This window comes from Homarus americanus, unplaced genomic scaffold, assembly GCF_018991925.1.
Source record: "Homarus americanus isolate GMGI-L3 unplaced genomic scaffold, GMGI_Hamer_2.0 scaffold4896, whole genome shotgun sequence".
NCBI lineage: Eukaryota > Metazoa > Arthropoda > Malacostraca > Decapoda > Nephropidae > Homarus > Homarus americanus.
The window spans coordinates 542,001-593,731 of record NW_024749657.1 but is presented as its reverse complement, the minus strand read 5'-3'; the positions used below and the strand labels follow the sequence as shown (position 1 = coordinate 593,731).

The 51,731-nt window shown below is 40.8% G+C and overlaps 2 protein-coding genes across 3 annotated transcripts in view; one reads left to right on the top strand and one right to left on the bottom strand.

The window, feature by feature from the left end:
• Positions 1–6,303: 6,303 nt before the first annotated feature.
• On the top strand, positions 6,304–34,605 carry LOC121853642 (tyrocidine synthase 3-like). 2 transcript variants are annotated; one of them, XM_042347917.1, is made up of 20 exons: positions 6,304–6,599; positions 19,316–19,490; positions 19,814–19,931; positions 20,350–20,535; positions 21,373–21,561; positions 22,231–22,326; positions 22,593–22,732; positions 23,070–23,145; positions 23,394–23,505; positions 23,692–23,859; positions 24,083–24,279; positions 25,224–25,322; positions 25,652–25,739; positions 26,384–26,599; positions 27,670–27,841; positions 28,223–28,342; positions 29,060–29,203; positions 29,850–29,946; positions 30,315–30,398; positions 31,054–34,605. In XM_042347917.1, exons 2-20 carry the CDS (start codon positions 19,324–19,326, stop codon positions 31,189–31,191), a joined length of 2,607 nt encoding a protein of 868 aa, XP_042203851.1. In that variant the 5' UTR covers positions 6,304–6,599; positions 19,316–19,323; the 3' UTR covers positions 31,192–34,605. The 2 variants fall into 2 exon arrangements, with proteins under 2 accessions (XP_042203851.1, XP_042203852.1); XM_042347918.1 differs by lacking the exons at positions 6,304–6,599; positions 19,316–19,490; positions 19,814–19,931; positions 20,350–20,535 and adding an exon at positions 20,980–20,984.
• Positions 34,606–46,420: 11,815 nt separating this feature from the next.
• The window catches only part of LOC121853461 (putative protein TPRXL), a 16,511-nt gene continuing 11,200 nt past the window's right edge, over positions 46,421–51,731 (bottom strand). Inside the window, exons 2-3 of the mRNA XM_042347605.1 lie at positions 49,223–49,335; positions 46,421–46,537 (exon numbers count right to left, since the gene is read on the bottom strand). Of these exons, the coding sequence (XP_042203539.1) occupies positions 46,421–46,537; positions 49,223–49,335 (230 nt within the window). The remainder of the gene's footprint in view (positions 46,538–49,222; positions 49,336–51,731) is intronic.

Below are 51,731 nucleotides of genomic sequence, written 5' to 3'. Positions count from 1 at the left end.
ACTTCTCAGTGGCTCAGAGACAGGAGGAGAATTAATGATAGCCAGCTACTGAATTGATGACTCTGCGGTCAGGGTGTGAGGGAACAGTGTCAATACACTGTCACAAGTCCACTTGATGACTACTCACGGCTCATAGGAAAGTTACCCTGGGTGATATAATTATATAAACCTAATGTATGTAACCCACATTTATACAAATATTGCTGTTAGACACACACACATCATGAGTGTGTCGGGCTTACACTAAGACTCAGCCTTGATTACTGTAGTTAGGTTGACAGCTCCAAGTACACCAGACAAATCGACGAGTTAAAGAGTCACCCAAAAATCTTACAGTAATTTTTTCTCTACGTACTAATATGTGTAGTACATGTATTCTTAGATATTTAACTTAAGGGAATAAATTAATCGCAGAAGCCTTTGAGAATGTGCTCCAGGTGCTCGAGTTAAGTTTATAATATATGCATCAGGTGTGTTAAAGTTAGGTTAGGTTGAGTGGTTATTTAGTGTACAGCACCTTCAGACCTCACAGAAAATACATTTATTATGCAGTGAACCAAGTTATACACAAACGTGGCCTTACATTCCCCGTCCTTCTCTCATACCGGCAGGTGAAGTGAGTAGAGTGTATGTCGTGTTGACTGTAACCTTCATCATGTAGAGCAGTATGTGGTTCATATCCTTCGGTGTTCAATTAAAATATGTTCAATGTAGAATGTGTGTTTTTATTTGTCAATATGTTGTAGGATATTGATAACATCGATGTGAATGGTGCTTAATAAACCTTTGTGTAGTGTGTGAGGGTTTGAGTAATGGGGTTTATGATGGCCGAGGCTAATCAATCGTCCTAACCTAACCTGACATGACCTAGTTTCATCTAACTTAACCTAACCTGATTTAACCTAACCTAGCAGTAAATTATGTCGGAGCCACGCCGCCCTGACCCCAATATACACCCCAGCCTTTACACAACCCCAACCGTGCTGACAGGAGAAGAAGCGAACATTTCAGAAACAATCGGGTCCACGCGGGATATAGAGTACGCAGGTAACAACTTTCCTTGCGACATAACGTCCACTGTTTGAGAGTAGTGCTCACATAACGCGCGGGAAAATGCGAAGATTGGAAATAAAATATTATGATTTCTATTGTAATTTAGTCAATACTTAAGAGCTAGCAAGAGCTCGCTTACTGCCGAATTGATGCTTCATATAATCACAGGCTGTCACGCACACACACACGTCACACACGCAGCCATCACCTGTGTATCCTGACTACAAAAAATATATAACAGCTGTTTTTTTACGGTGATTAACCCACCCGGGCACAGGTCACTAATCCACATCAAGGCCTGGAGGGAAAATATAATAATAATAATAATAATAATAATAATAATAATAATAATAATAATAATAATAAATATATACAGAAACGAAAAAATAAATCAATCAAGATTGAGAAACGATATACATTGTGTTTTGTGTGTGTTATCAAAGTAAGAGAAACAATTGAAACCCCGCAAAGTCAGGTCTGCAACCTGGGACTTGGTCACAATTTTCGTGATGCCATATGGCAGCAGGGTCTACCATTAGACAACACATTATGCTTCCAATATTTTCCTAGGCGATAGTACCTCCCTGTTTGATATCTGCCTACTACTTACTACTTCGTAATAATTATATGTTGCTCGTCTTTCTAGTATTAACTGGTTGAAAAGAAGTAATTTAATTTGCAATAAAATTTTCCCAAAGCAATGTTCAGATTTTCGTTCGGTTAACGAAACTGTGCGACACTTAAGGCGTTCGATAGCGAGTGTCCATAAAAACGTAATGTATATGAAAACATAATTAACAGGAGATAGAATCACAGCAAAAAAAGGTTCAGGATATGTCAACTTTTCTCCATACAGTGTGCCAGATGACCTGCCTCATGTCATACAGGTTGGGTTAGGGGGGTGGGTGTAATACTTCGGCTGTATTGTAAATATTAACACAGGACCAAGGACACATTCCTCATTGCATGTTTAATGATTTGAGTGTGTGTGTGTGCGTGCGTGTGTCCTTGTAAATATAAATGCTTGTGTCACTAAAAATTCCACTGTAGAAGAAGATAAATAAAAGCACACTGTAGATCTCGGTCGTAACCTACTGTCTCCTTCACGCTGTTAACGCCTTGTGTTCGAGGAGTCCCCATAGTGAAGGATGTTAGACGTTCACCCTGTATAGCTAAACAATCATTGACAGACTGGTGAAGGTAGCAGAGAGATGAAGGAATGGAGAGAGAGGGGAAAGGGCGGTAGAAGGAGAGGGTGGAAGGGAGGGAGAGATATAGATGTAGAGTGATGAATGAAAGAAGATGAAAAGGAAAAGCAGAATGGAGGAAAGGGGAAGGAGAGGGAGAAGAGAACGAGAAGGGGGGAGATAATCTGTGACGGATGCCGGGAAATTGGGTCAGGATATTTGTCCGTACGTGACGAGGATGATCCTGAGGGAGCATCCTGCGACCGAGTCCTGGCATGCTGAGTGAGAGAGAGATGAGAAACATGAAAAGAGAATTGCAGCTCTCTCAATACTGTAGCGTGGTGTATGTGTGTATTTGTGTGAGTGTATGTAAGTGCATGTATGTGTGTATGTAAGTGCATGTATGTGTGTATAAGTGTATGTATATGATTAAATATAAATATACCAACCACTGTATCTACTGCGTCGTCCACCCTGATGCCGGGCACCGATTGGTGGAGGTGGTGATGGACCAAGCGCCACCCGGCATCTCGACGAATGCTGACGAGTTTTTGTTTTTGCCATTGTATCTTGTTAATAATTTCTGCTGCCTTTTTAGTATGTACAAATATTTCTTTTTGTTCACAAGTTGTATTTTTTTTAAGCGGCCATGTATCTTATTATTATATATGTTGTATGTGCTGCCCTGCGCAAGAGTTTAACAATTGAAGCAACAAGTATGTAAATCTGGTCCAGGCTTGAAGATACTAACACTAGGGAACCTAAGCAGAAATAAGCCAGGGCAAGCAACACCATTGCATAACCTTTCAAACCTCCGACTGTGTACCCTCATCCAACCTCCTAAAGTGACGTTCTCCGACAAGCACCTGCCTAGGCGCCCTCTTTCCCCTTCATATCTACATCCATCTTTCCTTTTCCGTATATTTAGTTAGCCGCTTAAATTTTTAAATATTATCAGACTATGGTAGGATGTGAGGTGTATACTTTGCACCTCAGTAGATATTTTTCGCAGGATGTGCACTCGCTTTGTCATCCACTGTAAACATCCACTGTCTGGCATAGAAGCTTTGATCTTGGCGGGAGGTATAGTGAGCTTTGTCAGACCAAACTAGCGCCAGTAGAAAAACATACACCTATGAGATTGTTGTTGTAAATGTAAGATTGTGTTATCGCCTCAGGGACTATCTTAGATACTACACGTGATATTGCTATCTATATGTGTTATCAGTTATCTGTGATGGAAGCCTTGGTCTTGGCGGGAGGTGTAATGATTGATTATCAGACCATAGCTTTCAACTCAGAGAATTACATCACTATAACAGTGATTGGGTATAGACCTCGTGGTACCACCACATACCAGGTTGACACGCCCCAAGACCCAAGAGACCTGACCCCGGCCTAAGTACTTGAATAACCCTACGATATAACCGTGTTAAGGAAACCACACCTGGCCAAGACACACCCGGACCTGACTCAAGGGAACCAGAATTCTCACCACCACTCAATCAGTTCAACCCGGCGTCATGACCTTGTTAATTCAAGGACCCGCTAATTAGCGAGCACTCCTGTTGACCTAACAACCCGGTCAAGACACACCCAGTTCAGTAGGAGAGGTTACCCCCCGGCTCGTCCAATATATAGGGGCTGGAGCTCCTCTCCCGGAGAGGGTGTCTTGTAACCAGGAAAGGCCAGCTACTACGTCCCCAGTCCCGCTCGAGAGAAGACCGCCACTAAGTGTAAGTGTAACGAAGTCTCAGCCGGGTCCGTCGACAGAGTGCTGTCAACTCAACGTGTAACAGTAAGTGCTGGCTGTGTAGACGGTAGGAGTGCGGTGATCCCGAACCTCCCCAACGATCGACTTAGTGAAGTGCCCATTCTAGTTGTGAGGTTAGGTTATACGAGAATACCATAGTCTATCATAAACTGTGTACGAACCCCCCATTAATCCCCCCCCCCATTGAACTAGTAAAATAAAGCTGTAACACGCATTGGTGTTTTATATACTACACTTGTACTGTGCCTGTGTTAATATACAGTGTTGACATCACACCCTCGAGACACGCTACCACATCCTCTCACTATAATACTCTACTACTATAAACTCCTAGCTTACTTCTTCATGTGAGATTTTGTCTCATTATAGGTGGTTGTACTGCCTAAGCCCGTATAGTGGACGAAATACTTAAAAATCACGATAAGTGCGGTGGATTTTAATCTACACTTATAGAGAACACGTAATGTTAATGTATGAAAGTGAACAGTACAGTAGAGTCATAACTCACAGCCTCAATATATAAAAAGCAATGAGGTTGGCAGTAAATTCGACCGCTTTCATCCACGTAACTGAGGCCAGACAACCATTCACAGCTGAGTTGACTGGGTCACATACGGGCACGAACCAGGTCAGTCTGACGTCAATCAAAGACAACAATAGGAAAATAACAAATCCAGTCGTGATATACAGTATAGGGTTACTAAGTGATGGCCGTTCCCCCAAGAGAGCAAGACAGGAAAGAGCTACCACCAGGTTATGCAATACGTCAACGTTGTGAGGTATCATGTACGTCAGTGGATCAGGATTCCGGTAAAACCCTCGAGTGTTGGCTTCTGGTTTTCAGAGGACTGCCAGTAGTAAGTCATTCATCAGGTAAAGGTTTCCGGTGTGGGGTAATAAAGGACAGCCCGGGACACACTTCCTGCCCCTGTAAACATTTGACAACCTCTGGCACTGTCCGTCACTTTAAAAACCAAAAGGGTCCTTCTAGAATATTCTCAACAATATAAAATACTCCCGAAAACTAAAAAATATCGGAAATGTCGTCAGATGCGATAGGAATGTCGCTGTTAATGATGTTCTTCGACAATATTTGGTGAAGTCAGTCATCATGGTCTACAACTAAGCCTATATGTATGAAAAAGACAACTTCCTATTATCAAATAAGACACTGCCCGTTGATCTCGTCGCTCATTGCTCATATTACCCGATAGCTTTACATTTCAGAAATATCAAACAAATTATAGTTACAATTAAGGGTTTACGCCAGATAGTTAAATTCCCACCGTAGTCATTGATAGCCTATCCCTGGTAACTAGTCGATGAGCGGAGGAATTGATCACTAATGCAAAAATTCGTGGAATATTTATCTCTAATTAAGTCTTGGCTGTTGGTGTATAGTGTTGTCATTGATCTGGAAGACTAGCTTGGAGATTCTGGGTGTTGAAGGGGAGTGACGGAGTGTAATAGAGACAGTATAATGATGGATCTCGTAACTAATGCTATGTTTAGATAAGACTTTACAGAAACACACACACGCCTGAATGAATTATAGTACATTATTATAATCTGGGTGCTTACATTTCGTCGTCTATAATTATAATTATTAACCAAACCATATTTTCGTTCTTTTAAAAAAACTTCACAGATTATATTTAATTAGTGGTTATTAATTAGGTTACATGGGTAATTAACACTTAGGCCACATACCGTTATATACCTTAACGCGATAAGACTGTATCCACTTTTTTGCACTCAGTAACTATATCAGTTCTCATGTACAGAACCAAATACGCAATGTGCTTGAATACTTCTCACGTAAATGTGAATAACAAAGTGTGAGGCCAGACATACTACCTCACACGCCTGTACTCACGCATTTGTGAATAAGTTACCCTTTATGTATAGAACTAAACAAATAATGTAATTGAAATACTGTGTAACATTCAGTGCCATAACATCCTGACAACGGGGGTTAATTATTATGACCCGTTGTAAACTCTACTCTGTAATCCTTTTGCGCTACCGCTCACAGGATGAGTGTGGGGTGCACAATAAAGTAGCCGCTGTAAGCGGCAAAATCAAATCCTTAACGCGATAAAGATTCTCAAGGGTGCCTAAGTTCATTTATTTTACTCTTAACTTAGACTATATCTATTGGAGTAGGTATAGACTAAAGTAAATAGGAAAAAAATTTATTCCTATTACGTAATTGAAAATCCCGGGCCACTTGTCTCTCCCTCTGCAGGCACAGTGACAGGGCGAGAAACCTAGTCGACCTCTCCCGGACACGCACTCCCAGTCTCACACTGTTCTCACGGGCAGCCAGTCGTACGCGGGACGTGGAGCAGGAGGAACGCTTTTTACGTCGCTCTTGCTTACCCTGAGTTACCATACCCTAATACGGGTTTAGATAAGACTTAAACGCAGGAGACATAGCACAAACACTAAAGCCATTCTCTTCTTGGTGACTTGTAACAGCAGTTTAATCAAGAAGTTGAATTGGGTGGTTCCTGAGCGTGGTTATATCTCCACTGTCTACATCACCCTCGACCTTTCGATTCAGGTTCAGAGCAATCAACAAGGTATGTGATACTTGGTTTTAGGACGGAGTCTCCCTCCTACCCAATGTTGACCCGCGGGTGCTCCTTCGTACTGTTCCTCGCTATGTAACCTAACCTAACATAACCTACACCTAACCTAATATAACCTACACCTAACCTAATCTAACCTAACCTATACCTAATCTAACCTAACCTAACCAAAGACAAGTAAGTTAACCTAAAACAACACAATTACTAACCTAACCTGGCCTACTTGTATATAAGCTAAACTCAACGTATATAATCTTATAAAGGCAGTATCACTAAATGAAACCCTGATATAAGTAAAGCTATAGGCAGCAGTCCTGTCTTATAAGTAATAGTTGTTCTTACGGAGACAACAGAGGGAGGTGCTGGGGGCTGCTACTACCTGTTAGTAATGGGAGTTAATTAGGACTGAGGACTAGGGGACTGATAGGGGACACCGCATGAACAAACACTAGCTGGGAGATCGAATATTATTCTCAGCATACCATCGTGGGAGAGGGAGGGAGGAGGGTTAGGTAGGAGGGAGGCAAGGATCTATGACTACTGAGCTAAAAACTCGTGGGAATGTGTGTCCTTTGTGAGATATAAACAGAAATGGAAATTTGTGTTAAAAATGGTATCGTTGATTTAATTATGAACAAAACTGAACATACAACTATGATTTTCAGAGACATTGCCAAGAAGAACAAATTACGACTTAAATATAGTTTCCCCTTCAATGAGACGCGAATGAAAGAAACTCTCAACTTAAATAAAGCTTAACCAATAATTTGAAAACTCGTTTTTAAGTTGTAACAAAAGAGAGATATTAAAGACTAACATAGAGCGAGCTTTAATCCGTATGGTTATAAGCTCTATCTCTCTTTAAGAATGTGTAAGCTGGCTCTATCTAGTTGAGGCAGTTATTTTGAAACCTCGATTTTCGCCCATGGCACGCACATACCCGCCCACCCTTGCCAACTTTTTTCACTTTTACTTTCATCCTCTTCGCCACTGATCGGCTTGTTAGCCGCTTGGGCGATCGGTCACGTCTCTTTTCCTTTATATTCTTCACCAAATGGTCGGCTCGCTAGCCGCCCGGGCGATCGGTCACGTCTCTGTCACGCACTGTTGGCAAATACTGGGCATGCACCGGCTCCTGAATGTACCTGAACCCGCTCCAGTGTTGGTCAAGTCTTCTCTTGAAAGAGCTCACACTCGGTGCCGTCACAACACTCTCTGGTAGATTGTTCCAAGAGTTTACAACCCTCACTCCGAAAAAGTTTGCCCTCACGGTTTTAGTTTAACAAATTTATTGGCTGAGCTTGTAGTGCAGTTTGCCTATTCTGAGTAATTCAGTCAGGTCTTGACACTGAGGGTGGTATCACTTCTCACTGCCACGCACGACAGAGGTTCATACACAAAGAAATACATCATATTCATTAACAGCTATAAATGTATATAGGTCAGATTCATATGGGTAATGTCACTGTTCACTGCCATGCAGGACAGAGGTTCATACACAAAGAGATGCATTATATTCATTGACAGTACAAATACATATATGTACACACACACACACACACACATATACATACATATACATATATACATACACATATACATGTACATATACACACATCCTTGACCACCGAAGGGTCAAGACGTACCTGGCGCTCCTCTCGGAGCAGCCAGGTCAACTGTTAAGTTGGCCCATACCAACCCCCTCCCCTGAACCCTCCTCCCCACCGGAATATCAACAAGTTCTCGCCAGAAGTTACAATTTCATTTAGGAAAGGAACGGAACCAGTGTTAAACAGTGGTGAACAGTGCTTAAGTCAGTGAGAACAACTCAACAGTAACAGTCGTACCCAAGTTAACCTTCACACAGTGAGGTCCCAGATACCCAGTGATAACGGCCCCCGCGAGACCCAACAACAACCACCGATGTGTTAATCCGTCTACGATAGGAAGGCCTGGGACCAAACCTCACTCATATAACACCATCTGTGAGGGAATTACTACACCACATGTCCCTCATAACACCATATGTGAGGGAATTACTACACCACGTCAAGTCCCTCATCACACCATCTGTGAGGGAATTACTACACCACGTGAGGTCCCTCATAACACCATCTGTGAGGGAATTACTACACCACGTCAGGCCCCTCATAACACCATCTGTGAGGGAATTACTACACCACGTGATGCCCCTCATAACACCATCTGTGAGGGAGTTACTACACCACGTGAGGCCCCTCATAACACCATCTGTGAGGTAATTACTACACCACGTGAGGTCCCTCATAACACCATCTGTGAGGTAATTACTACACCACGTGAGGCCCCTCATAACACCATCTGCGAGGGAATTACTACACCACGCCAGGTCCCTCATAACAACATCTGAGGGAACTACTACACCACGTGAGTTCCTCCTAACACCATCTGGGAGGGAGTTACTACACTACGAGTTTGCTGTTCAACACCTACATTAATCTGTATGTTCACTGTATGTTCCTTTACCTTTCTCTAATGAAGGCTTTTGTTAAACCACCAATGTATGTAATACGTCATTTATGTCCAATGTATATTTTCAGCCTTCGGGCTGCAGAATTTTTTCAATAAACCGTTGATTATTATTATTATTATTATTATTATTATTATTATTATTATTATTATTATTATTATTATTAGGGGAACACACTTTCGGTTGCATGAGTTCTGACACTTGATTCTGGTAGATTTGAGGTCACAGATTCTGAAAATGGCATTCGTTTGTGCAGATCAGGTCTAGTTATCTTATCACATACCCTAGTCTAGATTCAGCAATCAGGCCTGTGCCCCATTCAGATGATGTTCCAAAGCCTATCTTCACTCAACTTGCTTCCGTTGAATCTGACAGTGAATATGACACTGAGGTCACAGAGGAGTCAACTAACAGAAATAGTGACTCAGATTTTGCAGGCATATCAACAGAACCGCAAACATTTAGCCAAACAGAACTCAATGACTTAGTTCGAGATCTGGGTCTGTCTAAAAAGCTGTCAGAATTGTTGGCTTCACGGTTAAAAGATAAAAACTTGCTGAAAATAGACACAAAGGTAACATTCTTTCGCAACGGAGAAAAGAACCTCTTACAGTTCTTTGATTCTAAATTTGACTTCGTCTACTGTTGTGATATTTCTGGATTAGTCACCGCGATGGGAGCTCCAGGTTATGATCCGAAAGAGTGGCGCCTCTTTATAGATAGCTCTAAGCGGAGTCTGAAGTGTGTTTTATTACATATTGGCAACATCTTTGGCGCAATACCCATAGGACACTCAGTACACCTGAAAGAAAAATATGAACACATCAAAACGGTTTTGGAGCTACTCAAATATGAAGAACACAAATGGATCATCTGTGTTGATCTAAAAATGGTAAATTTTTTGCTAGGACAGCAAGGTGGGTATACAAAATTTCCTTGCTTTATCTGCCTCTGGGACAGCAGAGCCAAAGACAGACACTGGATTCAGAAGGAATGGCCAGTTAGGGAAAGCCTCAATGTTGGGGAAAAGAACATCATTTATGAACCCCTAGTGGAACGTGAAAAAATTGTTTTCCCGCCCCTTCACATCAAGCTGGGCCTTATGAAACAGTTTGTCAAGGCGCTCGATACTGACAGTGACTGTTTTAAGTATCTGTGTGAAGTGTTCCCTGGTTTAACGCTAGAAAAACTCAAAGCAGGTATTTTCGACGGCCCTCAAATTAGGACGCTGATTAAAGACCAAGCCTTCACTCAATCCATGACTGATGTTGAGAGAAATGCATGGGGAGCATTCGTTTCTGTTGTAAGGAACTTTCTTGGAAACAGGAAATCAGAGGACTATAAAAAGCTCGTTGAATCTTTGGTGGAAAGTTTCCATGTGTTAGGTTGCAACATGAGCATTAAGTTTCAGGCAAACTTGGGGGACGTGAGTGATGAGCAAGGTGAACGCTTTCACCAGGATATCAAAGTCATGGAAGACAGGTATCAAGGTCGCTGGTACATTCACATGATGGCGTACTATTGCTGGAGCATTCAGCGAGACTGCACTGAGAGGCGATATTCAAGACAGTCCATTAAACGCAAGTTTGTGCCTGAATAAATCTGGCATAGTTCACAAAAGCAACTGATGAATCCAAAATATGCTTGTCAAGGTAAATAAAAGTAATTAAAAATTAATTCTACGTGTTTGGTAATTCCTCTCTGTGTGCTGGTTTAGATTTTAGCAGTAGTATATGGTAGTCTAACTATATATAGTAGTAAATGGTAGGTAACTCACCGTAACAAAACTAGACCCGGTAGAAAAAAACCGGTGCCATATTTGAAATCAGTGACCTCAATTTACCCAGAAACAGGTCTCAAAATGTATGCAACTGACAAAAAGTTGAATTTTGTTCCCCAGTGTTATTATTATTATATATATATACACACACGCACACACACATACATATACGTCGGTCAGATTCATGTGGGTAATGCCACTGTTCACTGCCATGCAGGACAGAGGTTCGTACACAAAGAAGGAAATACATCATATCCATTAGCAGCATATATAGGTCAGTGGATCACATACATTGGAGTCATATTCTAATTGAAGACTAATCAGTGTGGGCTAGCAAATTTGGGATAAACAGCAAGAATGTCCTCAAGCACACCTGATTCAATGTAGTAATTACATAGTTCAAGATACAATAAGTCAGGTGGCCTGCCAACACTCGGCCCTTCTTAACGCCCACCTATGCCCACAACCGGTCAGCCATACCACCCATCCATACCGCTCGCCCATACTACCCACTCTAACCTAACTTTAAATCAACATAACCAGAATCTAACCTAACCAAATCGAAACACACTCAACCAAACTCAACCGTACTCAACCTAATCCGAACTTAATCCCAACGTTCTGTAATCACAACACGGATACACAAAAAAACTGTATTACTGCATCAGGTATAATGTACTATCCCTCTTTAAGTAAATTCGTATGATAGGAATAGCGAACATCCAGCAATTAAAGGTACACTGGCATGAGAGGTTGTGTGTGTGTGTGTGTGTGTGTGTCTACCTCGTATAATGAGATGGAATTACGTAAATATGATCCGTGTTTAGAAAGTAACCCGAAACTACTTGCAGATTCGCCTCCCTTTCTCTTCCCTCTCTCTTCCCTCTCCCTTCCTTACGCCAAAGCTTATCCCACTATACCCTAACACTACCTTCGGGGGGAGGAGGTTTGGTTAGATTAGTAAGAAGGATATCAAGTTAGGTTAAGTTAGGAGGAAGACAGATCACTTTAAGTTAGCTCAGGAGGAAGACAGACCACTTTAAGTTAGCTCAGGAGGAAGACAGATCACTTTAAGTTAGCTCAGGAGGAAGACAGATCACTTTAAGTTAGTTAAGGAGGAAGACAGATCACTTTAAGTTAGTTAAGGAGGAAGACAGATCACTTTAAGTTAGTTAAGGAGGAAGACAGATCACTTTAAGTTAGTTAAGGAGGAAGACAGATCACTTTAAGTTAGTTAAGGAGGAAGACAGATCACTTTAAGTTAGGTTAGGAGGAAGACAGATCACTTTAAGTTAGGTTAGGAGGAAGACAGATCACTTTAAGTTAGGTTAGGAGGAAGACAGATCACTTTAAGTTAGCTCAGGAGGAAGACAGACCACTTTAAGTTAGCTCAGGAGGAAGACAGATCACTTTAAGTTAGTTAAGGAGGAAGACAGATCACTTTAAGTTAGGTTAGGAGGAAGACAGATCACTTTAAGTTAGGTTAGGAGGAAGACAGATCACTAGGTTACAGATCACTTTAGGTTAGGAGGAAGACAGATCACTTTAAGTTAGGTTAGGAGGAAGACAGATCACTTTAAGTTAGGTTAGGAGGAAGACAGATCACTTTAAGTTAGTTAAGGAGGAAGACAGATCACTTTAAGTTAGGTTAGGAGGAGGACAGACCACTTTAAGTTAGTTAAGGAGGAAGACAGACCACTTTAAGTTAGGTTAGGAGGAAGACAGATCACTTTAAGTTAGGTTAGGAGGAAGACAGATCACTTTAAGTTAGGTTAGGAGGAAGACAGACAGATCACTTTAAGTTAGGTTAGGAGGAAGACAGATCACTTTAAGTTAGGTTAGGAGGAAGACAGATCACTTTAAGTTAGGTTAGGAGGAAGACAGATCACTTTAAGTTAGGTTAGGAGGAAGACATATCACTTTAAGTTAGGTTAGGAGGAAGACAGATCACTTTAAGTTAGGTTAGGAGGAAGACAGATCACTTTAAGTTAGGTTAGGAGGAAGACAGATCACTTTAAGTTAGGTTAGGAGGAAGACAGACCACTTTAAGTTAGGTTAGGAGGAGGACAGACCACTTTAAGTTCGGTCAGGAGGAAGACAGATCACTTTAAGTTAGGTTAGGAGGAAGACAGATCACTTTAAGTTAGTTAAGGAGGAAGACAGATCACTTTAAGTTAGGTTAGGAGGAAGACAGATCACTTTAAGTTAGGTTAGGTTACATCGACCTAAAGCGGGTTTAAGTCAGTTTCCGTGTTTAGACATTAAATAGTCTCGCTCATCCTGTGAACATTCAATGAGTCACCCCCTCAAAGGAAACCACCAGGTACTGTAAATAGAGATGACTGTAAACCACATAATGATGCGACCGAACCTCAACTGTTGCAATGATGGTGATGGTGATGGTGATGATGGTAGTGGTGATGATGGTGATGGTGATGATGGTGATGATGGTAGTGGTGATGATGGTAGTGGTAATGATGGTGATGATGGTAGTGGTGATGATGGTAGTGGATGATGGTGATGATAGTGGTGATGAGTGGATGATGGTATGATGGTGATGATGATGGTGATGATGATGGTGATGATGGTGATGATGGTGAGTGGTGATGATGGTGATGATGGTGATGATGTGATGATGGTAGTGGTGATGATGGTGATGATGGTAGTGGTGATGATGGTGATGATGGTAGTGGTAATGATGGTGATGATGGTAGTGGTGATGATGGTGATGATGGTAGTGGTAATGATGGTGATGATGGTAGTGGTGATGATGGTGATGGCAGCGAGTACTATCACAAATGCTTCTTTAATTTTCTCAATATTTTCCTCCTCCACTTTCTTCACGTCCTGCTCCTCTTCCTCCTTCCCCTCCTGCCTCCCTTCCACACGTTGTCTCCTTCCTCTCTTTCCTTCTTTTCCTCTCATTCTTCCTCTCGTCCTTCCATCCTTTCCCCTCCTCTTATTCTCTCTTCTTCCTCTCCTCTTCTCTAGGACTCTGAGGTGCAGAAGTAATTTGCACAGTTGGCGACCTGTATTGTGTGGACAAACTCGCACCACTACCATCTCTCTCTCTCTCTCTCTCTCTGCACTACACCCCGTTCCTCTTCTTTCCTTTCCTTCCTTTCTGTCCTCTACATCATCCACTTCCATCCCATCTCCTATTCCGTATCTCTCTTTTCCTTCCTTTCCCCCTTTCCTTTCTCTCATCTACCCCTCTCGCTTCCTCTCCCGCCTTCCTCTCTCTTCCATCTCTCCTTTTCCTCCCATTCGTCCAATCTCCCTCAATCAACTGTCAGTAGTGGCCACCTCAGCGACAGGGCCACCTGGCTATCAGTGTGGCACCCAGTATGAAGTGTGGCACCCAGTGTGAAGTGTGGCACCCAGTATGAAGTGTGGCACCCAGTATATGAAAGACAAGAAGCACACTCGGAGACCGCCATCCGCGTAAACATTGAGCCCTTCACATTTTTATATACAAGATGAACCCTTTGATAAAACATAAATAAACCTCAAAAACTTCTCTCGGGAAATAAATTTTAATATTCTCAACAGTCATGTTTTTAATTCACATTTATGTCATGTATGAGTATTTTCATTCACTTTGTTTTCATTTCGGGATTAAAAGCTGATATCATTGTTTAGGTTTTGGGTCATCGCGTTCGTAATTGCACCTTATTGCTTGAGAAATAATATTATTATTATTATTATTATTATTATATCTCATACAATTAGGTTTTATTTATCTTTATTTTGATTCCGTACGTGTTACCAGGAAGAGGATCGAGCAGGATGTTCTAGCCAGAGTTTGCGATGCGCAGTTGTTTCTCCCGACCTTCGAGAGTTCCCGCCATCGATTTCTTCCTGTGTTTGTAGATGTGTCGATGGCCAGGCGCTTCCCTCCAGCTCTTGAATCTCCCTGAATCTCTTCAATCTCCTCGAGAATCTCTTGAAGTCTCTCATTTCCTTGGGGTTTAGAGCTTGCGGGCCTCCTCCTCCCCCTCCTGTATTGTGGTACCTTGAGGCGATATTCTTCCTCTCTGTCGGCATTTTCCTCCTTTCTCCGGTGTTCTGCGTCCTGCCATGAGGACCCGAGGAGGAGACGGATAAATAGACAGACACCCCTTTCCCTCCCTCCCTTCTTCCCTTCCCTCCATCCTTCCCCAGTCTTCTACTTCCCCCATCCCCCCACCCCTCAATCATCTCCCCCATCCCTCTCCCTCCCTCTACGCCTCATCACCCCTCCCCCTCCTTCCACCTCTCACTCTTCTTCCTCATTCCCTTCTGTCCACCTCTCACTCCATCACCTAAAACCGGTTCTGGAGGCAGTGTCGTTCGTACCCGACCGTCAATTACACACCTGGTTACCTGTACGGAGCCACACACCTGAACAATCATCTCACAAACCTCTGATCCGATATGAATATGTTTGGCGATTTTACTCTCTCTCTCTCTCTCTGTTATATACGGTCAGTGGGAAAGTTTGTACTCATGACGTTACTCAACACCACTGAATAAAATCACTGTGTTGTGGTAAGGTGAGGTGAGGCCTGGGGCCTATTGGAACTGGGGCCTATTGGAGCTGGGGCCTATTGGAGCTGGGGCCTATTGGAGCTGAGGGCTATTAGAGCTGGGGACTAGTAGAGCTGGGGCCTATTGCATCTGGGGACTATTAGAGCTGGCGCCTATTGCATCTGGGGACTATTAGAGCTGGGGCCTATGAGAGCTGGGGGTGCATCTGTACGTCAACCTCCAGGTTAACTTGTTAAAAACTCTGGGAATTTCCAGACCAGGCTGGGGGGTGGATGTGGGTTGAGGTGTTTGTGTGGGTGGAGGGGTGTGTGGGTGATTGCGTGGGTGTGTGTGTGTGTGGGTGGTTGCGTGGGCGTGTGTGGGTGGTTGCGTGGGCGTGTGTGGGTGGGTGATATCAACTAATAGACGCGAGAAGTAATGATTAAATACAAGTATGTAAATTAATAAATATACCTGATTCCACGTCAGTATTCATGTCTGTATGTGTGTATAATTATATTCGTGGTCAAGCTTAATATCTCAGCCTCAACTTTCCTCCATTTCGTTGATTATATCATTTCCTCTGTGGTCTTTGAAAGTGTCTCTCTGAATCCTTCTTTCCTTTAATCAGTCTCCCGCCCCCACTGACCCACACGTCTCCCGGGAAGTCGTCATTTAACTCACTCAGCGGCCAATTATTCCCCGGCGCCTCGGTTCCTGCCTTAGGATGCTTCATGGAGAATTGTCAACGGAATCACAACGTCGAAAATTATCCATCAACATTACTAATTTCTATTTTATTCTTTGATATGGATAATCTTTCTATAAGTATTGAGCCTGTGTCGCATTATGGGTAGAATAAGGTTGTATTCAGTAATTTAAGCGCCCCCACACATCTCCTCCCCGGAAAGCCACCACCCCCTGCGTTCTTTGTCACTTCATTAAGAATTGTCACCCATTGCCCATGGTCACTCAATTGAGCTGTGACGTAACTTGTTTTAGGAAAGCCACTCGTGAGGTGGAGAAACATTGTTGTTATTCTCTCTCTCTCTCTCTCTCTCTCTCTCTCTCTCTCGTCACTTCATAATCGTCGCAGTTTTTAATCCCAGGTGATACATTTGATTTTCCTTAATAAATTGTAGTCCATTATACGCACTAACATAATCGTTGAGGTGTTTTTCACTGGCCTCTGTATAATCCTCTTGACTAAGGACATGAGAGGAACAAGCTTAGCAACTTTGTAGTAAGTGCTGCGACGCCAGCTCCAAGTAAGGACACTCGACTGAGTAGTGCCCCTTGAGATGCTTATACACCTCAATTAGGTCACCCCTTGCCCGTCTGACAGACTGTAGTATAAGCTAGGCAAGTTTAGGCGCTCCAATCCCTCAGGGTATCTGGTTTCTCTGTTTACATGTCCTAGAATAAATACTTTACATTTGTTCACATCGAATTTCATCGGCCATTTTTCAGACACTGTCTCCTTACTGTTCGTGCAAGTTGTATCTACAGTGTGTGAGCTGGCTGTAAGGCGATGTAACTCTCTCTCTCAGCCAATAAAAGCTTTGTAAGTTTGTTGACGGTATCACCACCTCTGCCGTGCGGAACAATATGAAACATCGCAAAGACGTGATGAAGTTACCGGCAGTTTTGCCCTGCTGCTCAACTTGTATGGCAGTGTTACCATAATCGCATTTATTGATACACGTGCCTCTATATTTACTGCGTCTCTATTACGTATAGATATCGGTATCTCGGATGTGTGTAAACAAGATAAACACTGAAAATGAAAAAAACTTTTACTAATAAAACAATAACACTGATATACTGTAGGGACGCTCGCCCCATGAAGGGGTCATAGCTTAAGGCTGAAGAAGCCGCAGGTCCAGAAAATGAGGGCAAACTTTTTCGGAGTGAGAGTTGTGAACTCAGCAACTTGTCAGAAAGTGTTGTGACGGCACCTAGTGTGAGCTCTTTCAAGACCAGACATAACCAACACTGGAGCAGGTCCAAGTACATTCAGGAGCCGGTGCATGCCCAGTACTTGCCAATAGTGCGTAACACAGACGTGACCGATCGCCCAAGCGGCTAACGAGCCAATCAGAGGTGAAGAGGTTAAAAGTAAAAGTAAAAAGTAAAGATAATATTTTATCTCAGTCTTATATCTATTGCTTGAAACAATAACTGCTCCAAGTGTGAACTTTTTTTACGGGGTATAGCCTACCCTGGCTCGGGGAGGCGAAAAAATAAGAGTAAGAAGAAATTAAAAATAGAAGAGAAAAGGCTGTATTAATCTACACCACGAAGATCCCGGAAAACCAGCTTTTTGAAGTGAAACATTGTCAAAGAGTGGAAACACAGAAGGCAGAACATTCCACAGTTTGGCTGTGAGGACATTCACACAAAAACGGTGGGCACCGCGGGCAAGACGAGTGTTACGAACCCAAGGCCTTGCCGGCGGTACACAGGATGCCAAATCCACACATCAGTGCATCTGTTTGTATCCATCACATGGATATTTGAAGTTTATGATACATCTAATGTTTTGTTAATCATAATAATTAATTAATACACAGTTGCTCCCACCTTATAGTAGATGTGCTCTCTACCCCATTGCCGCCTTGTCCTCTTCGTTTCTGTGGACTTCCGAGCCACCTCAGTGATGTCTTTTTTTAGTCAGTGGTGCAAATTGCTCAGCCTCATCCGTCTCGATGGCTTATCAGGACAGCGAGATAACTGCAAGAATGAGCAATATTAAGACTGAAACAAAATACACCCACTTAGACCCCAAAATTTAGACTCTGGAAGATTAACTTCCCGAACGGCTAGAGTAACCTGGTGAAATGGTAAATAGATAAATGAGAAACAATACGTCTTATTAAATTACAATTTTTATTAGTATAGAATGAAGAAAAGAGCTTATGTTTGCTCTTGAATCAGGAGAAATCTCTTTTTTTTTACAGTGGAGGTTACATCAAGGAATTCCCCCCACACACACAATGACGTTCAATGTTATTTTTTTTTTTTATTGTCGGTTGGAGAAAACCTTCAGTTGCTTCACTTCATATGGTGACGTCATACACCACTGCCCGAACTGACATTATATGTATTAGTGCCTTTACTCGGGTTTAACTGTTAACGGGTTAATGAAGCAAGCAGTTTTCACCGGATGTATTGTATTGTCTTAGGCACTTCAGTTACAAATTTTAATGACTGAGTTTGGCGACAGAGCGGTTACAGTACAGTACATGTCTTTACTCCCAAGCCTGGCGACCACAGCAACCATCCCACTCAACTATGAATGGCATTTGTATTTAGAGGTCACGCTTGTATAGGATCCCTAATGGATAGTCTTGTTCGGGGCTATTTTGAACCTCAGTATTGATCTCACTTTCATGGCTCGGGACTCCTCCATAGGGCCACTTACCCCTAATAATACAGCTAAGATTTTTGGGTAGGGAACAAAAACCCAAATTTTCCAATAAATTAATGTGACAAAGATACTGTTTATCGCTCGTCCATCCTATCAAGCATAACAATTTACAGCCAATACAATAACTAATCCAAACTCTCTCCTCTCCAATCACTAATCCAAATTCTCTCCTCTCCAATCACTAATCCAAACTCTCTCCTCTCCAATCACTAATCCAGACTCTCTCCTCTCCAACCGCTAATCCAGACTCTCTCCTCTTCAATCACTAAACCAAACTCTCTCCTGTTCAATCACGAATCCAGACTCTCTCCTCAAATCACTAATCTAAATTCTCTCCTCCCATCACTAATCCAAACTCTTCTCCAATCACCAATTCAAACTCTCTCCTGTTCAATCACGAATCCAAACTCTCTCCTGTTCAATCACTAATCCAGACTTTCTCCTCAAATCACTAATCCAAGGTTATAAACTCACCATAGAAACGACAATGGTGTTGAAAGGGAAAGCAAGACAGCTGCCGGAAGTGGTCGTGATGCCTCGACTGTTTGAGTGTGTAGTACTGGGTCGTCCCGCCTCTCCTGCCCTCAAAGATGCCCACCAACACGACTGGATCTCATACCAAGAACTCAACGACACCGCCAACACGATAGCAAGGTGGGTATGGGGTATGTTATGGTATATTATAGTAGATTATGGTGGGTACAGGGTATAGGATGGTATTCTATGGTATTTTAAAGTATGTTACGGTGTTTTAAAGTATGTTGGGGTATTTTTAAAGTGCGTCAATACATCCACTAAGGGGGGGGGGGTTAGATATTGGTTTAAGAGGATGAGGAGGAGGAGGATGAGAGAGGGGATTTACAAGGAGGAAAAGGAGGAGGAGGGCTGTAGTCGCTAGCCTTCAGATATGAGGACGGTAGTCTGATTGATATTACTGAAGCCACGTGTTTAAATATTTTCCTCTCATGTTTCCGCAGATGTCTACTGAAAAGGCTCCAGAGTTCTACACGAGCCAATCCAGATGGTGATAGAGTGGTGGCCGTGTGTATGGCCCCGAGCTCACACCTGGTCACCACCCTGCTGGCCATACACAAGGTAATGCACTGTAATACATCACTTGTTTTGTATCTGTTTCAGGGGATCTTTGAAACTAGGGATTTTCGAGTTGTCTCGATAATTTTGCCTGAATTTCCTGTAACTGTTATGAGGCAGAAATAAAAACATCAACTTGCATGCATTACATAATAATATAAATTACATACTGTTATATCTGAAAGTTGGTAACAAAGAGAAAATAATACGTATTTAATAAAAAAATGGTTCACATGAAGACTAGACACCCCGGCTTATTACACCTAAAGATTAACCACCCCACATTAACCTAATTGGCCAGGGTAGCATTGGGGTGGTTAATATGCAAGTGAAATAAGTTGGGGTGTTTAATCTTCAGGTGATCCAAACATATTTTAGCTCACTGATAATCCACACCTGATAAAGATTTGTTTTATACCAGGCTGGAGCAGCATATCTACCCCTGGATATAACCTTCCCAGAGTCTCGCATGGCTCACATACTGAATGATGCCAGACCCACTCTCCTCCTTGCTAGTGGTCATCCTCAAGCCCTTCAGAGTATTCATACTAATCCTCAAGTGGAGAATAATGTTCCTATCTTACACCTGGAGGATTTACAGGCAGAGGTAAGACTTTTTATACAGTACCTGGAGGAACTACAGGCAGAGGTAAGACTTTTATACAGTACCTGGAGGAACTACAGGCAGAGGTAAGATTTTTTATACAGTACCTGGAGGAACTACAGGCAGAGGTAAGATTTTTTATACAGTACCTGGAGGAACTACAGGCAGAGGTAAAACTTTATACAGTACCTGGAGGAACTACAGGCAGAGGTAAGACTTTATACAGTACCTGGAGGAACTACAGGCAGAGGTAAGACTTTTTATACAGTACCTGGAGGAACTACAGGCAGAGGTAAGACTTTATACAGTACCTGGAGGAACTACAGGCAGAGGTAAGACTTTATACAGTACCTGGAGGAACTACAGGCAGAGGTAAGACTTTATACAGTACCTGGAGGAACTACAGGCAGAGGTAAGACTTTATACAGTACCTGGAGGAACTACAGGCAGAGGTAAGACTTTATACAGTACCTGGAGGAACTACAGGCAGAGGTAAGACTTTATACAGTACCTGGAGGAACTACAGGCAGAGGTAAGACTTTATACAGTACCTGGACTACAGGCAGAGGTAAGACTTTATACAGTACCTGGAGGAACTACAGGCAGAGGTAAGACTTTATACAGTACCTGGAGGAACTACAGGCAGAGGTAAGACTTTATACAGTACCTGGAGGACATACAGCAACTTACATTAACACTCCCTTACCTTCCTATCATGAGTGGGCTCTCTGCTACTTGCTTCCTATGTTAAGCTGAGAAAAAGGAGCTACTTAAGAATGGAAGGTGTTGTTTCTCCTCATTCCTCTTTTTTGTATGACAGTTTTCCATTTCCTTTATCAGATGGAGGAAGAGAGGCACGATGACCTGACAGCAGAGGAGGTTGGTATGACTTTCAGTGAGTCGTCCATTGCTACCATCCTGTACACCTCAGGGTCCACTGGCATCCCCAAGGGTGTCAGGATCTCCCACAAGGCCGTCTTAAACCGCCTGGCCTGGCAGTGGAGCACCTTTCCTTACCAAGAGGATGAGGTGAGTGCTGTTCTCTGGTGTCTCAAGAGAGCTTGGTACTTATTTTCCATCATTGTTTGGTGAGTCATAGACCTTGATACAGTAATATCCCCGTTAGCCGGAATCCCTCAAACCCAGAACTTTCCGATAGCTGGAATTTAAATTTTCTCGGAAAATCAGTCCCAAAGTCGGAATTTTCTGGAAAATTCCGGCTTTGGGAACAATTTTCCGAGGGTCACATTTCTGAAAAATTACGAGAAAATTTTCCCGATACCTGGAAAATTCAGGAAAATTCCAGGGATGGGGAGTTTTTTTCCGGGTTTGAGAGATGAAGATCAGGTGTATTTTCTGTAAATTCTGAGAAAAAATTTCCATTACCCAGAAATTTTCAGAAAATTCCGAGGATGAGGGATTTTTTCCGGCTTTGAGAGTCGTCTCGTTACCCGGAATCTCTCATTCCCGGAAGTGGTCTGCACCAATTGTTCTGGCTATTGGGGATATCACTGTACTGTATTTATATCTGGAAAATAAACAAATCGAATGTTTCTTTCTGTTAATCCAGATTCTTTAACTCCATTTGCAATACAGTACTGTATATGGCAGGACTGATGCCTCTCAAGGAGCTAGTTAACTCAAATGACAGATATGGGAAGACATGACAGTACTAATCAATAAACTCCTACCATTTAGGTGTGCTGCTTCAAGACTGCACTAACGTTCGTTGACTCTATCAGTGAGATCTTCGGCCCACTGTTGACTGGGCACCGGGTGGTCGTCATCCCTAAGGTAAGAGAAAATATAATCTTGTAATGCAAACACAGAGAAATGGTGGAAACAACTTTAGTAATTGTTAAGAAACATTACAGATTCACAAAACTAAATTTCATCATTGAATTGGTTATGATAATGAAGACAGATATTGATATACTGTAGGTTTTTTCCCTTCAGACCATCACTGGTGTAGTGCTGTTCAAAACAAGTAAACCATTGCCAAGTTATCATTCATGGAGTTATTTATCATTATCAGACCATATATTTCCTCACATCACCAGGCCATGACACAAGCTGTGGATGAGTTAGTAACAGTGTTGGACAAAGAGAAGGTTGGCAGGTTGGTATTAGTGCCCAGTCTGCTGAGGTCAATCGTGCTTCACTGCTCTGCCGACGACTCTCCCAAGTTGACATCCCTCAGGTTAGAGTCAATGCTAATCAGTAACTTATCATAATTGGTTTCTTTTGTCATTGCAATTGAGTGAAGGATCTGTGCATGTGTTGACCAAATCAGGATCCCTGACTATTTTTTATAAGCACATATCTCGCATTGAATATACAGGACTGTATATATACTGTATTTTTCTAACTCCTTCATTACTGGGACGCCAGATAAGTTTATTCAGCGGAGAGAGAATCATGTGTACATATGGTTAATGGAACCTATTATGTGGATGTCTTGTACAGTCTTCTGGCCTTGAAAATTATTTTTCTCTCTCCTTATCTGTTACTGTATACATGATGTTTCTGGCTCACAGGCTGTGGGTTTGTTCAGGCGAGGTCTTCCCATCAGATCTGCTCCATTCATTTTTCAAGACATTCACAAAAAGCCAGGTGGGAACATAAAGTGTGAAGACGTTTTATTATTTTGCAGTTACTCTAATGCATTTTTAGGTTTTGATTTATTAGGAAACAATACATTATACAGTAAATACACTTTTGAAATTCTGACATTATTTTTTCAAGTAAGATTTAAAATAAATGATAAACGTGTTACCTGTGAACGAGTGAGTGAGTTACCAAGTAGATAAATAACCTTGACAGATAACAAAACACTCACATACCCAACTCTATCCACCTAGACAATCTGTAACTTCTACGGGTCCACGGAAGTGATGGGAGATGTGACCTACCTGCACTTCCATGACCACAATGATGCCATGACCAAACTAGTCAACAACAAAGTCCCCGTTGGTGAGTACAGTAGTTGTGAAATATTGTACCTGTTACATTCATTTGCCTGCATTACTTATTCACACATTTAGATGCTGTTATATTGTACAATTTAACCCAATCCAACCCAACCCTTCTTAACCTAATCCAATGTAACCTAAGCTATACTGTTTCTGCATCTCTTAATATAGGCACCACTTTTTTCAGGTATCCCCATCACCAACTGTCAGATCTACCTCCTCAACAGTGATGGAGAACTGGTGACAGAGGGGCAGATGGGGGAGGTGTATGCCTCTGGCCTCAACTTGGCTAGTGGCTACGTAGGCAGGGCACAACCGGAAAAATTTGTAACGAATAAACATACCAGTGACACAGGTTGGTTACTGATCTTCAGGTTTTTTGTTAATTGTAACTATTAGACTTTGTGATGAGAGTTTTAACTTTAATGAACCCCTGTTATAATTCTCTGAAGAAAACTTATTACCATACCATGACCAGTAATTCATTGATGGGTGATAATAATCAGTCTTTGTATTAATCTGATGTTGTACCCTGAACTGTGCACCTTAATTCTAACACTATACTATTTACCCGGCAGATTACTCAGTTCTCTATCGTACGGGTGACTTTGGAAAGGTCATCAATGGGATGTTGGTGTTTGAGGGACGAGCCGACTCTCAGATCAAAATCCGTGGCCATAGAGTGGACATGAATGAGGTGGAGTTGGCCATGCTTATGGTTAAGGGCGTCGACAAAGTGTACATACTCTGTTACAATCCCGGGGAGGTCAACCAGGTATGTGAGTGTGTGTGTGTGTGTTGGAGTTTATCTGTCAACAGCTGGTTGAGACGGCACCGAGTGTGAGCTCTTTCAAGACCAGACTTGACCAACGAGCGCCTGAACTTGCCTAGCTTATACTACAGACGGGCAAGGGGGGACCTAGTTGAGGTTTATAAGCATCTCAGGGGGCACTACTCAGTTGAGTGTCCTTACTTGGAGCTGGCGGACGCTCGCCCCACAAGGGGTCACAGCTCAAGATTGAAGAAGCCGCAAGTCCGGAAAACCGTGAGGGCAAACTTTTTCGGAGTGAGGGTTGTAAACTCTTGGAACAATCTACCAGAGAGTGTTGTGACGGCACCGAGTGTGAGCTCTTTCAAGAGAAGACTTGACCAACACTGGAGCGGGTTCAGGTACATTCAGGGGCCGGTGCATGCCCAGTATTTGCCAACAGTGCGTGACAGAGACGTGACCGATCGTCCGGGCGGCTAGCGAGCCGACCTTTTGGTGAAGAATATAAAGGAAAAGAGACGTGACCGATCGCCCAAGCGGCTAACAAGCCGATCAGTGGTGAAGAGGATAAAAGTAAAACACTGGAGCAGGTTCAGGTACATTCAGGAGCCGGTGCATGCCCAGCACTTGCCAACAGTGAGTAACAGAAACGTGATCGATCGCCCAAACGGCTAACGAGCAGATCATTTGGTGAAGAGGATAAAACAAAAACTAGAAACAGTGATAAAGGCCTGTCTCAGTATAGTGTACATTAATAAATAAGGTTTCTATGGCTTTAAATACAGTAACATAAAAGAATCTTTCCTATGGCTAAATACATTACAGTACAGTACATAAAGATACAAATTTTCATCACCACTAAACATGTCAGTACAGTACAGTGTAGTCTTAAATGTTGTCATAACCTTGCAGAGATTTGTCATGCCTATACAGTACTATTTATCTGACAGGCTCTGGTTGCTTTCTACACCAGTCACGATGACAAGCTGGTCCCAGAGGTGCTGAAGGTGCAAATCTCAACCCTCCTTCAACCCTACATGCAACCTCAGGTGAGCAACATACATACGTACATAGTACTACATACCGGTATATGCAATGTTAAATCCCATAGGACCCAACAAATATTTAGAGTGAATATTTTGAAGTTTAAATATTACACATGAATTCAAATAAATCCTTTGGTACCTCAAATAAATTGAATATAAATTCATCCATATTCAGATAAATTCTTTTGTACTTGGGTGAGTCACAAATAAAGTCTTCAATGCTCAAGAGAAACTTAAGTAAAATCATTATTTCATGTTTTATTCATTACCTTGCATTTCATTCATTCATTACCTTGTGTTTCATTCATTCATTACCTCACATTTCATTGCAGTTAATTCACATGGATGACCTGCCCTTGTTAGTGAATGGTAAGGTGGACCGTCAACAGCTGCTGAAGGTGTACGAGCAGAGAGCAAAAGGTAGGTACTATATATCTTAAAGTCCCCTGATATTAACACTGAGTCTGTCAAGGTAGAGATTATATTGCTTTTAACCATACTGTACTGTATCATCTAATTTGTTTTCTGACTGTATATACACTACAGTTTATCACTTTTTTTTGCTCTCTCTTTCTCTCTCTCTCTCTTTTGCTCTTTCTCTCTCCCATTAACTATCTATTCTGAGTCACGTCTGTGTGGTGTGTATGTAAACAAATTAGTCATAGTAGACTTTGAAAACAGCTCAAGTAGAGGTGAATCTGTCCCTTACCCATTGATAATTGCTTTCTGTGAACTAGTTAAAACAACAGCACCACTTGGAGAGCTGCCATACATTCTCATCACCACCTCACAAAGTACATGATTCATTATTATATACCTGTATAGGTATTTTAATCTGAATATTGGAAGCATTCTACTTCTAAATGTGAGAAAAGTTGTATAAAGATCAACTTTTTCTGCTCTCCTAAACCACCCTTTGAAAACATATTTCCTTCATAAAATCCTAAATGAGTTCTTTGCTATACAGTGTTTGGATACATTTACAGTTTAAAGCAGTTTTAAATTGTGGTAATTTCCTTCATTTTATCAGCTTGCAAATTCAGTTTTGATTTATTCTTTCCCAGGAGACGAGCAAGAGGTAGACATCGATTTGACAGGTGTCAGTTCCCAACAAGAGGCCGCAGCTCGTGCTTTGCTGCTGACTGTGGGTCATGTCTTGGGCCCAGCAGTGGCCAGAGGCAAAAAGCTCTCCCTTAACACATCATTTTTCGAGGTTGGAGGCAACTCTCTCAACTCAGTGCTGACGGTGACATCACTAAAGGATCTTGGCTATAATGTAGGTAAGTAGAGATCTTGATGTTTTCCTTGAGGGTGAAGCAGATCATATACTGTATAAAGTACATACTGCAAGTTTATCAGTGTAATGGTTTGATTGTGTGTCCCCCAACTGAGCTTCTATTATGTCAGCAAACATGAAAAGTAAAAGGGGATCTGATATCCCAAATGTGTACAGTGATATCCCCAATAGCCAGAACAATTGGTGCAGAGCACTTCCGGAATGAGAGATTTCCAGGTCACAAGGCGACTCTCTCCAAGCCGGAAAAAAAACGTTTTTGCCAACATACAGGCAATTAAAACATCTAATAATTATTTATATACGTAATATTAGGAGGACACGTCGCTACCTGGCATTTAATTGCATTTCTCAAAATCCCCTCCCGCTCCCTACATCACACGCATTGCTACCGTCATCTTCTTGCCTGGCGAATCAGCTGTAAATACACACAAAGAAGGCTCCGCTAATTAAATCCCTCATTCCTGGAATTTTCTGGGTAACGGAAAAATGTTCTCGGAAGTTCCAGAAGTTTCCCATTACATCATCTCTCAAACCTGGAAAAATATCCCTCATCCCCGTCATTTTCTGGATAATGGAAAAGTTTTCTTGGAATTTCCATAAAATGCGCCTGATTTTCATCTCTCAAACCTGGAAAAACTCCCCCATCCCCGGAATTATCTAGGTATCGGGAAAATGTTCTCAGAATTTTCCAGAAAATGTGCCCCTCGGAAAATCGTACCCAAAGCCGTAATTTTTCGGAAAATTCCGGCTTTGGGAACAATTTTCAGAGAAAATTTCAATTCTGACTATCGGAGAGTTCTGGGTTTGAGGGATTCCGGCTAACGGAGATATTACTATATTAGAGGCAAGGTGGTTACAGGTCTCTTAATACTACCCCTTCATTACAGAGACAATAAAAAAGAACTGCACCTGACCACCTACACTAGTAAAGTTAGGGACCTCTAGTTTTGATTTTTCCATCTCTGATAATATTCACTTAGGTTTGGGTATGAGTTACAGAGATCATATACTGTACAGTACAACTCTTATATTAATTTGTCTCTTAATTGTCAGGTATTGGTCAGTTTATGAAGGCAAAGACCCTTGGGGAGGTGGTACTGAACATGCAGAAGGTTAGCAGTCAGGAGGAAGGACCCTCAGCACCTGGAGGGTGTAGGAAAGGTTCACTCAGCCACCAGTACACTTGCTCCAGGATGCTCCACATACATAAAGAGGCAGTGTTGAGGTGAGTGGGATAATTTGAACATTATTCCCCAGTTTATTTTACCTTAAGATTTACCACTCTAATGATATCCTAACCTAACCCCCAATTAGGGTGTTTAATCATCAGGTGAAATAATATTGTGGGGACCCAATCTTCAGGTAGTCCAGGGGAGTGTTTGTTTGTTCTGAGTTAATAAATTGTAAAATAAGTGAGACTATTTTACTCTTCACTTATCTAATTGTAGATAAAAAGGAAGTATTTATATGTATGTGATTTATTTGTGATATAAAGGGATATATTTTTGTGTCGAGTTCATTCAAATGCAGAAAAAAATTAATGCACACCACACCACTCCTCACACACCATGTTCATATCTCAATAAGTCTAACCTCCCCCCAACAGCATGATAAGTGAGAGCTTCGCAGAGAAGGGAGACTTAGAGCAGCACCTTCATACAGAACCCTGGGAGTACATAAAGTTGCTAAATCCAATATTTGATGAGCTGGTAGAACAAGACCTGAGGTGAGTATTAATTGACGAGGGATCTAAGATAGCTATGAGGTGACAGAGAGGGACCTAAGATAGCTATGAGGTGACAGAGAGGGACCTAAGATAGCTATGAGGTGACAGAGAGGGACCTAAGATAGCTATGAGCTGACAGAGAGTAACCCAGGATAGCTAGGAGCTGACAGAGAGGGACCTAAGATAGCTATGATCTAAAAAAGAGGAACCCAGGATAGGTGACCTGATAGCACTGGCACATGTTCAGATACATTCTATAGTCAGTGCTTGCCAACAATGAGTAACAGAGAAATGACTGACTGCCTGACTGGCTCAAAAACTAACCACTGGCAAAAAGGATTCAGTAAAGTAAAGCAATTTCTGATCACTGACAGTTTTGAGAAAGAAAAATAATCTCATGAATCAGAAAAGAGAATCACTCATATATTCTAATTTGATTTATTTTGATGGTTCTACAATACTGTGTTATAGCCATTGACGACATTTAGTAGAAAATTTTAAGGTTTTTAATATACAATGTTGTGAATGGTGAGTCAACTTTAATATTTCACTCACATGGCATTTGTCTGAGCCTGTTTTTATTCATTCTAAAATAAAAGTCAACTCCATTTCCATCTCTAATACATAGTTTATTTTTTAGTTTATTGGTTAAAAATGTTTTTCAATATAATATCCTTATATGGTCTTCTCTTTATATTCTTTATTTTATTCTGGCAGTTTCGTAATAATGAAACCAGAGACAGAGGAGGTGGTTGCCTGTGCTTTCAACTTAGACCTCTGGGATGAACCTCCATTTGAGGACCTCTCACCTAAGCTTGATTACGTCCTCACCTTCTTGGAGTATTGTGAGGAGCCGGCCAAGTAAGACCTGAGACTTATTTATGCTAAGCAAACCTGGACATAGTAATACAGTACTGCACAGTATAAGCTATATACTGTACTGTACTTTAAATTGCCTACTGATTTATGTAACCAACTGTATATTTATTTAATATCAACATCATCATCATTTTGCATGCTTGTGTGGGTTAGCTGCAGTTACTTGATGGAAGTTCTAATGATACACAATGTCTTGCAGCCTCTCTTATCAGGTTCTTAAATCTCATGACATTTCTTACAACCTCTGCTTATGTCATTCTTGGCCTACCCCTGCCCCCCCCCCCCAACACATTTAGGTTCATGCATCTCTTGACCCAGTTGTTGTCATTCATTCTCTCCACATGCCTCTATGCAGATCTTCACCAATAGTACAGTACCCTTATACCCAGCCGCCATCTTAGCTCTCAACAGTTTGCTATCTTTCAGTATCACATTACACATCTACTTTACCATCAACATTTATCTCTTTAATATTCTTACATGTGTTGTTATACTTGCATTAATAGCCTCTAACCTGACATTAGGGAGGTTTATCTTTAAGGTGAAATAAGCCAGGGTGCCACATCTTCATGTGATACTGTACATAATAAACTATGCTAATTCATAATGTATCTGCCTCTCTTCACAGGAGTAAAGTACCAAAGGGCAGAGGGACAGTCTTACATAGCTTCATGATGGGAACCTTATTACAACTTGGTCCAGCTGAAAATGTTGAACTCATAGAGGTATGTGATTAGTATAAGAGTTTCAATGAAAATTCAACTTTTTTCCAAAAACTCTCTTGATAATGTCTTACTATTTCTTATTACCGGTAGTTAAATCATATCGGAAATTTACTTTGTTGCCAAATTTCAACAAGTTTGGCAAAGGATGTTTTATGTTACAGTACTTTGTCCAATTTTATTTCTATATCTTATAGTACTTGTATTGTATTTAGGTGACTGAGTAGCCAGAGTTATCAAAAACTGTTCACAAAGAAACCAGAAAATACAGATGACTGACTCTAAAATATCCAGTTACTTAAACAGTGTAGACTTTGTTGTCAAGGTTCTTCAGTTGTTATAATCATCTCATCATTTTACAACTTCACCAGATAATGGAATATGAGAACCTGAAGGTAGCAGCAAGGAATGGGTACAAGGCTGTGTTTACCACCAACACATCCAGTCTAACCCAGGTAATTACTGTAATGATTCATAGTTCCTCTATCTAAAACATAAAGTGACTAATTCTCCTCACTTGATAACAACATCACAGTGAGAGAGAGATTAATATATACAGTACTACAGATGTCAATTTGTTTGTAACTCAGAACCAATAAAATATAAATAAAATTCCTCCCTACTTGTAAAACCAATTCTTAGCTATGTCATCTTGCTCTATACAATACTTATCAGTTCTGACTGTCTGCCTATTTTTGGCTATGATAACTTTTTAACCAGGTAATGGTGCTGCAGGTTACAGCCCATGACAGCATATGAGGTCAAAATATGGGTTTTGTTCAAAATTCATAGATAAACTCTTGTACATTCTGGTTAAGCCTCTGAGTTCATAATGTTAATATTCAAGTAATTAGTGTTACCGGTAATTAATGAGTATTCAATTACAGAATATTTAAAACATCAATTACAGTACATTGTTTCCATAAGTTTTAAATCACCCTATTATAAATCTGCTCAATATTGTACAAAATCTTTATGCTTTAAGCATGTTAGTTTTCAGTTTCCAGAGAAAAGGAGTTTTATTGTGAAAATGAAGACTGAACGACAGTATAACCTTAGCGTGTTGCTGAGACTGTATGAACTAAATTCACCATTCCTTTACCCCTGCAGCAAGTGTGTGATGACTTCCTCAACTACAAAGTTCTCAATGACCAGCAAGTCAACCTGTGGGTGGCCCCAGATGGCACCAAGCCCTTTGGCCTGGCACCAGACTCCCAGCATGCTGTTACCACAGTTAAGTTTTTATAGAAAAGAAAATACAGATTCCCTGTGACATAAGATGAATTTTCCATTCACTTGGTCAGCAAAAATACTCAGTGTAAAAACAGATATTTTACCGTGCTGTGTTGTACTGTGCTGTACTCCACTTTGCTGTACAGTACTGTGCACTACTGTACAGAGTTCTGAATAAAAATGTTTTGGATGCATTACTCCTCAGAGGACACTTTATACATGAACATCAAGGCACTTTATAAGTACCAAGTACAAACTTATGCATTATATATTCAGTTAAGTGATACAAGTGACCTATGGTGGTGTTTCTCTTTAATGATTCACTACACTACACAGGGTACTATTTTGATGTGATCATTGGACTCATAGCAATAATAAGTACAGTAATAAAAAATCTTTGAAAAACTAGTACCCAGTAAGTTATATGTGATAGTTTGTTTACTACAATAAATAATCTGACAATTTGGGTCACTAAAAAAGTCCTTAACTTTTTTCAGATTTCTTAAATTAATATTATTTCTGCTTACAACCTGAAAGATCACATTACATATAGGTTGAACCAAAGTATTCTTTTCATGTTGCTGTATTAAGTCAGGTATGGAAGCCAGTATTTATAACATCTTCAGGACCTGACATGGCAGAGATACACAATAATGTTCGTCTCTTCTGTGTACTGTGTATCAGACTTGGGAGCTGTCATAATGAAGTTCCTCAGGGCGATAAGTTCCCAGGGGACATGAGGACTCCAGAGTTTGATAGTGTATTTATGTTTTCTTTATATTACAGAACAATAATATATTCTAATGTTGCTTTTAATATATGTAAATAGTACTGTATTGCATTTTAATATATTAGTAGAACTACAACAAATTAAATGACTGCTGTAGAGATTATACAGCTCTAGACTCTAGAGCTGTATAACTCTAGACTCACATTCCACAATTCTTAAAATGAATAAAGTTTTAAATAGAAATTGAAGTATTGTGTGGACAAGTTCCCATAACTGGGCTTTAGGTGGTGGGCTTAAGCATGATGTCACTCTTGGTAATTGACAAGAAATAACAAGATGCCACAAGACTCTAGACAGTGTTGTGAGGAGACGCCTGTCTTTATTAATGATAACCATTATGGATGGGCCAAGTCAATGTTGGACTTATCAGTATGTACAGGTATATTAAAAGGGGACCATTCATGGAACATCAATGAAAAATTCCCATAACTACAGTGATGGAAGTAACAGCAAAAAAAAAAAAAAAAAATGATGGCCAGCCAACAAGAGTAGCCCCATGAACCTTGAGATTCAGACTCATGAACCAGAAGCAATAAACACAGAGACATTATTATCTCTACACTTGCTTCCAGTTCACACGTCTGAATCTTGAGGTTTGTGGTTCATCAGGATTTCCATTGTTGAGGAAGTACGGTATTATGACAGCTGTAAAGTATACATAATGATAGGTGACACTGGTTCAAGATTGGTCTTGACTCTAGACCTTGTGTTCATTTCCCATTCCGGGCTGGAGTATGTGTGTACTGTATTGTTAAGCGGTAGCCAAGCCAAGTGTGTACCAAGGAAACCTATTGACTGACACAAGACAACATTGGAGGTCTTCCATCAGTGGTACAGTATTGCCTAATGTGAACCATCAAACCACCTGGGAAATCTTGGATTATTTAAATCAGAGTTTAGAGTTTTACAAAAATGGTTTTGAGTTTCATCAATGTTTGACACAAAAATATGATGATAATGTTATACAGTACTTGAAACCTTCGAGTCTACACTAGTAAAAACATTTTTTCTTTGGACTTATTCTTCAAGAGATTTTATTTAAGGTGTAAATTTGAGTAAATATATATATTTTTAATACAGATGCTACAGCTAATAATGTAATTGTTATAAAATGTAAATGATGAATGGTGTTGTTAATTATCTTTAACTGTTAATTAATAGGATGTTTGTAAAGTTTCATGTTCAGAGTACTTCAAGCATTCATTGTTGAAATATTAGGCTGTGGCAACTTATTTGGTCTGAAACAACTCAATTTACTTTTGCGTTAAAGCTGGGTATGTGTACAGTGTTTTGTGTACAAAGTAAACATTCGCTTCTGTAAGCAAAAATCAACCAAATTTAACTTAACTAAACCTAACCTGACAAACTTAGATTTAGTTTATATTTTTTGTCTCGTGCTGTAACTCAGTACTGTACACATACCTAACAGGAACCTTATCAACGTTGTGTGTAAAAAGGGACAAGATCATATATTTTGTTCATAATAATAATAATACTCTGTACAGGTAATAATAATAATAATCTTGACACCATGACCCAGATAATTTAGATTTTTGGCTACTCGTTAACCAGACTGAGACCAAACAATCTGTAACTGTTTGTGATTTTGTATTTTTCTATTGACTCTCTGAATAATTGTGAATAAAAAATGTATAATTATAGGAGCAATAATGTAGTGCCTTCTCTCACCTATTGTAGCAACTACCAATGTGTGTGAGTTGTGTTAGAGCTTTTAAAAGGTGTTAGACTTTGGATTACAGTACAGTAGGTATTCATGACTTAGCGTAGATGTTAACGGAGGCTGTACAGTCAACTACTAAAACCTGTTCACCTCTCCCCCTGAACCACGAACTCCAAGATTCAGACTCATGAACATGAAGTAGTAGACACTGATGCATTATTCTGCCCATAAATGCTTTGGATTCATGAGGCTGAAGTTTGGGGTTCAGGGAGAGAGGCAAGAGGACTTAAGCAGTAGACTTTACATAATACATCTTTAAGTATAATGTAACTATAGTACAATGAAGATGAAAGGACTCTTTTAGGGATCAATTTGAAGTTAGGATGAGGGGAGGCCATTCATACTACAGCTATAGAAAATATATTAATGAATGATAATGAGATAAAGCTTTTTATATTTTATGGCAAGCTTTAAGTAATATATGATTGAGAATAGAGGCTAATATGATAGAGTAATATATTGATGGTGGACATATTGACACATTGACATATGTATTGAAATAAAAATATCTTAGGATCATCTGAAGATTAGATACTGTACTGTACTGTACTGTACTGTACTGTACTGTACTTCACCTAAAGAATAATGATCCTGACTTATCTTACACTATGCTAGACTAACTCCTCAGATAGCATTAAGATGGTTAAGCATCATGTGAAATAAACTGGGTGGTCTAATCTTTATGTGAATTAAACTAGTTTTATTTTCAGGGGCTTGTGTGTGTTTTAAGTCACTTTATAGAGTATTCTGAGGGTATTATGTGTAAAATTAGTTATAACAAATAGGCTAACATTCTACCTCCATTTAGAACTGCTATTATATAAACATAATTAAGGTATATACCAGTACATGAATTGTGTATGTTGTCTAGCTAATGAAATATGCATGTGAATGATAACAGTGTTGTTTTTTGGCCTAAACATGGATATGTTGGAAGAGAAACACACCATTTGTGAAATAGGAGTGGAACCTAACCAAAATTTAACCTGTCCTAATCTAATCTAATCTTACCAAATCTAACTTGATTTATTGTGACCAAATCTAACCTAACATATCCTAATCTAACATAAACTATCTAATCTACCTAACCTAACATACCCTAATCTACATAAACTATCTAATCTACCTAACCTAACATACCCTAATCTAACATAAACTACCTAATCTACCTAACCTAACATATCCTAATCTAACATAAACTACCTAATCTACCTAACCTAACATATCCTAATCTAACATAAACTACCTAATCTACCTAACCTAACATATCCTAATCTAACCTAACCTGCCTAACCTAACATATCCTAACCTTACCTAATTAATTAATATACTAGACTATGGTTTCTAATAATCCTGAAAGCCAATTTTAATCCTCTTCATTGTTATAATTTTTTTATGGTCTGTAACTTAACATTCCTTAGCAAATAATAACTAAAGTTCCATTTCGTGAATTTGTCATAATTTTTTTGTAGTTTAGGTTCATTTCTTTTATATAACTGTCCTGAATTCACTATAAATATTCTATATATAGTTATTATTATTACCAACCGAATCTCGAGTTTATCTTTACAATCAACAGTTCACACAATTCTAAGTCACTTTTCTTCTATGACGTTTCCCAGCCATTTAATTAAAGTTATCATACTCGAATAAGACGTCTAATTATAAGATCATTTTCATCTATTACATTACCGGCGGAAATGTATAATAACGGAGATATAGCTCTTCCAAATAAATTTCTATTTTCTTCCATTATTTCCCGTCATTACACACTAATACACTAGAGAAATATATGTTTAGCTTCCTACAAGTGAACGGAGCTACAAGAAAAATTTACTTAGTTTTTTAATACTACGGTAACACCTTTAAACTCATTCAAGGTCATTAAACTCCCTTATTCAAAGATTATTTAAGCCTCGCCTTTAAATTAAATCATGAAACTGCTTATTTTTATCCGTTTCTCTGATACAATAAAAGAAAACGAATAATGTGTCGGATAACTTTGTTATTTCTTTATTATTGTTGTATGAAATAGCAATTATCTTACTTTATTTTAGTGTTAGTAAATAATGAACTTACTGCTTAGTTTACACTTATGCAGGGAGTAATACAAAGCTTTGTTCTGTCTCCATAATTGTATGATATATATTCAAAATTCTTAATAAGAGAAGTTATAAGTGTTAATGAAGGACTGAAAGTTAACAGTAAAGTATAGTATGAGCTATGCACATGATACTGCCCTTGTCAGAGATACTGAAGAGGCCTTAGAAAGGTTCCTTAACAGATTAGTGGAAAAAAGTGAAAATATGGTTTAAGAGTTATTGCTGTAAAGATTAAAGTAAGAGTTGCATACAAATTGGAAATAAATCCCCAAATAAAAATTATGATAGGCAACAGGAAACTTAAACAAGTGGAATTTTTTGTATTTGGGAAGTAACATTAGCTGTGATTGTGCGGAAGAAATCAAAGCAAGAGTAGGAAAAACAAAAAAAGAGCATCTAATGACGTAAAAGACCGAGTGAAAAGGGACATTAACTTCAATTTGAGTAAAAGGCGGCTGGTTTATATGTTTTATCCTCTCCACCACTGATCAGCTCATTAGCCGCTTGGGCGATCGGTCACGTCTCTGTCACACACTGTTGGCAAGTACTGGGCATGCACCGGCTCCTGAATGTGCCTGAACCTGCTCCAGTGTTGGTCAAGTCTGGTCTTGAAAGAGCTCACACTCGGTGCCGTCACAACACTCTCTGGTAGATTGTTCCAAGAGTTCACAGCTCTCACTCCGAAAAAGTTTGCCCTCACAGTTTTCAGGAGCTGCGGCTTCTTCAATCTTGAGCTGTGACCCCCTGTGGGCCCAGCGTCCGCCAGCTCCAAGTAAGGACACTCGACTGAGTAGTGCCCCTTGAGATGCTTATGTACCTCAATTAGGACTGTTGTATGGGTCAGAAGCGTGGACACTTCAGCAGTCACCAGAAAGAGGTTGGAGGTCTTTGAAATGTGGTGCTATAGGCGAATGCTAAGAATAAGCTACACTGACAGAAAGCAAATGAAGTAATAAGCTTTGCAAAAACTTCAAGAGAAATACTTGAAAAGTACCGAATAAGAAAAATCAAATACCTTAGTCATATGATTAGGGCTGAGGGGATAATAATTGAAATATTAATTAAAACAATTGAGGACAGGAGGGCCAGGGTAAGGCAGAGACTGGGACGAATAAATTAAATTAAAAACTGTATTCCCCAAAAGATATAAAATCTTGAAGGATTGGCAAAAACAGCCTGATAACGTTTAGAGTGGAGTACTGCTGTCGCCAACTCTCAGATATGAGGACGGTACTTTTGATTGATTGAGTGTACTTTATTTTAATTTATCCTCTTAGCCACTGATCGGCCTGTTAGCTGGGAGCTTGGTCACGTCTTTGTTAGGCACTGTTGGCAATATGGGCATGTACTGGCTCTCTGTTACGCACTATGGGCATGTACTGGCTCTCTTTACGCACTATGGGCATGTATTTGCTCCGGAATGTATCTGTACAAGTGTTGGGCAAGACAAGTCTTGAATGAGCTCACACTCAATGCCATCACAATTCTCCGTACTTGTGGCCACTTAACCTTGAGGATGTAACCTCTAATAGCCAGACCAGTAGAGAGCAGGAAAACGTAGAGTAATGAGTCGGATATCCGCTTGCTCCTGATTCGGAGTTAGCTTGGCATTGACTTTTAGTTCCGCAGGTATATTATAAACGTCTCTCTCTCTCTCTCCCTCACTCACACATTACTATCTACAGCACAGAAAGTCGGGACGTAACTCTATTCAGCAGTGCGTAGACGGGGAAGGCCAGCGAGAGGGGATGGGGGATTGAGAGGGGGAGGATGGGTGGCCCGGGGTGGAGGGTCTCGCACATCTCACTCGGGGAGCTGAGCCGGTGCCAGTCACCTGCTAACTGGCTCCTCGAGGCGTCAGGAAATCCCCGTTGTCTGGTTCATCATAAGGTGAAAAACTGAGGCGCCTAATATTCACGTGATCCAGAGACCTAAACATCATTGGTGGTCACAGTCAAGAAACAGGATGTGAACTCAAGGAAAATAAAATCCATTTTCAAATATTGGTCAACATCTTGTACACATCTCACTGGGGGTCGACTCACTCACACACGGCGACTCTTTATACGAGGCTCCAGTTCGACAGACCCCGAGCCCAGCCTAACCACGCGGTACATATCCTAAAAGGGCCCTCAATATTAATCTCACCTTATAATCAATAGCCAGATATTTTTAATGCCTTCAAGTACAGGTGAAGCCAACCAATAACAAATAAATATATCAAAAGAAGTCAAGAGATGAGATAGATATTTGACTTTGAACCATTAAGGTCATGCTGTGAAGTTCCCTGTGAAGGTCTCCCACCACTGCCATTGTCCATTCCGCCATCTCCTCCTTCCCGCCCATCCTGTATAATCAACGTCACATAATAATGACATCCTCGACCATCAGGCAGACCCCTACCCTACTCTCATTTACATTTCTCTCACCCCCTCACTTGTAAAACACATTCTCTCACAGCCAAACATCAGGTGACACCCCCCCTCCCAGTATCTCCAGACATCTGTGTTTTATGAATACATGTCCTCCCTTCACACAATTGTAACTTTCCCCTGACCTTCCTTACGTCCTCTCACCTTTTCACTGACCCTGACTTCTTCCTCTTCCTCTTCCTCTTCCTTATTCAGTTTTAATGTTCCTTTCACACTGATGGTGATGATGATGGTGGAAGATTAAAAATGAGGTGACTTGTCCCTCCTCCCCCACCGCTATGATCACTACGTCATTCAGTCTTTGTTACGGTTGTGGATATCATCTAACATTATGACTTCGGTTGTGATATCAGGTTATCAGTGTTATGCGTATGGTCAATGGGGATGGTAGATTCACTTAGGTAACAGAGGAACGTTACGAGAGAGAGAGAGAGAGAGAGAGAGAGAGAGAGAGAGAGAGAGAGAGAGAGAGAGAGACGATAATAACAAACGGGAAAAACTGCGCCTCTGTACCAAAACACTCGACCAATTTCACCTGAATGTAAACCGAAAGTAAACACTGTCTGGCGAATGGTACACCCAGCAGCAACAACAACATAATATCACTAATTCATCATAGATCAGTATTGTATATTGTATATTTGTTGGCTAGCCTGGTAATGGGTCGTCTAGTAATTGAAAAGGCGTTGGTTCGGGGTTGGCGATCGGAGACGGGGAACTACCGCAAGAAATCCCCGACCAGGCTGTGTTGTGCATAATATTTACAACTGCTGTGTGATTATTGGTATTATACTCGACTTTTATGGTACCAAACAGGGAGGTACTGCTGCCTGGGAAGATATTGGAGGCATACTGTGTTGTCTAATGGTAGACCCTGCTGCCATATGTGACCAAGTCCCAGGTTGATGATCTGACTTTCTGCTTCATTTACACGCAATTGCAGGGTCTCAATTGTTTCTCTTACCATTGACAACACAACATACATATATCGTTTCTCACGTTTGATCTTTTTTTTCATTTTTGTATTTAGAGTTCTTTATTATTAATATTATTATTATTATTATTACAGTCACTGTATTATTATCATCATTATTTTATTATTTTATTTTTGTTTGTTTTATCATAAATTTTATTTATTATGAATTATTATGACTATTATTTATAATTATTATTATTATTATTATTATTATTATTATTATTATTATTATTATTATTATTATTATTATTACATTTTCGCCCCCCAGGCCCCGATGTGGGTCAGTGACCTGTGTCCGGGTGGGCTAATCCCCGTAAAAAAAAAAAAAGGTCATTGGAGGTCTCCAACACAAGTCAGCTAAGGTCACCAACACAGGTCAGCTAAGGTCACCAACACAGGTCACCGGAGGTCACCAACACAGGTCACTGGAGGTCACCAACACAGGTCAGCTAAGGTCACCACAATAGGTCATATCACAGAGATAGGTGGGTGGGTGGGATAGTATTGTTTTGTTTATTTCTGGAGACATTCCCGTATTTCACAACTTTTTCTGTGTGTGGGCGTGTGTATGTGTGTGTGAATGCTTTGACGTCAATAAGAATGTGATATACCACTAATACCAGGAAAACAGGAGAGGCAGCCACGTTTTACAACTTCCATCTGACCGAACTCTGGATCTCGTGCAATCGCTTGGTGAAATGCTCTCACAAAACACACGTCCATATTCATAAAATTAAACCTTCCATTCTTATCTCTCTATCAGTGTATTCTGTTGCGGAAGGAACCATTGTTGTTTTAAGTCGCAAATATGTGTTTCTGATAGTATGATAAGGCATGACTTTCCGTTCTCAAGGCTCGAGAGTGACGCATGTAGTCCTTCGAGGTTGTAATAGGGATTCCCCGACTAGAGAGGTGGCTGGCGGAACTAGTACCATATTTTGTTTTTATTCTGTGTTTTGACGTGTGCCCATCAGCACAAAGTGTAAACATGAGATGGTGTACGTGTCTGTAGAAGTCGTGTAATGATAAGAGAGGATCAAAGTGTATCTGAGAGGCCGTATAATGAATAACAAAAGGGAACATTAATAGACTACTTGGTAATAAGAGGGAATTATTTTCCTAGTATTCGTGGACTGTGACCCCGAAGAAAAAGTCCAGCTCGTGTCAGTCGTCTCAACTCCATCGAAAGCTTCGGAGGTTCCATCTTTGAAGTCCGTAGAGTGAGGCATCCTGTGACGACAATAATACACTTACAAGTTCCAGAACGAGGGACACAAGTCTCAACTAACACTACCAGATTAATGGCAGCGAGGAGGCTGACACTCTGGGGGATGTTTGTGTTCGTCGTTAGTCTCTTGTCGGTGTTGTCATGGCAGTCATGTCAGGCATTGAGTAGACAGATCGTCGCCTGTGCGCCGTGTTACGTGGTGATCAACAACGACTGTGAGGCAGACTGGGCTTGTATCATGAGGTCGTCCACGGCGTCACCCGATCGCCTCCCTCGACACAGCTTCTACGGCGGGTAACTCACTCCTTCCTCATCTCCTCATTCCTCACCTGCCCTGATCATTACTATGAACAATGGACTAAAACCTCGACCAATCCCGTGACTCGGAGCACCCACTATCCTACAAGCTACACATAACTATGCGCCTCTACGCTAACCAACTCACTGTAAGCAAGTCAGCACCAGGTCGTGTTTACACCCATCCCCAGTGGGAAACATCAACGCATTTGTAAACAATGACCATTTTTTTGGACGATTGTATGATAAAAAATGGTCATACAAGCGAACAATGAATGAACAATGGTTATGTCAACTGAGAGAGAGAAGGAGAATGAGAAAGTGCCTCACATTCATGGATCGTAATATGTGAGGGAAAGTGAACAATTGTTATGAGTTATGCGAGGAAATTTGGCGTCGCTGTGAACAACGAAGAACACAGAACAACGTGATGAACAATGAAGAACACAAGAACGTGATGAACAATGAAGACCTCAGAAGAACGTGATGAACAATGAAGAACACAGAGGAACGTGATGAGCAATGAAGAACACAAGAACGTGATGAACAATAAAAACACAGAAGAACGTGATGAACAATGAAGAACGCAGAAGAACGTCGTGAACAATGAAAAACACAGAGAAACGTGATGAGCAATGAGGAACACAAGAACGTGATGAACAATGAAGAACGTCGTGAACAATGAAGAACACAAGAACGTGGTGAACAATAAAGATCACAGAAGAACGTGATGAACAATGAACAAGTGGAATCTTCGTGAATGAAGAACGCAAGAAAATGGGGCGAACAAAGAACAAATAAGAACAGATGATCCTCAGGTGTTCATACCAAAGAGCAATTACAATAACAAGAAAAATATAAACAAGGATATAAATAATTACAAATAGAACAAGAAGAACAAGAACAAGTAGATGCAGAACAAGTAGAACAAGAACAAGAAGAACAAGAACCAGGAGAAGTAGAACAAGTAGAATAAGAACAAGTGGAATAAGTAGAAGTAGAACAAGTGGAACAGGAGCAAGTAGAACAAGAACAAGTAGAACAAGAACAAGTAGAACAAGAACAAGTAGATGCAGAACAAGTAGAACAAGAACAAGTAGAACAAGTAGACGTAGAACAAGTGGAACAGGAACAAATAGAACAAGAACAAGTAGATGCAGAACAAGTAGAACAAGAACAAGTAGACCCAGTAAAACAAGAACAAAATAATTTGAACAAGAAGTAAAGGAACACAAAAAGAACAAAAACAAATACAAATGGAACAAGAACAACAAGAACAGGAAGAAGAAGCGAGAAGGTTATTCTTGCTTTATACAGGAGCGTCAGACAACCTAATGTCAGCTGCTTTCTTCTGACGTTCACCTTTGGGGGTGTCAGCGCTTCCTGATACCCAGTTGCAGGGTATCAACACCTTCTGACATTTATCTGCATGGTGTCAAGAGTTACTGTCAGCTGGAGTGTGTCAAGAGTTACTGTCAGCTGGGGTGTGTCAGGAGCTACTGTCAGCTGGAGGGTGTCAGGGGTTGAAAATATCATCTACACTCTTCGAGGTTCAAATAATCTGCTTCGTTCAGGACAGGTCAGGTCAAGTCAGGTCAGGTCAGGTGTATTTTCAAGTCTTTTATTTTACAGTGTGTCTGTCAAATCTATTATTATTATTTATATTATTATTTATATTATTATTATTTATATTATTATTATTATTATTATTATTATTATTATTATCATTATTATTATTATTATTATTATTATTATTATTATTATTATTATTATTATTTTGTGATGTCAAAATACAAAAAGTCATATCAATTGGGCATTTCTCTTCAGCTCTCTATTCGGGACGTTTGTAATTAAGAATATATTAAGAATGTGTTAAACTGTAATATCTGGTAATATTCTTTATATGAAGAAATTTATGACGATATTTACCGAATGCAATGTACCTGTATATCGAGGCCTTGAAAAAAGTCTGCTCATATTTTTATTGAATATATATATCAAGATCTGGGCTCTCTTTTTCGATGACTGTGTATTCCTCTCTTAAGTGCGTCAGTAATGGAATGTGACGTCAAGAGTGTACAATGTTTATAGTATGATGCTGTTTTGTTTTTCTAGTTTAAGTTAGTATTGACGATCGACCCCCAAGTCTTGTAAATGGCATTCCCCAACTTTACGTCTCATATCAATTAAATTTCTCGTCACTATAGTTTCAAAATACGAGATATAAGAGATAATATTCCTAGTATCTCTCTAAACTTGGAAATGACTCAAATAAGAGACACTCTTACCTATTGGAATATGTTAAGGTAGTTTCTATACATGTTAACTCATCTCTCTCTCTCTCTCTCTCTCTCTCTCTCTCTCTCTCTCTCTCTCTCTCTATATATATATATATATATATATATATATATATATATATATATATATATATATATATATATATATATATATATATATATATATATATATATATATATATATCATGTAAATATGTTGTTTCCATTTTCCCGTGTGATTTTATCAATATATATATATATATATATATATATATATTGTTACGAACCACGCCATCTATTGGCCTGATCTACCTACCCAGCACTACGAACCACGCCATCTATTGGCCTGATCTACCTACCCAGCACTACGAACCACGCCATCTATTGTCTTGATCTACCTACCCAGCACTACGAAACCACGCCATCTATTGGCCTGATCTACCTACCCAGCACTACGAACCACGCCATCTATTGGCCTGATCTACCTACCCAGCACTACGAACCACGCCATCTATTGGCCTGATCTACCTACCCAGCACCACGAGCAACGCCATCTAGGGACGAGACACGAGTATGACTCGTCTTAGTTACCACTCCGGGGTTTCCCTTCTCCATATCCTGGTTGTTGCGTCTTCTTCGTCAACTCCAGTTCGATGAGAGTTCAGTTTACTCTGGGAAGTGACCACAAGATCACCTATCCTGGAAACCTACGGCACAGTGACTACCTACCGTCTTCTTCAATACTCAGCCTTACTCGTCAGCCATCTCAGCTCCACACTTAGGTATTTGTAATCTTATATTGCCTCCCCGCCTCCACCTTTCTTCAAATTATTGTATGTTGTATAAATATGTATATACTGTTAATGTTTAGGTTAAGTATGGTTAAGGGTAAATTATAGAAAGCTGAATATTTTGTTAAGGAATTTATGATACTTTATTATACACAACAAAAACTCGCATCATTTGTCTACCCTTTTATAGTCTGATTGTCTGTTTTTTTGTTGTTGTTACCTGTTGGGATCTGGGTAGACCTTTAACTATATTCTAAATCCCCAACTCGTAACAATATCTTAAGCCATTTATGTGTGTATTTCTGTTATGTTGAATAAATCAAACTATTTTATAGTAATATTGAACTCTTGTCACTCACCCTCACCTAACCTAACCCCCCAGGTAACGTTAGGGTGTTTAATAATCAGGTGAAATAAGCTGGGGTGGCTAATCTACAGGTGAATCCTTAAACAAACCACAAATGTCTTGGGGAAAATAGACAATAACGAAGGAAATAATAAGAGTCATAAAGAAAAAGTCTTAGTAAATAATGAACTTACAACTTAATGGTGAGACAAGGTTGTGATAAAGAAAATAAAAGCTAATGGTAGAGTCATATTAGACCATTTGCTAGACATACTATGTTGTTATTACAAAGATTGAAGTAACTTTAAGGAAATGGCCAATAAATTAATAGAAAAGGAGAAAGAAAATGAGTTATTACTACATAAACTAATGTAATAATAAAAATTAAATCGAGAAAAAAACACAACTGTTAAATCGAACGAGAAACGTGAACACAGAGTGGACGCTACCACTTGAAGACATGATGCCTGAAAGAAAAAAGAAAAAAAAATTACACTGATAAACAAACCAATAAAAAAACTATGAATCACTGAAATAATGAGAAAAATACTGAAACTGTATAGATTAATGGAAGAATAGAAAGATATGTAGGTAATAGTGGATGAAAATGGAGGCAGAAGAGACGGGGGAAGAAAGACAGAGATTGGGATGATTGAATAAAATTGAAAGTTCTCTGGGATACAAGTGAAGGCAGGAGAACCAGGTGAAGACAGAGACTGAAGACTGAGTGAACACACAGACAAGGAAGATGAAATTAAATTGAAAGCTCTCAGGAATATTTCTTAAGAGTAGTGGACTGTGGTCGCCAACCCTCAGGTGTGATGTTGTTTACCTAGATTAATTAATTATATTTACCTTAATTAATTAATGATATTTACCTGGATTAATTAATAATATTACCCTGGATTAATTAATGATAGTTACCTGGATTAATTAATGATAGTTACCTGGATTAATTAATGATATTTACCTGGATTAATTTAATTTACCTGAATTAATTAATGATATCACCTGGATTAATTGATTGATACTGACGATGAAACACTTAAGTAACACGGAAGTAGGAAACTATTGGTATATTGACGCAGGAAGACTTGAGTAACACGGAACAAGGAAAGGAAAGGCGGTTTATTGACGCAGGAACTCAGATCACCATCACCTTGCTACTAATCCACTGGCAACTCCACCCACAGCGGTTGCCTAGTGAGAGTTTCACGATAATAAGGAAAATCAGGTGCAAGGAATTTCAGGTGTACAAAAATTTTCCGCAAGCCAAGTGGGAACCTTGATTTGTTTTCGTTCGATTTCGTAAACTTGTTCCGCTGTTTTCTTTCGTTATGACTACGCTGTGACGATATAGTTTTTTATGTGTATTTATTTATTTATTTATTAAAGAAAATATTTGCAGTTTGGTATTGTTTTTATTTTATTTTAAGTTAAACCTTCGATTTGTCTCGGTGTTTAAACAGTGTGGTATAGAAATAATATACTCTCTCTCTCTCTTTCACACACACACACACACACACACAAATATCTCCAATTTTCCCAAGGTAATTTATTTCTGGGCTTTGAAAAATAAATATTCGGTCACTAATCGGTCGGTCAGTGGCGAGAGGTGTTGGGAACTAAACCTAACTTAACCTACCGTAACCTAACCAAATGTAACCTCCCCTCCTTATAGGGTCTCGCTAATCTCCAGAACCTAACTTAAAATAACTTAAGCTGATATAACCTAACATCTCCTTAACATAAAAAAGCTTAACCTACCAATAAGTCGAGATTTCAATGCAGAAAATCGATTCCAATTACGGTTGATTTACGGAAATGACTTGTCTTACCAAATACACTAGTTTACCATAAAGCTTTCATTTTCTCTCATACTAACACATACTAATGGGGTAGACTGATCTAATTTATATTTTTTCATTTATATTCGTTTTAATGCGTTTTGGAAAGATGTTTTGCGTTAGTTTTGCCTCGTATATGGTGTTAAGTTAACGTAGCTTGCTGAGGCAGACTTTTAAATGCAGTGTTGGTTTGATTGTATTTTTTTTGTCTAAGTCAGCAAATTTAGGTGCACCCTTGAGCTAATCTAACTTGACTTAACTTAACCTAATTAACTATGCCAGCTTAACCTAATCTATGTTAACGTATACTATTTTAACCTAACTTAACCTCAACAAACCAAATTTGATCTAATGTTTCTTTATCTAATATATCATAACCTAACCTGATCTTACCTAACGTAACATAACTTGGGGTCCATTAAGACTTTGGGCCCATTAGGACATTAGGACCCATTTGATCACTAAAGCCATCCTCACACGCCGGGCACTTGAGATTCGACCCCGTGACTCGCGTGCCACGGAGTGATGACAACACCTGTCGGCCACAAGCAGTGAAAATTGACTAAAGAAACTGGTTTGGTGAGGGACTGGTGCTGGAGAGAGAGAGAGTTATCCCTTCTCCTCCATCTGTCCTCCCTCCAACTCTCCTCTATTCCTCTCTTTCCTTTCCTTCTTCAGTTTCTCCTTCCTCATTATTCTCTACTTCCCTCCCTCCCTACCTCACTGACTCCATCCTTTACACCTTTCTCTCCCTACTTCCCTCCCTCCCTCTCTCCCTCTCTTCCGTCGGTCTACTCAGAGGTCCCACAGAGAGGCCAGCCAATTCGACTCAGTAACCACAACGCATCAACATATTAACTGAATTATGATCGTCTTACTGAACTATTGCCAGTCAGGGAGGTGGGGGAGGAAGGGGGAGAAAGAGAGGGGAAAGGGAGAGGGAAGGAAGAGAAAGAGAGGGGAAAGAGAGAGGGAAGGAAGAGAAAGAGAGGGGGAACGAGGGAGGGCAGGAAAAGAAAGAGAGGGGGAAAGGGGGGTGGAGAGAGGGAGATGTAGAGGAGGAGAAAAGAGAGGAAAAAGAGAGAGGGGTAGAGGAGGAAGAGAAGGAAGGAGGGAAGGACGAGGAGGAGGAAGATGAGGAGGAGGAGGAAGGTGAAGAGGAGGAGGAAGATAAGAGTAGGAGGAAGAGGAGGAGGTGTTCCCAGTGTCATATATTGTTTGTCTCACTCAACCAGGAGTTTTTACCGCCCAACTTGGTAGCTTAAGGTGGGGGGTGAGGAGAGGAGGGGGTGAGGAGGGGAGGGGAAGGAGGAGAGAAGGGGGCAAGGCTTCCCTCCCTCACCCCTTTCACCTCCTCCCTACCCCAGGCTTCTTACGTTCCCCTTCTCCCTGGCCTCTCGTCTCCCCCTTCCCCTCCTTCAAACTCCTCCCTCATTTCTACCCCTTCTACCTCCCCCTCACCCTCCCCCTTCTACCTCCTGGTCCCCCTCCCCCCCTCCCTCTTCTCTCTCCTGGCATCTAATTTGCTCGTGAAACTGCAAAGTTGGCAGAGTCAACACGTGAGGAGGCATAGTAAGAGAGAGAGAGAGAGAGAGAGAGAGAGAGAGAGAGAGGACATGATCGCAACACCTGGAGGTCACTTAAGAGGTCGTAATTATCAGAGATGTGTGTGTGTGTGCGTGTGTGTGTGCGTGTGTGTGTGTTCATTCTACTGGTGGAGGTTAAAGGGAATGAACCGGGGCCCATTAGGACTAAGAGACCATTAGGACAAGGGGCCCATTAGAACTGAGGACCATTAGGACTAGGGCCCATTAGAACTGAGGACCATTAGGACAAAGGGCCCATTAGAACCCATTAGAACTGAGGACCATAGGACAACCATAGAACTGGGGACACAGGGCCATTAGAATGGGGTGGAAGGGACTGGACCATTGGGACAAGGGCCCATAGAACCTGAGAGGACCATTAGACTACCCGTTAGGACTAGGAACCATTAGAATTTGGGCCCGTAGGACTAGGGCCCATTGAGGATTAGGGCCCATTAGAACTGAGGACCATTAGGACTAGGGCCCATTAGGACTGAGGACCATTAGGACTAGGGCCCATTAGGACTGAGGACCATTAGGACTAGGGCCCGTTAGGACTAGGAACCATTAGAATTTGGGCCCATTACGACTAGGGCCCATTAGGACTAGGGCCCATTAGAACTGGGGCCCATTAGAACTGCGGACCATTAGGACTAGGGCCCATTAGAACTGAGGACCATTAGGACTAGAGCCCATTAGGACAAGGGCCCATTAGAACTGGGGCCCATTAGAACTAGGGCCCATTAGCACTAGGGGCCTATTAGGACTAGGGGCCTATTAGAACTAAGGCCCATTAGGACTAAGGCCCATTAGAACTGGGGCCCATTAGAACTAAGGCCCATTAGAACTGGGGCTCATATGACCTTGAGCTGTAAGGGTGAGGTGGTGTTTATGCCTCGACTCGGGTCACCAGGTAGGAGGAGGGGGGGGAGGAGGAGCTGCATGGTGTATTGCTTCAGTAATTGTGACACTGTACCTCCCTCCTCCTCTTCCTCTTTCTTATAATATCCGAGCAGCATAGGACTCGGAGCAACGGATTCAAGTTGGATAAGTTTAGGTTTAGGAGGGAGATAGGAAGAAACTGGTTCACAAATAGGGTGGTGGACGAGTGGAACAAGCTTAGCAACTTTGTAGTAAGTGCGGGAACTCTGGAAAGTTTCAAAGGAGGCTAGATAGATTCATGGATGATAGAGAGTGGTAGTAACTCTCGACAGGAGCTGCCATGCACAGGCCAACCGGCCTATTGCAGACTCCTTATTCTCTTATGTTCTTAGGTTCTTATGTCCTCCTCCTCCTCCTCCTCCTCCTCCTCCTCCTCCTTCTACAGCATCCCACGTTACCATGACGACCAAGACTTGATAATCTCCTTACCGCCTCCCACTACCCAATTAGCAGGCACCTCTCTCACGGGTACCTCTCACTCACTCACTCCTGTATGCCTTAAGCCCCCGAGGGAAGTGTCCAAGATGGAATTAGTATCACATCTGCGTCACCAGGACAATGTTGATATATTTCGTGTATATACGTAAAAATATACCATATATCGATAACAAAACGGAAGATTATATCAATGATTCTTATCTAATTGACCATATTCCTGAGTACTGCTTCTCATTTATCGTATTATCTCTCACTTCCGGGTAAGAGGGAGATGATGATAGCAGTGAGACATTTATTCCTCTATGGTAGATATTTTCCCCCGTCAGAGCCTTCAGAGAACGAGAATTTTCCACCGTCTGAGAACTTTCTTTAGGGAAAATGGTGAGAAAATTGGAGCTTTTAGGGAATTATGATATTTTTTTATTATTTGGTTTTATGCATTCGTATATAGCCACACACACACACACACACACACACACACACACACACACACACACACCATATGGTCACATAATTTGATAGGCGGGTCCTGCCCTTCTGGACACTATCACCCAACACCACACACCCACGATACAGTGAAGCCTCTGTTTAACGGACGATATATAGAAAGTCCGTTATATCGAAAGGTCTGTTAGATGTGAAGCTCCTATCAAACGAATCTAACCTAACCAAACAAAACCTAACGACACAGAACCTTACACCAGTCGAGTCACAGACCAACACCGCAGCCATTACTCTACCAAGCATCAATTCCTTCATCATCATTTCTCACCTGAACAAAACTAATTCCTTCTTCCAATAAACTTAATCTAAATTTGTGGGGGTTTTTATTGAGAAAGAATCAAATATATTTCTCTAAGCCACGAGTACAATGTTTATGATATCTAGAGAGGAAGGTCCATTATATCGAGGTTCGGTTAAGTGAAACCTCTATTTAGCGGACTATTTGGAAGAAAAGTCCGTTATATCGAGGGTCCATTTGATGTGAAACCCACTCACCGCCCCCTCCCTACCCCACCCCTCCCCTCCCTCTACCCTACCCCACCCCTACCGCTCCCACTATCCCACTCATCCCCCTCTCTACCCCACCCATCCCCCCCCCCAGGTGAGTGACAGACACGTCCAAAACAAGTAAATGAAACAAGTTTGGTCACTCAGCTGTGGAGGAGGAGGAGGAGACGAAGGAGGAGGAGAAGGAGGAGACGAAGGAGGAGGAGGAGACGGAGGAGGAGGAGGAGAAGGAGGAGGAGACGAAGGAGGAGGAAGAGGAAAAACAGGAGACGAAGGAGGAGGAAAGGGAGATGTAGGAGGAGGAGAAGAGTTCACAGCCCAAAGTAAACACAAAGCACAAGGACGAGAGAGAGAGAGAGAGAGAGAGAGAGAGAGAGAGAGAGAGAGAGTAAAAATAAACCGAAAATATCACAACAGGATAACTAACATCCTCTGACGCCACACACACACACACACACACATATCTGCAAATTTGGTAAGAAGCTTCTACACCATCCTCGACACCGGCTCCTACTACCACCTGAGATCCCTAGCCCGAGAATTGCTGTTCGACACCACAACCGCATCCAGCCCATACGTGCACGAACTGATCGCTATAAGAACAGCCCAGTCCCAACCATTGTAAAAATTATCGATAACTTGTAATAAACCAGTGTATTCACTCCCAGTAAATACTACTTCTTGCACTGTCACTATGTTGAAAATGCCCGTGCTTTTCCCCATCTAGTTATTATGTCTTATTTGTGTCACTTATGTTACTTGTATATTATTTGTAATTCGAAACCCATTCCCCAAATATGTAACTGTATATTTTCAGCCTTCTGGCTGCCAAGCTCTTTCAATAAACCGTTAATTATTATTATTATTATTATTATTATTATTATACACACACACACACACACAAACACACACACACACATACACTCACACACACACACAAACACACACACACACAACGCTCTCTCCACCCTGGAAATGTCATCCCTCAGTGATCACCACCACGCACTAGCAGGGTTTGGCAGTGGACTACTGCACCACCCTCGGGGGACCACCTACTGTCACCTGTAGTCCCCCGCCCATCATGCGCAGTCCGCCACTACAACAAAATTCAGCCCATAAGAGCCCGCACCGATAGATATAAGAACAGCACCATCCCATCTATTGTTAAAATAATAAACAGCTCCTGATTTATGTACTGTACAGCCCTGTAAATGTATTCAACGCATATCATTATGTCTAAGACACACGTAAGTTTGTATATTTTCAGCCACCGGCTGCAACTCTATTAATAAACCGTTTATTTTTATTATTATTATTCCGCCATTCACAAGTCATTATTTTCCTCCAAGATGAACTGTCAGACGTACGATTCACAATTAAAAATAAACACCATGAATATTCCTGTTTACTCTATAACTTCAGTTTTTAGGAGCTTTAAGGTATATACTTATTTACCTCTGATGTTCCTTAATATGTTGTGGGAGTGTTGTTTATGCTGTGGTTGTCGGAAAAGGGAAATCTTAGCTTAACTCGTCAGGTCTTACCAGAATACTGAAAGAGTCTGAGGTGGTGGAAGGTGAATATAATCCTTTTTAGTTTAGAGACGCTACCACAACGACTGGGGAGTGAGGAGAGAGACGCTACCACAACGACTGGGGAGTGAGGAGAGAGACGACCACAACGACTGGGGAGTGAGGAGAGAGACGCTACCACAACGACTGGGGAGTGAGGAGAGAGACGACCAAAACGACT

Excerpts from the sequence above, each read along its gene's own strand:
- LOC121853642 (XM_042347917.1), top strand. The coding sequence starts at position 19,324 with ATGGTGTTGAAAGGGAAAGCAAGACAGCTGCCGGAAGTGGTCGTGATG. Across the intron at positions 22,327-22,592 it reads GGGTGGTCGTCATCCCTAAG|GCCATGACACAAGCTGTGGA; the intron begins GTAAGAGAAAAT and ends TCACATCACCAG. Across the intron at positions 26,600-27,669 it reads GGATCTTGGCTATAATGTAG|GTATTGGTCAGTTTATGAAG; the intron begins GTAAGTAGAGAT and ends CTTAATTGTCAG.